Genomic DNA, 72,089 nt, shown 5'->3' on the forward strand with positions numbered 1-72,089 from the left:
TCCCCTCCTGCTAACAAGTGTAGGGTATCCAGAAGGTATTCCCTTACTCCTCTAAGTAGGACTAGCTTCAGTGACTCAAGGTTAAGTGTGCACCTAGCCCTTTTGTAGCTGTTGGGCACGGGATCCCCCAAGGGCAATTTTGGGGCTTAGATCCCAGATTTTGGTCCAATTTTGTAATTTCAATGTAAAGACTCCGCATTTTGTGGGCATGGAGCGCGTAGTTGTTAAAGAGTCATAGGGTTTCCCACCCTTATTTAGATAATGTAATGTCGGTTGTAGAAGATCTACCCATGGTCCGCGGACCATGGGATTGTATAAATAGAGCTAAGCTCTAAGTAGTTAGAGACAACAATTTCTAAGCAATGAATATGTATGCGAGATAGCTCTGAATTGTAAGTCTAGTTTTGGGTTGTAGCGTAGGTAGAGGCTCTGCAGCTGAGTGCGTAGAGGCCTAGTAGTCTGCAACTGAGTGTGCGGACCCCTGCAGCTGAGTGCACAGGGCGAGTCGAGTCTGTAATTAACTGGAAGTATTAATAAAGAGAAGTATTCTATCATTTTTTCATCTTTATTTCCTATTTATGCATCTGTTATTCACTTCTAATGCTTATATGATGTGTGAATGTGTATAACTGTATTGGTTAAGTGAATGCAAGTAAGAACATCTGTTTTCATGAAGCTAACTAAGATCTATTAATAAGATAAGTAATATACTTAACATAGTTAGGAGATATCGCAGCTCGCTACCTTAGCGTCACGAAAGGACTTCAGCCCCTGGTTAGGGCTACGCAGAAGTCAATTGTAACAGTTCACAAAGGTACTGAAGGATGAAATAGAGAGCAAAGCAACTTGTGCGAATGCAGGTATAGTTGGAATAAACTGACATCACAACCATCTAAAGGGTGTGGAAACTTGGTTCCAACATCCCCCCATACTGCTTCGAGTGAGATTTCAGTCCGCGCTCCGCGGGCTAATGCCGAAAGGGCCAGTAGTGTAGGGATTTGTTTGGATAACTAACATTGAACTTGGGTTAGGCCCCTCAAGCCAACAAATGGTTCCATTGTCGGGACCGTAATCTGCATAGAAATGTGTGATGTCGTATCATTGGAATCCAACTAAGAAAAAAATCGTAGGTTGGTTGGATAGAAGAATTCACGAGTACGTGGCGTAGGAAAACAGAAACCTACGACTATCAAAAGAATAGTGGTTAGATAGCTACCTATGTACGAAGATGTATGAAATCTTTTTCACGTCCTTCCCTACTGAGCTATACGAGTGGATCACGAGGCTAGTAGATAGCCAAGGAAGGTGGAAACTTGATGATCTTATTATGTGGACCCCGGAGCTACTGTGAAGGTTGGAAGCATCGAAGGATAAGATCACACGCGTTATTGATCATTGGCTCGATCGTATTATTGGAGGATTTGTTACTGAGTTCGTGGTTGACATCTCAGTTAACTACAGTGAGGCAGAGTGACGCTTCATCAAAGGACCACGAGGTAAGTACGTAAAATATTTGAATACTTGGATTAAAATGTTGTTGTGCGAAAAGCGGGTTATGCAGTTACCTTGATGTTTGGGTCTACGTGAAGTGGAAGAATTTACATAAACGAAGGGAATAAGGGTCCATAGCATAGCCCCTTGATTTCACCTCCATGAGGGGACGAAGAAGGGATCGCAAAGGTCTCTCTGCGAAGTGCTATTCATCTGATAAGACAAGGAATTCTACAAATACCACCTCCGCCCACACCACCACCGGCTTCACTGCCATCACCTCCAACTTCACCCATACCACCTCCAACACCACTGAGATTCAGTATGGCATACACAGTGAAGTTTCCTTTGTTCAAAGACTTAGGAAATGAGGATCCGAACCAATTATGGTTCGTAGTGAAGGTTGTATAGGAAGATCAAGGTGTTATAGATTACCATATAAATAAAGCAACACTGGTTAGCACCCTGCAGGATCACGTGCTGACTTGGTATATTAAGTACTCCAATGTTAACCTGAATGTGAGAGTAGCGGACATAGAAGTAGCACTGAATAGGGAATTTAGCAGGCCTAAATCTGAAGCGCAACCGATTATTAGATTCAAAGAAATCACGATGCTACCAGGCGAGATGCCTTGGGAACTGGATTAGAGGTTGAAATGTATGATTCGTGAAGCAAACATGAATCTAACGAATGGACAACATCACGAGTGGTTTGTGGCTTCATTACTACCACACTTAAGGAGTGTGTTGTCGCAGCAGAAGATAACAACTTAAGCAGAGGCCTTGGCGATTTCCATGAGACTGGATGAGACCCTGATGCAAGATCCTAATCTATGAGTTCAGCAGATCCACCCATAGTTGAAGAATCTATGCCTTGAGATGCAAATCTTGAAGTAGGATAGGACGGTTCGACCAGAAGTGAACGAAGAAGTGTGGTGCGTGAAATGCAAGAGCCAGGGTCATGACAAAGACCACTTCCCGATCTTTACGAATTACCTTGTAGGAGGAGGATCGATGCCTCTAAGGCCGGAAGCTCAAGCAAGACCTAGCGCGGCACCTACTTTGTGGTGCGCTATCTGTCAAGTAGCTGGAAAGCATGCCATGGATAGCTACCACTTATTACAGAAGTATACGCAAACTCCACAACAGTTGTTTTGTAACTTTTGAAGGTCAGTGGGACATGATGAGTGAACTTGTAGGAGCTATGAATTTATGATGGATAGAACTTCCACCTAGAGGGTCTAGGCTGAAATGCGGCCCCTTGATCAGAATGAGGGAATGGCACGGACAGGATTTCAGCGGCACAGACGAGGCCGAGGTAGAGGAGGACCTGGTAGAGGTCGCGGACGGTTGATTTTCTATAATTGCGGAGGACTAGGACACTATGCCCATGATTGCACTAATCCAACGCGTCTGCCGTGCAAGTATTTCACATTGTTTGATCATGAGATAGAAGATTGTCCTACGCTAATAGCTAGGATACACGACAAAGGAGCGCTGCCACCTCCCCCGACTCAGAACCTACAGATGATGAGGTCTAAGCTGCACGAGGAAGATCCGAACATAAACATTGTGCTCTGAAGTGGAATCACGATAGGAGATGAAAATGGAAAACAGTCGGAAGACAGTACCTAGGTTCAAAAAGCCCCAGCGAAAGAAGCTGAGTTCGATTTGGAGCGCTATAGGGATATCTTCATGGAAGCTAAGAAGAGTTTTGCTGAGGCCTCCACGTCAGGAAGCAAAGATAAGCCTGAGCCGGAGATGGACCCATCTATGCTCACGACATTCCTAGAAACCTGTATGAAGTTACTGCGTGACAGTAAGGCTATGAAAGGGTTACAGGAACTCATAAACATATGTGCTGGGACCATGCAAGGAGAAAAGCACAATACGGAAGATCGGAAAACATAAAACAAGGACGTGGCGTGAAATGAGACTCACCATGCAGATCGGAGAATATGAGATGGATCAAGTCATTTTGGATTTGGGATCAGATGTGAATGTTCTACTGAAACAGACATGGGAGTGAATGAGGAGACTTGCACTGCAATGGTCTCTGATTTAGCTGAGGATGGCGAACCAACAGAAAATCATACCCATGGGGTGATTGCAGGGAATAACTATGGATATTGAGGGAGTGAGCGTGTTGGCAAATTTTGAAGTGATAGAGATTATTTACGACAGCAATCCCTACCCCGCACTCTTGGGAATTGACTGGGCCACTGATATGAACGAGGTAATCAATCTAAATAAGCACAAGATTATATTTGAAGAGAAATCACTGCGCATAATAATACCTCTAGATCCTGTTGAAGGATCACGTTATACGGAACCAGTCTGTGATTATGAAAGTGACGATGACCTAGACTACATCTACAAGATAACAGTGTGAGACCAAGACTGGGTGAATCCCACTATGGATGGGAAGATTACATGGGAGTGCGAGAGCTCCTGCACTTCAGATTCTGATGAAGAAGTGGAACGATGGCAGAATCAGTTACACGAACTAACTACGTTGAAGTGCAATATGATGACTCAGTAGTTGCGCTGCATGTCGACAGAAGTAATATATTTTCCTACTTATGATGGTCTAAATGAGGTAGATACCTTCTTGGATGCATTTGAAAGAGAGGTGTTGGAAAAGCAATGCTTCCAGGCCTTCAACTGGGTAATGCGTGCTACACCCGCGAGATGGTGGGGTACGCACAAAGGAAGCTTTGACGATTGGCATGAATGTAGGAGAATGATGCAAGTACGATTTGGGAAGCCTAAGATGTGAAGGATAGACAAGTATGATGGCCAGGATGATCCGCGCGTGCATCTGGCCAAGTGGACGCAGGCCTATGGAGAAAAGCCCCAACCTGCATAGATGCACAAGTACTCCACACTAAAATACCTGGTTAATAAGCATGTGTTGAGGGGGGAAATTTGTAGATGGCTCTTAATGTTGGGAGGACATTATGTAGGAAGAGAAACTACACAGAAGATTCTATGCGCACAGTTGTAGTGGCCAACCCTTCATCAGGATTCAAAAGCATATTGCAAGGCATGTGATGTATGTCAACAAACAGGCAGGCCGTCGCGAAGGGATGAAATTCCTTTGAATCCACAAATGGCGTTGCAACCTTTTGAAAAGTGGGAAATAGATTTTGTAGGACCCATTAAACCTCAAGGAAATACAGGCGTGAGGTATATTATCACTACGACGAAGTATTTGACTCATTGGGCAGAAGCGCACCTAGTGAAGGATTGCGTGGGTGTGACTGCCGTGAAGTTTCTATTTGAACATGTACTGACGTGATTCAGATGACCGACAATCTTGATGAGCAATCACGGTACACACTTCCTGAACGAGGTGATCAACCCACTAACAGAGGAATTTCAGGTGTATCACCAAAAGAGCACACCTTATCACCCACAGGCTAATGAGACAGTCGAGGCATTCCACAAAGTGATTGAAAATGTGCTAACCAAGGTATGCAATGCGTAATGAAGTGATTGAGACCTATGCATACCTGCAGTTTTATAGACTTATCGAACAACATGCAAGAAACTGATGGGACATACACCTTTTAGGCTTGTCTATGGAGTGGAAGCCATAATGCCTATGGAATACATCATGCCTAGTCTACGCATAACAGTGCTCATAGGTATGGCGGATCATGGAGCCCTGGAAGAGAGGCTCATGCAGCTAGATGAGCTCAAAGAAGAATGATTTTTGGCTGGATTTCACCAACAGGTCCAAAAGAAATGTGAAAAGGCATGGCATAACTGACACATCAAGTTGCGCACATTCAAGGTAAATGATCTGGTTCTGTTGTATGGTAGTAAGTTTGATAAATTTCTAGGGAAAGTCAAAATGGATTTGCTGGGACTGTATGTTATTAAGGAGATTACTGACAGAGGTGCAGTACAGCTGGTTAAGTTTAATGGAGATCCCTTCCTAGGAAAAGTGAATGGTAGTCAGTTGAAGCCATACACAGGTGGCCCAACCATCTGACTAGCTGACAAAAGCACAGTCTTAGTGCTCCAGGCAGCTGAAAGGAGGCGCAGGACTATAAACTACACTACTCGGGAACTGCGCGATGTCAGGACTGCGTGCAGTAGAGAAGTATCACAAGGTCTGTGACAGCTCGAAGACAATTGCGATGGCGTGCAGGTCTTCCAGAAAGTGACCATTAAAGTCACTATTCATGATTTGATGGTTGGTTTCAGGCCAAATGGAGTGGGCGGCAAGCATTTAAGGTGAAATTTATGGGTTAGATTCTTGAAAATCTGTCACCAATCTAGCATTAATGGGCTGAATGTGGGGGGAATGGTCGAATTCAAATTCAAAAGGCCCTATAAATTACAAGTGGTTGTCTAGTGAAAAACACTTGCCATTTTGAGAAATGAGTTGTTGTGCTATCAAGTGTTTATGGACCTATCAAACTTTGATGCTTTGAGAGAAAGTTTAGTGTTTGAAACCTTTCGAAAGGAGATGCAGGACCTTCTAACTAGATTGATGTCGACACCCACGGAATTTGCGCAGGAGATTGCAGAAGTAGAAGCCCCAAAGAGTGTTGGAGCGATATTTAAGGTCCCTAAATCACCACACACACTGTGACCTAAGAAGGATAAGCAAGCTATGATCCTAGTGCGTGTCTCACCCAGAAACCCATAGAGGACTAAACTCACCTTGTAGGAAAAGTGGAAGGCCATTAATCTAGAGGCCGAAGAAGAGGAGGAAGAATTTGAAGAAATTCTGGTGGATGAGGAAGATGTAGAGATGGAATTTGAAACCCAAGATGCAGACCCTATTACCCGGTTACCTGAATATGTGCCTTCGTGCAAGGGTAAAGCCAAGGTGCCGAAAGATATAGATGAGAGCAAGAGCTCTCTGCAAACTCTGCTACTTCCAGACGATATTATCATTGAGGGAGCGCACTTGGGACATGTTCCCGTGTTGAAATTTGAAGATTGGGACCTCACAGACCATGAGAAGTTCCTGCATTTAGCGACTTTGAAGCTAATGCACTAGAAGATGGATGTGATGACTAAAATGATTGAATTGGAGCCATGCAAATGGCTCAGAGGTGTAGAGAAATTCAGGTTGCTAAACTTGCTCTAGGTGTTGCATTACCACTGCGAGCAGTGATCATTTTCATCATCAGGCAACTGCTCTGCTTAGTGCATGATGGGTGCTTGTCACTGGAGGAGCCCATCCCCATCACAAACCATCCAAAGGTGGCGAGTTGGCCCTCGTGGAAGCAATGAAAAAGAAGTTTAAGTTGGAGAAGAAGAAGTGAGGGTATGCCATCTCCAGCATTAACAACCCTGCAGTCAAGGTCGCAACACAAATATTAGCAGGGAAGGTGATGCGGAAGTGCCACACAGATGAGGTGCCCATGCCAATAGTTGCACTAGCGGCCCAATGTGCAGAAGGAGTCCAGTTCAACTGGGCGAACTATCTATGCGGCAAGTTCCTTGCAAACTGTTGCGAGGCACAGGAGCAGGGAAAATTGTTTCACTATGCATGGCTCTTGTTGTCGATAGTACTGGTGGCATGGGATTTTCCCGAAGATAGCCAGTTCCCTTCGGTCACACAGGAGCTCCAGAGGCAGCAAAGTACGCTTTTTCATGGGCGACCAGGGATGTGCAGAGGATAAAGGAGAGCAAGATATTTTGGATATTAATGGAGATGAACATCTATATGGGTATCAATCGCAAGCCACAGTTATCACCCATAGTCTACAATATTTTGTAGAGCTTGTAGAGTTCAAAGAAGACTTCCACCATGTCTTCATCAGGGCATGGAAGGACCCTACGAAGACGTGGCATGATTTACCATACTTGGTGACCGACAATGTAATATTTTCAATCCTTGAGTCTTGGCTGCTGGAGTGGCATGCTCCAGCTAGCTCCGTGGTGGACACGGACAAGTCCGTTATACAACACAATAAGGAAGAGACAAAAATTTGGATGGTGCAGCTAGTAGAAAAGCATAGGAAAGAAGAAGCAACGGCTAAGGACTAGGCAGCGCGCGATGCTGTGAAGTTGACGAAATAGCAGCAGAAAATAGGACAAGAAGAGTGTGAAGGATAGAAGTCACCTTCACCCGAGCCAGAGACAGACACATAACAAGGTGGTGCGGAACCAAGACGATGTCGACCCAGCTGAAGCGTCTGCGACCACGTGAGCAGACAGTGCCTGATCCAGGTGGATGTTGGTGGCCACCCACCTATCCCATTTGGACCCCCAGGACTATCTCTTTCAATTTTTCAGTTTCCATAATTGTAGCACAATTTACTGTTTTTAGCAGTTTTCGGGTCCTAAACTTCTGGAGCCATTTTGAGGCCCTAAACGACATTTTTTAGGAAATATCGGAGCAACATGGATCCATGGACCGATGTTGCTCTTCCCAAAGTTATAGTTCTTGGATAGATCTTTCTAACAAGCTATTGTACGCGTCAAACAAAGATCGGGTACCAAAGTTACAACCTCGAGAAATTGATGTACCAATTTACCCAAACGGGGCCCACAATTTGGCGTTTCATCTTCTAGGGTTAGGTTTTGGGATGTTAAGGGTTTTCCATTATTTCTCAACAATAAATAGGCCTTCGAGCCTCGTTGTAACACAGTTCATAGGCATGTAGCCGCCACATCTCTTCTCAGAGATAAGCTATCATCGCCCTAGTTGGTTTATTTCCATTACTGTTTGTAAACATATTTCAGTATTTTACATTAATGAAATGAAGTATTATTTCCACTGCATATATGTGTTTATGGTTATCTCTGTAATTTGTTGTGTTCTTGTTTAAATCTGGATCAGTGGTATCAGAGCGGTCTACTTTTTCTCTGTTTTTCTTTGCATGTCCCCAACGAGGTTAGGATATGAGTTATGGCTTGAACTAGTCGAACCTTTGCAAGACTAGCCTCACAAATGATGATGGCCTCCCATGGCGGATGAGAAGAAAGACGAGGGGGCAAGAGATCCTATCAAAATCTTGCTCGAAGAAGCCCTCGAGCGACAAAGGAACGCGACGATAGACAACTTTTCCCAGATCCTTCAACGGCTACCCAGAAGCAATGCATCAGCTTCCAGCAGCTACTCTGGAAATGCCATGCCATTTAAGGTACAAGTTAATTTTGAAATCCCCATATTCGAGGGTCAGATAGATGCAGATGCCATAGATAAATGGTTAAATCTGCTAGAGGGTTATTTTTCTGTTCATGAATTTTCAAGTCGGGAAAAGATTATTTTCACTCTTCTCAAAGCAGCCCCCCATGTCAAGGACTGGTGGGAAACCTACTGCGAGCAGAAGGATGAAGGTACAGACTCACTGTTCTCAGCCGCACCCACTTGGAATTCATTCCGAGATGGCATTAAGGAGTGGTATTACCCTGTCAAAAGCTACGAAGACAAATACATCAAGTGGACCACGTTGTGGCAGGGACGAGACCAAGATGTGCCAGAGTTCACAAACATTTTTCATACCCTTCACACACAGTTGGGTATCAAGGAATCTGAGCTGCATTTGGTACTCAAATACTATGGCTACCTACACAAATATATCCAGGAAGAGATGGAGTTCCTGAACATCTCCTTGCTTGGCACGACGTACCGATACGCTGTCAAAATCAAACAAAAGTTCAAACAAAAGAAGCGAGACTTCGGATCTGCAAATCCAAAGACCAATGGACAAAGCCAAGGCGGGGTGACCCAAGACAACCCGTTGAAGCTGCAAGAAAATAACAACACCACGAAGTTGAAGAAGGACACAGGAAAGTGGTGTGAGTTCCACAAGAGCCCCACTCACAACACAAGTGAGTGCCATACCAAGCAATCGTTGGTGGCCGAGTTGAAGGCTTTAGAATTAGATGCATGTTCTGACTCTGAGTCAAAACCCGACAAGGGGAATGGCAAAGGGAAGCAGATCATTGATGCGGAGCCCAACGTCACTGTTGCCACTGCCAAGATCCAGAAGAATGAGCCCGAAGATCCAAAGGAGGGGGAACGTCTTTTCCACTCACAGATGTGGGTGAAGGGTTTGTCGCTGCAATTTATTATCAATAGTGGCAACCAAAAGAAACTTATTTCAGTAAAGGTCATGAAGCAGTTGGGCCTACCGACTACACCACACCTACAACTGTATAGTATCGGGTGGCTTCATGAAGGACAAGATATCAAAGTTCGCCAACAGTGCCGCCTTCCCTACAGCATCAAGCCCTTCACAGATGAGGTATTGTGTGATGTTACACCTCTGGATGTTTGTGATGTACTATTAGGCCAACCATACTTGTGGAGGTGACATGTTGTGTATGAGTCAAGGCCTCATGCTATCATTATTTCTTTGTGTAATTTATTATACAGGATACCGAAGCTAGCCCCAGCTATCGCCACCTCTTTGATCACTGCCAAGAAAGGCAGCAAGCTCATCTCCCAGAATAGGAAATTCATTTTATGTTTGGTTCACGCCTAAAGTAAGGGAAAGATCATCACCACATCCATGACCCTCGCGAAGGGTTCCTCCATGCAGTAGCCGCAAAAAATGGATACGGTCACGACAGAACACGTGAACAACTTCTCCTCAGCCACAGGGGTACCACACAAGCTTCAAGTTGGCAATAAAGTATGGTTGCATCTACAGAAAGAATTCCTTACAAGAGCCCATCAGAAGCTCCAACCATGACGACATGGTCCTTACACCATTACCAAGGCTGTGGGAAATAATGCTTTGGAGCATAGCATTCCTCTATTCCTTTGCCCTCACCAAGTGTTCAATGTGTACCGCCCTCGACCATGCTTCCCACCATTACTAGACACATCCGAGATTGCAGAACAGCTCACCAGGGACCAAGTTCAGCAGATGGGGGAACTCAATGAAATGGGTACCATTGCTTCCTAAGGGGGGAGGAATGATCTAGGTGGATGTTGGTGGCCACCCACCTATCCCATTTGCACCCCCATGATTGTCTCTTTCAGTTTTTCAGTTTCCATAATTGTAGCACAATTTACTATTTTTAACAGTTTTTCAGGTTCTAAACTTCCAAAACCATTTTGAGGCCCTAAACGACGTTTTTTAGGAAATTTGGGGGCAACATGGGTCCATGGGCCGATGTTGCTCTTCCCAAAGTTATAGTTCTCGGATAGATCTTTCTAATGAGCTATTGTACGCGTCAAACGAAGATCAGGTGCCAAAGTTACGACCTCGGGAAATTCATGTACCAATTTACCCAAATGGGGCCCACAATTTGGCATCTCATCTTCTAGGGTTAGGTTTTGGGATGTTAAGGGTTTTCCATTGTTTCTTAACAATAAATAGGCCTTCGAGCCTCATTGTAACATAGTTCAGAGGCATGTAGCTACCACCTCTTCTCAGAGATAAGCTACCATTGCCCTAGCTTGTTTATTTCCATCACTGTTTGTAAACATATTTCAGTATTTGACATTAATGAAGTGAAGTATTATTTCTGCTGCATATATGTGTTTATGGTTATCTCTATAATTTGTTGTGTTCTTGTTTAAATCTGGATCAGTGTCGCGAAAGGAAATAAAGGCATCGAAGACATCGTTCGACCCAATCACCCTCACTGAGGGGGATTTGCATGATATCAGCAAAAATGGTGAGGGATGTCACCACAGAGGCCCTCCAACAATTTGAAGAATAGTAGCAGCTAGTATTGGGGGCTCTTTGTACAGAGTTGTAGGAGTTGTAGGTTCGCACTCCACAGGCTAGCACAGTGTCCACCAACCTCGCAGTCAGCACTTCAGCTGCCGAAGAGATGTTGCATATAAGGGTGACCAACATGATAGTGCTACCAGATGGGGCACTTACTACAGAGAAGGAAGATGACAGACCCATGGTGAGCAGTTTGAAAGGGGTAGGGTTGAACATTGCTACGCTCCTTCGAGAGACACTCTACCTCTTACAGGATGGAGTCAACACATAACTCAGGGCCAGGGAGAATCGTGCTCTACAGGTAATGAGTGAGCAGCACATCAACATTGAGTAGTTGGGCCTGTAGCGCAATGAAGCAGTGGAGCATAACAGGAAAATAATGTAGGTTGTAGGGGAATCCTACCGGATGGTCTTGGAGTTGGACATTCAGGCAGAAGAACCGGTGGAGGCACGTGTTCGCAAATTGGCCATAGGGGTGTGCGACGCTAGAGCAGAGACGGCCAAGGTTTAACTGGAGCTTAACCTTCAAATAGCAGAAATATAGTTAAGGGCTTAGCCTTCAACTCCGTAGGAGTTTAGAGAACAATGCACCACCAAGGTTACGAAAATTATTGATAGTGCAGTGACAGACTACATGCATCTCTTTGAACAGTCATTCAAGGTCCTAACCACTCTGCAGGAGGACCCGAATGTAGAGTGCTTAGAGACAGAGGCATGCAAGCTACAGCAAAGGTATGATGAGGTAAAAGGGACCGCGCAGATAGTTTCCCTTACACAAAGGCTTGCACAGATGCATCAGGTAAAGACGCTCAAGGAACAGGTGGATGCTGCTCGGCACAAAGAAGTGGTCTTAAAAGCACGCCTACAACCATGGATCGATGAAGCTTATACCATTACAGCCTCCATTGAAGCAAAGCTCACGCAACTGAAAGCAACTCAACAAAGGATCCAGGGCAACAGTTCAGCAGCAGTAGTCACCGACCAGCGCATGGAAGAAGTCCAGCATGCAGCCGCTCAGTGCACTACCGAAGTTGCAGGGATACAAACAGAGCTGGGAGGTCTTCATACTAAGATATCCACACCTGCAAAGTGACTCGATGGTGAGTCACGATGTTTGTGTTGGGGTCATGTTAGGTGCGGGATCCCCCAAGGGTAATTTTGGGGCTTAGAGCCCAAATCTTGGTCCAATTTTGTAATTCCAATGTAAAGACTCCGCATTTTGTGGGTGCGAAGCGTGTAGCTGTTAAAGAGTCATAGGGTTGTCCGCCATTATTTTGATAATGTAATGTCGGTTGTAGAAGATATACCCATGGTCCGCGGACCATGGTATTGTATAAATAGATCTAAGCTCTAAGTAGTTAGAGACAACAATGTCTAAGAAATGAATATGTATGCGAGATAGCTATGAAGTGTAAGTCTAGCTTTGGATCATAGCATAGGTAGAGGCTCTGCAGCTGAGTGCACAGAGGCCTAGTAGTCCGCAGCTGAGTGCGCGGACCCCTGCAGCTGAGTGTGCAGGGCGAGTCAAGTCTGTAATTAACTGGAAGTATTAATAAAGAGAAGTATTCTATCATTTCTACGTCTTTATTTCCTGTTTATTCATCTATTATTCACTTCTAATGCTTATATGATGCATGAATGTGCATAACTGTATTTTTTAAGTGAACGCAAGTAAGAACATATGTTTTCGCGAAGCTAACTAAGATCTATTAATAAGATAAGTAAGATACTTAACGTAGTTAGGAGATATTGTAGTTCGCTACCTTAGTAGCATGAAAGGAATTCAACCCCTAGTTAAGGCTACATAGAATCCAATTGTAACAATTCACGAAGGTACTGAAGGGCGAAATAGAGAGCAAAGCAACCTGCACGAAGGCAGGTATAGTTGGAATAAACCAACATCACAACCATCTCAAGGGTGTGGAAAATTGGTTCCAACATCCCCCCATACTGCTTCGGGTGAGACTTCAGTCCGCGCTCCATGGACTGATGCTGAAAGGGCCAATAGTGTAGGGATTTGTTTGGCTAACTAACATTGAACCTAGGTCAGGCCCCCTCAAGCCAACAGTAGCTAAGATGGAATCTTTCTTCATAATCCTCTAGGGTTTCATCATTGCCTAAGGTCGTCCTAAAAATTTCCTCTTTAATGTTTTTAGACCTACAGTAGTCCCGATACTTGTTGTTGAAGTCCTACTGCATCTGAGCCCAAGTTTTAATGTTATCTCCAAGTAAACCCATAAACCAGTGCAAAGCTGCACCCTTGAGAGTGGATGGAAATAGTTTCAACTTTTGCTCATCATTTGTATAGTCATAGGTTCAACATATGACAAAAAACTCAAATAAGAAAGTGTCTAGGTCTTCTGTGGTTAGGCCATGGAAATGAGGAAGGGTAGAAGGGCTTATATTTTTCATCTTAGTATCCCCATTAGTTTCCCTGATGGGTAAGGCACCCTCAACTCTCTCTCTATTTCCCTTGTCATTTCTGTTTTCAGCCATAGGTTTGGTAGGAATGGCTTATCCTTCTTCTTCTTCCCCTAAAGGTTCTTCAAATATGTCTGGTTTCTCACCTAAGGGTTCCTCTAGCTCACAGCCTCTGAAGAAGAGGGAAGGCTGGCTATTGGAAGTAGTGGGGGTATTTGGCAAACATTTCCCTAAGTTATCCCTATTCCTACGAGGCATGAAAAGAAATGTTTTTTTTTTTGTTTTGTGATTTTTTCAAACTTTGAAAGTGATTGCAAAATTGAAATTGCAGACTGAATGAAAACTAATGACTAAATGAAAAGATTAACTACTTTATTGAAATCTAACTTGCAGAATGGAAAGGAAAGAAAAGAATGCAGAATGAAAAAGAAGAAAACTAAATTACTTTTGCATAAATGAAACTAAGATCAGAATATTAGAAACAAGAAATAGAAGAAAGAAAGCAGTAATCACATAGTACTCAGACACCTCCCCAGCAACGATGCCAAAAAGTGATGAGCACTAGTATTGCAGCAAGAATGTTGCAACTCCTAGGGTTCGTAAAAACTTGGAGGTGACAGTGTTGTATACACAAGTACAAGTGATGGTTCTGCCTTTTGTCACTATTCAACTGGTGAGATACCACTAGGGTTTTCAAGCTAGAATTCTATGGATTCATAAGAAGCTTGATTGTAGATGAAAGAAAGAGAGATCTATTCTAGGAGAAAGCTTATCTACTGCAAATAAGGAAAATGACATAAATCCTATGCTAAAGACACACCCTTCTCTAACTAACTGTCGAGAAACTATGCTTTAAAAAATGCAAACCAACATGTATGAAATTCTATTATCTAAAGCATGGAAGTTCAAGACATCAAACATCACTACTATGCATGTAAAGGACTGAAATAAATCTATTTTGTTCTTTTTATTCTTTTTCTAGAAAGTTAAGTGTAAACCCTAATCTCTTTTGGTGATGTGATAGGTGGTTTGGCGATGATGGTGGATGGTTTGGAGGTTTAGGATATGATTGGGAGATTTGGGAGAACCTTGGGTGACCTATTATGGCTTCCTAGAGGTTTTCCCTCAATTTGGCCTCAAAACAGGCCACTACAGGAAAACCTACAGGATGTACTAGAAACCTAGAGGATTCTTTCTACAGGATATAGTTGAGAGAAAAACGATCGTTTCTGGAGGTGATGGAAGACTTAGGGAAGGTGGTGGATGCATGGAAAGGAGTGAGAAAATTCCTAGGATCTCTCAAAACTCAAAACCAAGGTTATGAGATGGTTGGATTCGCTCAACATGCTTGGAGGAATTTCTATGTAAAATGATGAGATTGTTGAAGGTATTGGTGAAAGTAGGGAATGATTATGGATGGATGAAGTTGGAAGGTGGTTATCTAATATGAGATCCCTTTAGATTTTTGTAGCACCTGCTCTGCATCAAACATTTATAATTGCCACAAAGGCATGTAAACAAGAAGAATTCTAACAAGCTAGAAAAGCAGAATTTAATGAACTAGCTGTCTACTTCATGCATGAAGAAAATTGTTGAACAAAATGGAATCATGGATGAGATCTACTAAAAAAATGAATATGGAAGAGATAGAAACTAAATCCTACACTTGAAAAAAATGATCAAATGTTGGTTTAAGTATAGTAAACTCTAAATCTTATGAGGAAATGGAAATTTGTCTTTTTGGGGCTGCTTAAGGATCTTTTCCTCAAATCATGATCCCTGAGGGAAGAGGTGAGGTCAAGACACCTACTGATAGCTTTTCGGTGCTCCTTTTATCTCTTCTAACCTGCTACTAAAGTAAAGCACAAATGGAAGCAAACTAATAAACAACTAATCAAATCCACAGTACTTGCAATGAAATACTTCTAGGGACAATTTAACCATGAATCTATGAAACTAATCTAAGAATAAAAATACAAGAAGAGGAGCCTTTGCTGCTAGGGTTGGGCCCTAACCCAAGAGCTTCATCCCTCTGAGTTAAATCAGTGCTAGATCAATAAAAAACTCATTTTCATTATCAAAATGGAAAATTACATCAATGTCTTCCACGAGTCTGGAACTCGAAAATAACTAGTGTTTTTACAACAAAAATTCGAATCCTAATGAGGCTCTAGGCCTCTCTACTTATACAACTGAAGTCTCCAACAACTTCCTTAAATCTATGGAGGCTCGATTCCCAAACTCAAGATGAACAAAATCTTTGTCTATCACTTGCTCGGATGCCTTTTGATCTTCATGACTTAGATGCTTGCACTCTGAGCTCGTGTGATCAATGGAGGAATATTTGAATGGGGGAGGAGTAAATGAGGTGGATTTACCTCCTACAATCTCTCTCCCTTGTCCCATTCAAGTTTCAAACCTTAGTCTTGCCAAAATTCCTTGATTTTCTCTTCCAAACCTACATTCAATGCATATTAGCCCAATAGGCATAATATATCACTTTAACTCATCTCATTAAACAAAATATAATAAAAACATGAAATAAGTTGTGAGAAGAGTTTATTTGACTAAGCTAGGAGGTGAATTAAGGCCCATATAGCTACCCAATGATGAGGCTCATCTGCATGCATGGCATGGGTCTAGCTCCGTCGGAGTAGAATATTGTAGTTATGATTAGCGTCAATGATCTCTACTTCGACGTGTACTATCTTGCCTTCGAAAGTAATGGAAAGGTTGGGAAGGATACTGAATGGTTGCAAATCACATTCGTCAAAAGCTTCCAAAGTGTTAGGGGACTAGTCTAGAGTAGGAGAACTAATTTCCTTCCAACAAGCGACAGACACGATGTAGGTAGAAGTAACTTCATCGATGACAGTCCTATGAATGGTTTTCTCATTATGGTCACCTAAATGAGAAAGGAAATATGATGAGGTAAACGCGGAATGTGTTCCAGGTCAAAACAAATGAGATTAGAGTCACCTAGATCAATACCCCCAATAGCCGACAGTAATGATTTCCGCTGAGAAGGATAGATTTGAAGGACCTCAAGAGCAGACATAGCTGATGGCACCTGAGCCAAAACTTCAACAATGTTACAATGTTGAATGGCTCGTGCATTGGGATTGTAAGAGGAATTTTGTAGCACACCTCGAGAAGGTGGTCGAATGGTGAAATCAAGATTAGGTTGCTCTATATGGAGAGGACAAGAACTGGACAGGGCAGAAGAAGAAGGGATATCTTCTTTCTCTTTCCCTACTGTCGAGGTAGGATTTTGGTAATATTTTGACCTGGTAGCCACGTTAATCGGGGTGCTCATCATGAAAACTTGTGAACTTGAGGAAGAAGATGACTGAGGCTGGTCTACCATTTGAGTCTGATGGGAAAAAAGAAGCTCTTTCAGGAGAGCAGGGGTCCCTTTGAGAAAACTACTAACTTCATACCATCTCGGACAATCCTTAGAATAGTGATCCTCCTCACAGATGAGGCATGGATACTTGGGCTTCTGTTGAGAAGCATCACCAGCAAATGAATTAGGAGGACCCTGTTTTGAGGCATCGGCTTTATCGTTGTCTTTGCCTTTCTTCTTACCTTTAGAGGATTTATCCGCTGTGGTAGACCGGATAGGGTGAACCTTTAGGGTTTTAAAAGCATCAGATGAATTGTAAGAGGAATCATTGGGAGTAGTGTTGGAGACCAACTTCTGTTTGGAAGAAGATTTTGCAGGGTTCTGAGTCACTAAACCAATTACTCCATCAACAAGAGGTGTAGTCGGAGACTTAGACATCAACAAATTAGATGATGGTCTGGGTGCATTGAGTAACACATCATATAACATGTCAGATTTTGAATAGACGAGGTCTAGATACTGGGCATGCGTGATGGCTTTTTCCTCAGTGCCGCATCCACCCATAGCAATGTCCTCAGCAATTTTGTTGATGAATGATTTGGTGAACCACTCGTTCAACAACTAATCAACACTCTCAAACTTAATCAGATGGCGCCTACATCTCCATTCATCGATGTGATCGGAGATGTGGGTCGCAGTGTCTTTCTTGAGGTACATTAGCAGATGGGTGCTAGTTTCATAGCGAACTGATAAATGGAAATGTGTGATAAAGGCCATGGCACGAGTGTTAAAGTCATGATAGGTATTTCGAGGTAGCTCAACATACCATTTGGTTGCACAACCTGTAAGAGTTCATTGGTAAAGTTGAATACGAATGAAATCATCAACGTAAGAATTCAAGGAGCACGAGATGTGATATGTCATCACATGGGCTTGTGGACCCTCTTTCACTTTTCCTTCAAACTTTGGACAATCGCTTAGAATCTTGGATGGAACTGGAGGCCAATATGGCATATGAAGAATTGGGTCATTTGTGAGTCTAGAAACATCTAGGAGTTCCAGTGTAGCCAAGAATGGCAATTGGGTATTGAAAGGCATTTGAGGTCGATAAGGGGGCCCAACTAGCAGAGCCCATCCCTGCTGGTAAGTATTTTGTCCCCACAATGGAGGATTTTGTCCATATGGCATTTGATTTTTCCCCCATTGTAGGTTACCTTGCCCATAGGGAGGATTCTGACCTTGAAAGCCTTGAAATTTTCTAGCCATAGGCTACTCATAAGAAACATATGGGTTTAAAGGCTGTTGAGCCAGCTAGCCTTGGACATATCGATTTTGCACCTAATGTCCCTGAGCATAAGGGTTTTAGACCTGTTGCCCCTAGAGGAAAGGGTTTTGAACCTGCTGCCCTTGGACGTAAGGATTCTGCACTTGCTGCCCTTGGAGATAAGGATTTTAGACTTTTTGTCCTTAGACAAAAGGAGGTTGAGCCTATTGCCCTTGGAAATGACCCTTGGACATGAGGATTTTGTGTCTGCTACTGCAGGACTTGACCCTGGCCATGCCCTTGCAAGGGTTGACCCTGTTGATATGAGTATAAGGGTTATTGTTGCCTAGGTTGACCTTGTTGCTACAAGGGTTGACCTTGCGGCTATAAAGGTTGTCCCTGTGGTTGCAGAGGTTTACTTTATGAAGGCATAGGCTGGGAGGATTACACGCATACTACAACTTGCGGCTGCATGGTTTGCTACAACTGTTGCGAGGATTTCCCCTGCAGTTGTTGCAGTTGTCCTTGCTGCGGCATCATCTGTCCTTCCTGCTACGTGGATGTCCCTTGCTGCAACGAAGGTTTCCCTTCTTGTTGGATGAGCTGTCCTTGGTGTTGCAAAGGCACTTGAACGGTTCCTGGAATGACACCTTGAAAGTTCCCAAACTGTATCTGGCCATACCCACCAGGCGCAGTGGACAGACTAGGCTAGACATAAGGTCTAGGGTGAGGGATGTACGGTGGATTAAACATTGCTTGTGAACCATATGGAACATAAGGAGGCTAGTACTGAACCTGGGCCATATTAGGCTCCTGGTACTGGATGTTACTTGACCCAGACAGACCAACAGGGTTCAGTTGTTGGTACTGGACATTGCTTGACCTAGCAGAACCAATAGGGTTTAGAATGGAACTCGAAGAGGGCAGGTTCATTCCAACCATGTGAGCTTGTGAGCTGCTCACATTGGTTGCACCAGACATCATAGAAACATTCAGACTTTGCCCCCCAGGCAAGACATCTATAGCTTTTAGTTTTGGAGTGTGTTTGAATGATCAACAAGACATCTATAGCTTGTAGCTTTCTAGTGTATGTTTGAGGTAGAATAGTGTGCTTTGGTTTGGTTTTAAACTAGAGGGAAGAGGCCTTAAAACTTCCATTGTTGGGGCTATCCATGAAGTGCTAGAAGAAGTGTGGGAACCCAGATACGTCGGAGGAGACTAGCAACGTCAAGGCATCGGTTGTAATTTCTTTCTGATTTATATGAATACAATTATTGATTGATTTCCTACATGAAGTGTTATTTTACATATTTATGGCTTAAAGTTCCTTGACCTATTAAGTAAGTTGAATTTAATATTGTATGTTATCACGTTTGCTGTTGTTATTTGTTTTCTTGTTTCAGGTATTCGAAGGAAGGAAATGGAAGATAGCTAGAGTGAGGAGACAGGATCATCACCAAGCAGAATAGAATTATAAGAGGTAGGCCCTCTTAATTGATTCTAGCTTAAGGAGATTTTCCATAGATTGTTTGTTTGTGGCTAGACCCGCTCTCTCGGGCTAGAGGAATTATTTGTGTGTGCGCTGAGAATTTACCTGCACCACAAACTTCCAACTCTAGAAGCTTTGTAATGGAAGTCTCATAGATGGTTGGGCTGGATGGAGCCAAGGAAGTCAGTTTGGGATCCTTTCCCCCATTAGGATGGAACAACTCAAGAGATAATACCTTCTCCCATGATGATAGGAACCATCTCCTATTCATCCAAGCTATATAAACCTCTATTTCCCCAAGCTAAACTAGTTTTGGTGTGAGTTTGAATGATCAACAAGACATCTACAACTTGTAGCTTTATAGTGTATGTTTGAGGGAGAATAGTGTGTTTTGGTTTGGTTTGAGACTAGAGGGAAGAGGCCTTAAAACTTCAATCGTTGGGGCTATCCATGAAGTGCTAGAAGAAGTGTCGGAACCCGAATACATCGAAGGAGATCAACAACGTCAAGGCATCGGTTGTAATCTCTTTTTGATTTATATGAATACACTTATTGATTGATTTCCTACATGCAGTGTTATTTTACATCTTTATGGCTTAATGTTCCTTGACATATTAAGTAGGTTGAATACAATATTGTATGCTATCACGTTTGTTGTTGTTGTTTGTTTGCTTGTTTCCGGTATTCGAAGGAAGGAAATGGAAGACAGCTGGAGTGAGGAGGAAGGATCATCACCAAGCGGAATAACATTCTAAGAGGTGGGCCCTCTTAATTGATTCTAGCTTAAGGAGATTTTCCATGGATTGTTTGTTTGTGGCTAGACCCGCTCTCTCGGGCTAGAGGAATTTTTTGTGTCCACACTGAGAATTTACCTACACCACAAATTGACGACCATACTGGGGATTTCTTCATGATGGGAAATCATGTTGGGTTCACTGTAGAGGTCCTTTGGGACCATGGACGGGGAGTACAGGGACAGTGACAAAATGTTGTGTAACACACCATTCCTTGGCTTTGTCCTTTGTTCTCTGGTTTGAGGGTACCTTTCCCTTGCTTCAGATTCACAGGTCCAAAGTCTTGCTTATTTTGTTTAAACTCCTACTCGATCTTGATAGTATATTGGTACAATGTGCCGAGCGAGGAGATGTCCAGGAAATCCATCTCATCCTAAATGTACCTGTGTAGGCAGTCGCGATGCTTGAGTACCAAATGTTTCTCAGAATCCTTGATACCCAACTTCATGTGAATGGTATGAAAAATATTGGTAAACTCCTGCACGGCTTGTTACCTTCCCTTCCACAGCATGGTGCACTTTATGTATTTATCCTCATAGCTCCCGATAGGGTATCACTGCATCTTTATGGCATACCAAAAGAAATTCCAAGTGGGTTTGGCTGAAAGCAGTGAGGTTTCCCTCTCATCCTTCTGCTCATAGTAGGTTTCACACCAGTCCTTGGCATGGGGAGTGGCTTTGAGAAGTGAAATTCCCAGCTGGAAAAATCATGAACAGAAAAATATCCTTCTAGCAGATTCAACCATTTACCTACGACGTCTACATCTATTTGACCTTCAAATATGGCAATGTGAAAGTTAACGTGTACCTTAAAGGGTGTGTCACTTCTAGAGTAGTTGCTGGAAGTAGATGCGGCACCCCTAGGTAGCCGTAGAAGGATCTAGGAAAAGTTGTCCCTCTTTGTGTTCCTTTGTCACTCGAGGGCTTCTTCGAGCAAGATTTTCATAGAATCTCCTACCCACTCATCTTTCTTTTCTTCCACCATGGGAGGTCATCAGGATTTTTGAGGCTAATCTTGCAAAGGTTCGACCAGTTCAAGCCCTAACTCCTTATATCGTGACCTCACTAGGGACATGCAAAGAAAAATAGAGAAAGAGAAGACTGCTCTGATACCACTGATCTGAATTTAAATAGGAATGCAACAAATTACCAATATAACCATACACGTAGAGATGTAGCAGAATTAAAACTTCATTTCATTAATATCAAAGAACTGAAATATGCTTGCATACAGAATGGAAATACTAGCTCGAGAAATGGTATCTTATCTCTAAGAATATATGTGGCGGCTACATGCCTCTGAGCTATGTTACAATGAGGCTCAAAAGCCTATTTATCATTGAGAAACAATGGAAAACCCTAGACATCTAAAAACCTAACCCTAGGAGATGAAGCGCAAAAACTATGGGCCCCGTTTGGGTAAATTGGTCCATCAACTTCCTGGGGTCGTAACTTTGGCAAATGATCTTTGTTTGACATGCAAAATACCTCATTAGTAATATCTATTTGAGGACTACAACTTTTGAGGGGCCAACAATAGTCAATGACTAATGTTGGCCCCAGTTTTCTAAAAAAAATTCGTTTAGGGCCTCAAAACAACTCGGGAAGTTGAGGACCCGAAAAAATGCCAAAAATCCTAAATTATGATATAATTAAGAAAACTGAAAAAATGAAAGAGACAATGGTGGGGATCCAAGTGGAATAGATAGGTGGCCACCCTCATCCACCTGGATCAAGATCCATCTTGGTGAAATAAATTTCTCTATGTAATTCATCCAATAATTCATCACTGACATGAATTGGAAATTTATCTTTAATAGTGAACTTGTTGAGCTCTCAATAATACAGATACATCCTTCTTGTGCACCAATACTACTAGAGAAAATAAATAAATTTATCTAGGTTGAATTATACATGCCTCTAGCATTTCTAAAACCATACGTTCAATTTCACTCTTCTAAGAATAGGTTTATCTGTAAGGTCTGATATTTGGAGGAACACTTTCTAGAATCAAGTGAATAGCATGATCATGATTATGATAGGTGGGAGACGTTTGGGAGTCTCAAATAATTTGGAATGATTGCCAAGGACTCTTTGGATATTTTAGAAATGGATGAATTAGATGTTTGAACATCTAGTGAGCATAATGGTGCAATTACCTCTAATTGTTCCTTTGTCAAAAGAATTATCATGCCATTAGAGCTAATTATTTTCCCAAGTTTCCCTATAATACCCCTCAATTCAATTTCCTTTCCTTCCCATAAAAATTTCAAGAAAATTTCTTGAAAATTAAGATCTATCATCCCCAAAGATTGTAAACATTAGACTCCTAATACAATATCAGCACCACCCGTTGCAATGGAAAGCATTGGACTATTCAATACATACTCCACCATTGCTAGATTGATATTATGGCACTTCCCTGAGCAATTTATAGTTCCTCCATCTATAACCATCACTTGACACTTTTGTATTGGATAGAAATCAATTCAAATCCTTAGTTATCTCACAATAAATAAAATGATGGGTACTACCTAAATCAATCAAATTACCTTTTCTTCTTGATATAGCATTCTATTTTGAGAGATTGAGTAGTGGTAATTCCGGCCAATGAATTACAGGATATGGTCAAAATTATTTCTTATTTTTCAACCCCTACAGTTTTTTCTTGGTGTGTATCTTCTTTTTTTGATGTTTCTTATTCCTTTTCTTCCACCTCTTCACAATCTATGAAAAACAGTTTCTTCTCAGAACACTTATGACCTTTAGTGTATTTTCTATCACAACTGTAACAAATCTCTTTTGCTCTTTTTTCCTCCAGTTGTTGTGGTGTCAACTTTTTAGGTTCTGGGAGGCTACGAGTAGAAACACTTCCTTCTTTATAGTTGTGGTTGGTATGTAGAAATTTATTGTAGATTCAAACTGCAGATTGTAATATGCTAAAACTATTGATTTGAATCTACTCTACTCATCAGTAGAAATAATAAATGATCGATGAAATCATGAAGCATATAACAGAAAGAATTCATCAAACATAACACAATGATTTTCTATGGAAAGACACAACTAAAAACCCCTGCTATTTGTATATTTTATTAATCAGAAAATATGAGAAGATTACAATGCTTTTCTCAAGCTCGAGCAACCTCTACCCAAAAAAAATTAAGCCAATACTTAGCCAATTTTGTTCTTTCCAAGGTCCTATTTCTTTACGTTGTTCCCTTGGGAATTAGCCCATATTTAATTGGGAAATTCCACAATTATGAATTCTGCAATCCTCATAGGCTTTCCTCTGATTTCATGCACCACCTATACAATTCGGGTGATTATACAATTGATCATACACTATCCCTTAACTGCAATCTCAACTAGGTCTTTCTTTGATCTGACATGCATGAGTTAATTATGAGTGAATATTCAATTTATTAATCACTGCAAGCTACAGCCCACTACTATAGGTTACACCCCACTGCACTTAGTTACACCCCACTACCGTAAGTCACACACCACTGCAGTAAGTTACACCCCACTACAGTAAGTTACACCCCATTGTTGTTGGTTACACCTCACTACTAGATCTCCCACTAATTCCTTCATCAGTTGGAACTAGTTTAACTAAATTTAACTCAATTGGACTGAATTAAATAATTAGAACTCAAAATAAACTCAACTAGTGCTCCTAATTGTAGGAGACACTCTACTTGACTCTAGTTAGACCCCCAACTCGAATTAGATGAGCTAACTAAGTCAAATTAACTTAGTTAACTATTACAAGTCATGAGATGTGAAATTACAATTTAATTCCTAATTTAATTCAAGGAAAAACTAAATTAGGATTTTCTTTTTGAATTTTCAACACTCCCTCTCAACAAGAAATGGATTATCTGCTACCTGATCCTGCCTCTATGAAACTCAAATTTTCATATTGAAAATTCCTTTGTCAAAATATTTGCATCTTTCTCCTCTATAGGAATGTACTCCAACAACATGATTCTCCTTTACACACAATCTCCTAAAAGGTGATATCGGATGTCGATATGCTTGGACCGATCATGAAAAACTATATTCTCAGAGAGTTTGATACAACTCTGATTTTCATAGTAAATCATTGTAGGATCCATCTGTTGAACAAATAACCCAACAAGGATCTTCCTCATCCAGATAGCCTCATGAGTTGCTTGACTAGAAGTCATGTACTCTATTTCTGCCGAACTGAATGCAACTAATATTTTCTTCCTATTGTACCAAGAAACTACTGTTGACCCAATACTAAAGATTCTCCCTAATTTTCTCTACCTATCAGATGGAATCCCTACCCTATCTGCATCTGTGAAGCCTTGAAGCTTCACTCCCTTTGTTTGTTTATACCAAAGAAAACACTGAGTGGTGCCTCTCAAGTATCTCAACACATGCTTAGTTTCCTTCCAATAGAGTTTGGTTTACTTAAAAATGGCTTGAATAATCTGGGAAAATGAAAAACACATGTTTGGTTGTGTGTTCACCAAATACATAAGTGAACTCATAAGTTGTCTATAAATAGTAGCCTCCACCACTTCATCTGAAGTAGCATCTTCCTTCCTCTAATTACCTTCTAGAGGAGTCTCCATGGGTTTTCTTCTCTCCATGTGGAACTTCTTCAGTATTCCGTTGGTATACTTGCCATGAGAGACAAATAGTTCCCCAACTCCTTTCCATACTTCCATACCAAGAAAGTAATGCATGAGCCCTAGGTCCTTCATATCTAATTCTCTTGTAAGATACTATTTGCAATATTTTATCATCTTCTCATCACTTATTAGAATCAAATCATCAACATATATACCATAATCAACAATTTACCTTCAACCACAGTATGGTAAAGGTTCACATCTACTTCACTTTTGGTGAAGCCCAACCCAATGAAATAGTTGTCAATCCTGGTGTACCAAGAACGGGGTGTTTTTTTATTTGGCCATACAGTTCTTGCTTGAGTATGCACACATGCAACTCTCTATTGAAGATCTCAAATCCTTCCAACTACTCAATATACATCTCTTCCTCAATCATACCATTAAGGAATGTTGTCTTCACATCCATCTGATGTATCTTCCATCCCATTTGTGCTTACAGTGCTATAATAGATCTGATTGAAGAGTACCTTGCTATTGGAGCAACGGTTTCATTGTAATCAATTCCCTCCACCTGAGAGAATCCTCTGGCCATAAATTTGGCCTTTTGTTTCTCCACACTCCCATTTGTTGCTTACTTTTCCTTCTAAATCCATCTGCAACTCACAACTGACTTGTCTGTTGGTCTTGGGACCACTTCCCAATCACTATTTCTGATAATGGATTCATACTCCTCAACCATGGAATCAACCCATAATAGTTGTTGCACCGCTTCCTCGAATGAGGACGGCTCAACTTCTACACTCTCGCTCATCAGAGCCATGTATTAAGTGTACAAATCCGCTGACCTCCTTTGCCTGCACTGTGATGTGGGTGCTCCCACATTCTCTCTAACATATTGCATCAATTTTTCAGCCTCTCTGGTGTGCTTCCTTCCATCTCTGGAAGTCTCTGCATGAGTGAGCGCTTCCACTCTCTGCTCCTCTGCATGTGGCTACTCCACATCATCCTGAAGTTCCTCCTTTGGAACTAAAAGCTCCTCATTTGCATGTAATTGAAGATCCCTCTAGAGGTAACATCTTATGGACTTCTCTTCATCGAACTTCACATCTCTACGAACCATTTTCATCCTGTTGGATGGGAGGTACACCCAATAGTTGTGAGGTGTATCAGTGTACCCCAAAAATATGCCCAGCTAAATTGTTGGCCCTAACTTTTTCCATGCATCCTTGGGAACATGACAGTAGACTGATGAACCAAATATCTTGAAGTGTACCACATCTGGTTTCTTACCTGAAAAAAACTTATTCTAGTGTACTCATCCCGAGAATTCGATGAGGATTTATGTTCTACAAATAAATGGTTGTTTTGCATGCTTCATCCCACAAGTGCAACGGTAAGCCTTGATCATGTAACATCATCCATGCAACTCCCACAATACTTGTGTTATTCCCTTTAGCCACCCCATTCTATTGTGGGTTATGAGGTTCTATTAACTCTTGTCGAATGCGTTCTAATGCATAGAAGTTCTTGAATTCATTTACCTATAATAAACAATTTATCTTTAACAACAATATGGTAAAGGTTCACATCTGATTCACTTTTGATGAAGCCCAAACCAATGAAATAGTTGTCAATGTTGGTGTACCGAGCACAGGGTGCTTGTTTTAGTCCATACAATGCTTGCTTGAGTCTGCACACATGCGACTCTATGTTAAAGGTATAAAATCCTTTTGGATGCTCAATATACACCTCTTCCTCAATCATATCATTGAGGAATGTTTTCTTCACATCCATCTGATGTATATTCCATCACATCTGCTCTAACAGTGATAGAATATATTTGATTGAAGAATACATTGCTACTGGAGAAAAGGTCTCATCGTAATCAATTCTTTCCATATGGAAGAATCCTTTGGCCACAAATATGGCCTTTTGTTTCTCCACACTCCCATCTACTGCTTGCGTTACCTTGTAAATCCATCTGGAACTCACCACTAACTTTTCTGTTGGTCTTGGGACCACTTCCCAAACACTTTTTCTGATAATGGAGTCATACTCCTCAACCATAGCATCAACCCATACTAGTTGTTGCACTACTTCCTCGAATGAAGATGGCTCAATTATAACACCCTCCTCCCACATCTACCTAAGAAACTGGCCAGTCGAGGTAAACATGTGACGAGAGGCCACTGCGATATGATTTGACCTCCTATGTGATGTTAAGGAAGTGGAACTGACGGAAACACACCATACGGACATTCAACATTAGCATTAGGACCCTGAGGAACCAACCCAACCTTTATGTCAACCAGCCCCTGGGTCCCACTGACATTTTGGACCACTTGACCCCCAAACACTCCTGTTATCACCCTAATTTTTTTTTAACTTTCGAAAGTTTGCCTTGTTTCTAGTTATGGTCTTATAATAAGTTTTGAGTCATCGCGTGCTTAAAGGGATAAATGATAGGATTAGAGTCTCAATAGTGTCATTCTCATTTCCAAACCCTTTTTTTAGTCATGGTGTTAAAGCGTCTCTAGGTCATTTCATGCTTAAAGGGTTAGGTCATAGGGTTAGAAGTCTTTAAGGTCATATTTCATTTCCAAACAAAGTTTAACAACCTTATTCCATGTCTTAGAAGTCTCACCTTGTGTTTAGAAGTCATATATAAAGTCATTTTGAAATTTTTTTGAAATTAGCTACGAATCTGTTTTCGTAGCGCAGACAGTGTAAAAAACCTGTTTTGCGCTACGAAATCATTGAAGCAGTGTTTTCCAGCAAAAAAAACTCTATTTTCTGTTTTAACTAGTCAACTTCCAGGGGGTTTTTTGAGCAACTAAAAGCATATTTTGGAAAAATTAAAGAGGTTCTTCTTCCTAACATACATATCTAAACAAACCTCTTTCATCTTCTTCAAATTCATTATGAGCCGAGATAAGTTGATGACTCAACTTGCGCTACAAAATGGCTGAAAGTCAATGAGAGAAACATTCTACTTTCTGGTTTTAGTAGTCTTTTTCAAGATCCATTTCCAGCTACATGCAAAAGTATTTTGGAATTATGAAGGACATTTCTCTTCATAAAATCTCCAGATATAATAACCTATCTCACTTGTTTCATAAGTGTTACCAGTTGGGAGATGCAAGGCTTTCTTTGAAGCCATATTTTCAGAAATAAGAATTTTCTAGTTTACACCTGATATTCAAAGACATTTTTTGGGTAGTAGGAGAAGTATTACAAAGAACAAAGAGAGGTTTTTGTTCAGCACAAAGTGGCATAAAAAAGCCTCCTTCATTTTTGCAAAATAATTTTTTTATGAGGAGACAAAAGCTCTGTACCAACACCTATGTTTCAGCCAAAACAGAACAGTAAGTTACAATTTCTTGATGTAGTTTTGTTGAGGAGAAGGATTTTATTTCTTGAAAGTATTTCAAAGATGATCTATGTTGATTATTAAATCCTATAGATATCATGGAAAAAGTGAAAGAAGTTTTGAAGACTGAAATTTTTGAAAAGAGCTGTGTAAAAGACATACACAGCAGTTTCGTAGCGCGCTACGAAACTGCTGTAGGTGCAGTTTTTGAGCAGCCAGATCAGCTCTCATTATACTCCTTCAAGGGCTTGATTTTCATACAGGTGGAAGAGAAAAGTTCTATGGAAGTGATAACACATATCACTTGTCTCAAAAGGTCAATTTGGTCAGCAAATGGATTCAAAAAGCATCAATGAAGGTTAAATCTTAAATGCAGGAAACAGGTTCCTGGTTTTCAGGACAAATAAGGGATGAGTCAACAGAATCTAACAACAAGGTCAAAGGTTTCATCAAATTCAAATTTATGGAGTTATAGGTGTCAAATATAATGTTTAATTCCTAGATAATAGTCATAATAAGGAGTTTTTCTCCTAATTGTATTAGGACTTTAAGACAGTCAGTTAATTGTTACTTGTAATTAATAGTCTATTTTATGGTTAGAATAGGTTTCAAGCTAGGAAATTCAAATTCCCCTCAAGTTGGATCAAGGAATCCAAGATTTTAATGATAACTCTATAAAAGACAAGAGCTGAAATTCCTTAAGGGTTGGAAAATGTTATAGAAAAAGACTACTTTTGTAAATGTAGTGGAGGGACTGATATATACAGAAGCGGTTTAACTTTTCTGAATCTGAGATTCTTAATGTACTTCAGTGAGATTTATCTTTTATCTTTGATATGTTTTGCTTCCATAGTATTAATTCTTATTACTCAGAATTCATGGAGGAACATGCTCTGACTTCCTTTAAGTGTTAAACTATGGTGACTTGAGTTCTTGGGTCCTATCTTTGGATGTTTTTCTTCAATGTTTTAATACTTATTACTCAGAATTCATGGTTACTCATGCTCTAACTTCCCTTAAGTATTAAAGTCTGATGAATCACTTTTAATACTTTCCTTTTGAATACCTTGATGTGTCATTACTCATAATTCATGCCCACATGCTTTAACTTCTATGAACTTCAAGTTATTGAGACTTTCCTGAATGTGTTACTCTTTCATTGAAGTATATACAAGCCTCAGTTTTATAAGAAGAGCTATGTGTTATCCTTATCTCTATCACTAACTCCATAGCCCAATGGTAGCAAGTATCCATCTTTCAACCTATAAACATATAAAATCACAAACCATAGAGTTAACCATCTATCTATATCTTTAATCAATATCATTAACCCTTTGAGAGAGCCCTCTCAGACTGAGGAGGCTAAGCCTTAGCTAAAATATTGGTTTGAAATAGTTACACTAAGATAGTCTAATCAGCAGCCTATTAGGGTCCTATTTTGGTGATAACGACTCCCATGCTATAGGCTTGCCAATGTCCTAAAGAATCTGGATGCTCCCATGGTATAGGCATGCCAACTTCCAAGGACTACTTTTCTTAGTGTTGTGCCAGTGTCCCCGATATTTGAGCCACTTTTTCAGGTCCAGAACCCAGGTGACTACCCAAAATTGAATGACACCTTCATAATAGTAAAATAACAGGGAAATGACAGTACAAATGCAATTACTTGAATAAGACCTTAACTAGACCCCTACTAGCCATGATTGGAATTTCATCAAACATATCATGAATGTGCAATCTACAAGTGTAAATAACATATCTGAGCATAGGGGTCTCATACTTACCTCAGAACCATTAAGAAACATTGATGCCTCAACACATTAATTGCCATTTCATCCATTGGGTCATAGATTTATTATTCGTTTAGTTACAAGTAAAAACATGATGAGATCTATACACAACTATTGTCATAAAACATAAACATAACTAGCATAATAACAACAGAAATAATAAGGAAATCATAGACATATAGGCCACATATAAGCCAGTATAATACTCATATAAATACAAGGAGAAATAACCTCATACTAATGATGAAAAATCCAAACCCGGGATGGGATTCCACATTCCACCTGATCATAGAATGGTTGAGCCAAATCTCTCTACAACCATTCACCACGTGCCATATTCCGAGCATGAATGTGGGATCTCATAAAACACATCAATCCAAAACCATCCAAGGCTTCCAAAGGCCATCCACCTCAACCCATTAAACAATGATTCCACCTCACAGTCGTACATCACAAAACCATCATCAGGTTGGTCTTTATCCAAGCCTTCCAGGGCTGCAGAGCATTTGTTCCAACCAAGGCTCCAAGACTAGTAACTCAACCCACAATTGTCATCGGGCTCTAGAGTGTTTGTCCAACCGAGGCTCCGGGACTAGTAAATCAACCCACCAAGGGTTCTAGAGTGTTTTTCCAACCAAGTTTACTGGACTAGTAACTCAACCCAAGTTGTTACAAGGCTCCAGAGCATTTGTCCAACCAAGGCTCCAGGAACTAGTAACTCAACCCAAGCTAAGGAAACATGAGAACCAATCAAAACAAAACAAGGAAATAAACCCACAATCTCCATGGCTATCCAAGAAATGGAAAGGCTAGGAAATCCACTATCAATCTAGGCAATCTTCCATGCCAGTGATAGATCACGACTAATAAACCACGTGCGTATGTCATGCATGCCAAAACTAGTGAGGAAAACATACATGCAACTCGGTACCTACAAGCCAAATCCATTGTAGTTTCTGATCCCGATGTCCTCTTGCACTTTCTTGATCTTCCTTTGCCTTCTTGCTCCAAAAATCCAAGTGTGCCACACCCTCCAAGAGTGCTCCAAGAAAACTCTAAGTATCCAAGAGTATGAGAGAGAGAGAATAATGAGAGAGCTCCAAAACTGAACTGAGAAAAGGTTACCAATAGATCCTCATAAGCCTTTTTATGAATGAGGCCTCAATTTTCTTCATTTTCCATTATTTTCTTTCAATTTCCTCCTCAGATGCAACATGTGACCTTTCACCTCCCTTTTTTCCTAATTTCCACTATTTTCATCAATAAATGTGCCATAAATTCCATTTGCCTTTCCAAATCCTTGGCCATTTCCTTTGTTAATTTCCTTAGCCATTAATAACCAAATGAACACCCACACTAGGATGTCTTGCCCAACATTTAGCTTGGAATAAGTGTCCCCTCAACCGTGCTTATTATTTTTCCTTTATTAACTCTTTTTACATGGAATTTTCACTAGGGTTGTTACACAACCTTCCCCCTTGGGAGAACACCATCCTCAGTGTTCAACAACACCTATAACCACAAGAATAATGTAAGAAAAACATATTTTTTATGGAGCTTTATAACTTAGCTCGTTGCAGTTTTTGGTGTCCAGGTAGGGGTGATTTATCTACCTTATTCCGACATTAATCTTATCAATCCGGGTGCGTATCCTTTCAAGGCAATGCGCAAGGTATATGCAAGGGCTGACGCGTAATATTTCCCAACCAAGGGTTCATGGTTTAAGATTCAAAACATAAATGAAAGATTAACAATTTATAGAACTGCAGAAATATTCATAAACAGTAAAGAACTATAACATCAACATAATCTGATAAATCACACACACACAAAGATGCAACATCTGATTAGAAGAGCGGGCCCAGCTCTTTGATCAAGGTTGTGTTAGCCACGAAAATAATTAGAACAACAAAATGAATTATCTTTTATTACTCGGTAATAGATGTTTACAATACTGACGGGTGAACCCCCATTCACAGGATCAACTTGCATTTTATACACAGTGAGGGAGATTAACAGATCTCCCAAAAACATAGCAACTGCACATACAAAGATATACATTGGTTGGAACAGTATCAGCCTCAGATGTCTAAGATAGCAAGAAGGCCTAAGAATAGTTCAAGGAACCTGTTCCCCGAGCTATGCAACCTCCTTCTGGCCAGTCGTTGCTAGATCTATTGCAATGCGCTGGAGTGAGGATTGTTGTGCTATGGTCAAACACACAATTAAGTACCACAAATAGATAGACTCCGTGCGTATTATTTAATTAATTAAAATATAACAATTGGACAAGTAAGGGGGAATTTACCTTGTAAGTTTAACATAACAGCATAGGTAAATCAGTGCAAAAGGGTCAAAAAGGGTAGTGGAAATGGGCAGAAAGATGGCCTGATTTGGTACCCAACATCTCCCCCCAACCAGCCTACTGCATGTCCTCATGCAGTCTGCCACCCTCGCAAATCTAGGTTCCATAGACTGTATGTTTCATGAAGTTGGGCAAGGTCATATTCCATGGCCATTTTTGTCCCCAAAACTTTAAATTCGTCTGAAAGGACAACTTCCTTCCACTAATCCGCCGGGACATAATAAGCTGGAGTATAATTTTCGATAGGCAACCAGAGAACAGGAAACTGAAACCGGAGCCCCATCCACCGAGACCCACATGTCTAGACACATGCCACATACCTGGGCACCCTAGTAAGTACTCGTGCAAAATTTGGTGCCCGGAAAGGTTCTCTGTTCCGGATGGTTGTTGGTGACATCATCCACCTCCTCTGACAATAACTAAGGGCTTCTTTTTGAAATGTGGTGAGTTGCTTGACACAAAGATTAAGAAACCATCTTTGTGTCCTCACCATTCTATCTCTGTTTCCCCTAATCCCTAGAAAGGTGTTGTGCTTATTGAACATTGTGTCTGACCTCTCATGTTCCCCTCTTACTATAAATGGCTTTGTAACTTGATTAGATTCAAAAGTGTTACTAGCCTTCTACCAGTGAATCTGATTAAAAGCGTAAGAGGTGAGGGCCATTAAATGAATGTCCCCCACATACGAGACGGGGTTAAAATCTCTGTCCAGCCGCAATAAGTACACGTGCAAGTAAAACTCACACATCAGATGTTGCATTGGTACATCATGACTCCTCAAAATCTGGAGGAATTGCACACCATCCTCCATCTCATGGCTGATCTCATTCTTAATACTTTCCATGCAAAATAAAAGGAAACATTCATGCAAAAATAAGGAATAACAAGAAGCAAGGGGATGACATGCCATGACCTCTTGCACCAGATTGAACATTTGCTCCTTGTCGGCCTTCAACTCTGCCACTTTCTTCTCCAGCTGCTCCATCTTGAGTTGTTGTTTCGCATGCCGTAACCTCATAATATCTATGCGCTCCACATATCCAAAAATTGTTGTGGAGGCCCTTTCCTCAGTCCTTCTGATCTCATTTTTATATTGGGCCGCAGTAGATTTCCAGGACTAAATTTCAGCTGTTAAGGCATACTCCTGATCTTCAAACAGTTGGTCGATCGGGTCTATCTGAGTGTCAGCAGAGGTCATGACTATCCGGTCTACTTGGGTTTTTGCGTCAACTCTGATATTTTTAGCCTTTCTAGCTTGTCGTTTGTGCTTCTTTAATTGTTTTTGCATTCTGTGCACCCTCTTTCTTAGTTTCCTTACTTCCATTTTGAGCTGCATTGTTTCCTTGAACTGCAGCTGATACTTTTGTTTCATTGGAAGCCTTCGTTGTTCACACAGTTCTATCCACTCTTGCTTAACTAATATTTCCTCAACTGGAGGTAAATCCCTCAAAACATCTTCTGCTATGTTGACTGGGGGATTTTCCTTCCCTACTTGCTCTTCTCCACTTATTTCATGCCCAACAGCCCCCTCGCCTGACTGTACCATTGGCTCAGTCGTTAGGACCGTTTCACTTGGTCCCCCTCCTTTTCGCTAACAACGATCTCCTCTTCATGCACATGCACCGCAACTGGCGATGTGCTGGCGAGATATTCTCCTGTTGCTATGTCTGCTAGGATTCTTCCCATTTCTCCAGCCTCCTGACTTTCTTTTCTCCTCTCCTACTCCAAGGCACCTGCCACCTGAGTGGCTTCCACTCTATAACAAATTCATAGCCACCAGAATTGCAAAATCTTATTTTTCTCCCCATCGAGGGGAACGAGTTACCCTCGCTCCTCTTGGAATTGAGGTGAAGAGGGGGAACTGGGGTGCATCTTCCACGTTTGGCCCCGAAGTTGATGCTGGTTCTTGTGGTTCAGTGTCAACTTCACACCCTGGTTCTTCTATTGCTTCCTCAATGGGTCCCAAAGTCTCCTCAACTCTGGGCCCTTCTTGTCTTTGTCCTTACTCTTCTCTAAGTTCCATGTTCAGCATGGTCACAACCTCCTCTTCAACCGGATTGTCCTCCTCCATTATCTCCATGGTGGCAGGAGACCCCTGTGGGGTTCCTTCGGTCACCATATCAACTGCTTCACCCACGCTGGCCTGTTGTGGGTCTGCTCCCGTGACTACCATAGCATCCACTTGCTCTGTTAATTCCATCGGTGAAGCTGGTTCTTGTGGTACAGCCTCATTAATGGTACTAGTGGGCCTTTCTACATCGGCCCCTATATCTACCATTGCCTCCATACTTTCTGCTTGATCTTGGGGAGCTACCTCATCCCGAAATTCCTTTGTTTCCATCTCCATTTCCTCTGGTTCCTCCTGATTGACATAGTCATCTTCCACAGGATCCTCCTCCATAGCTTCGAATTCTTCTGCCCTAGCGGCCATAGCAGTTGCTATTTGTTCCTCTGTGGAGTCCTGAAACACCTCCCATGGAAACAGAATCTATCCAATGGCGTTCATTATTAGTAGCTGAACCAACCCATGATGAGTGATGACTGCCAATACCTGTCGAGCCCCATGAGTCGAATGTGCCATTAGATGAAGGCTCCTTAGTAGGAAGTAGGGCACATTCATGGAGAAAGCTTCTGCCTGTGGAAATCGCAGGTGAGCTAGTATGCGGAGGTGGTATTTGAAGATTGTGGAGTATCTACCCTCGCACGTCATATATTTTATGACGAATTCTGCTACTTCTCCCCATGGATATGGTAGCGAATTTTTGTCATACCCCCTGCCTTTCTATGCTATACTCTCTCCGGCTTGAAGGAAGGCCTCAGGGAATTCTGGAAGGTTAGTTCTTCTCACAAACCATCGTTCCCCAACTTGAAGAAGTCCACTGACTTCCGCAATGATTTCTTCTGTTACGGGGATCTCCATTCCGCGAACTCGCGAGCATTCTTCTCCCAAGTTCAATGCAAATTCGACTGTCAATTCTTCATTAAACCCCCTAAACCTGTTGAAATACACATCCCATCCTACGTTTTGGAAAATCTACCATACCTCCCAATTATTCTGAACTGCCCTTGTGTTTTCAACTTCATGTCGAATTGATCGGCCACCCATCGTTGCGAAGGCAGAATCAGTACGTCGACTACAGTTGGTCGACAACAGGTCTCCAAACCATTGGAGATAGAAATAACGTCATGGTTGATTTGAGAAGGATCAGACAAACAGTACTGGTACGTATGGGAGTAATGGAAAGTCCAGTACTGGTACTTTTGGAAACAATGGCAAGTTAAGATGGTACTGTGGTGTGTTCTGAAAATTAAATGCGGTGTGTGGGGAAAATGACTGATATGACTTGGTGCGTACGAATCTGCATCCCAACGTTTTTAAAAATATGATTACGGAGTACCGAAATCATTATATTCGGTTGAGCAGGATTTATGTGCACTAAATGTTTTTTCGTTGTACACCATCATTTCTTATGATGGTCCCCCCCCAACTTAATGATAGCCATCCTCGACACATTTAATTGTCCTTTTTGAATATTTAATTAAATCCATAAAATGACAGAGACATACCTACAGACTTACCTGATGGAGTGACAACACAGCCTGGAGCAGCAACTATGAGTAGCAGCAACAGTGAGTAACAGTAGCTCTAAAGTAGTGGCAACAATGAGTAATGACAACAGTGAGTAACAACTATTCTGAAGTAGTGGAAATAGTGAATAGCAGCAACAATGAGTAACAACAGTTGTGGAGTAACAACAGTTATGGTGTAATGGTAGTTACGGAGTAATAGAAGCTACGGTGTAATGGCAATTGCTGAGTAATAGCAACTACAGTGTAACAGCAGTTACGGAGTAACAATAGCTACGATGTAATGGTAGTTGCGAAGTAACAGCAGCTACGGTGTAATAGTAGTTGCGGAGTAACAGCAGCTACGGTGTAACGACAGTTACGGAGTAACAGCCTTAGCAAAGTAACAGCAGCTACGGTGTAACGACAGTTGCGGAGTAACAGCAGCTACGGTGTAATGGCAGTTGCGAAGTAACAACAACTACGATGTAACAGAAGTTACGGAGTAACAGCAGCTACGGTGTTACGGTAGTTGCAGAGTAACAGCAGCTACGATGTAACGACAGTTACGGAGTAACAACGCCGGTGAAGTAATAGCAGCTACAATGTAATGGCAGTTGCGGAGTAACAACAACTAGGTGTAACGGTAGTTGCAGAGTAACATAAGCTATGGTGTAATAGGTCTTAATGATTGATAAAGTGATAGCGCCGGGTGTTACATTTCTCCTCGCCATATTTCTCTATTGTTCCTGCAAAAGATAAACAAATAAACAGCAATATATATTATTTATTTTTATTATTATTTTGTTTTTTTTTTCTTTTTTTTAGAGAAGAGTGAGGGTGTCTTGTTTTCCAATGACCATTAAATCAGATGAAGCAGAAAGATTTTTAACAAAAGCATCTTTAGAGGCTGGATGATGATATAATTTAAGACGGTGTCTGTTTACTAGGAAGGAAGTATGGTTTTCATCTATTGTACTTAGTCTAACTGTTCCATTGTCGAACACTGCATCTACTTGATATGGGCCCATCCAGCGAGTGCAGAGCTTGCCTTTGAAATCCTTAAACCTGGAGTCATACAATAACGCCCAGTCCCCCACCTGAAACACCTTAGTTTTGATGAATTTATTGTGCCATTTCATTCTCTGTTATTGAACAACAGTAGTTTTCTAGACAGCCACTGCTCGAATCTCATCCAACTCATTCAGCTATTCCAATCGGTGTTTCTGGGCTTCTGATAAATCTAGACCTACTTCCAGAGCTGTTCTGAGTGTACTAATCTCAAATTCCACTGGAAACAAGGGGGATTTTCCATAGACTAATTCATATGGAGAAAACCCTGTTGTATTCTGCCATGTTGTTCTATATGCCCATAGAGCTTCTGGAAGTTTCTGTGCCCAATCCCGGCAATGGCTTGCTACTATCTTTGTCAAGATATTTTCCAATACCTTATTTGTGCTTTCTACCTGTCCATTCGCCTGGGGATGATAGGGGGTTGTCACTCTATGTTTGACCCCATATTTCTGCATTAGATTTTCTATCATATGAGATGTAAACTATGATCCACCGTCTGATACAATTTCTCTTGGAGTCCTGTACCTGGAAAATATCTCTTCAAAAAGGAATTCTGCCACGACTTGCTTTGTTGCTCTTGTGACCACCCTAGATTCCACTCATTTAGTTACATAGTCGGTGTAGACCAAGATGTAAGCCTTCTAATGTGAAGGTGGGTTGAAGGGACCAACGAAATCAATAGCCCATTTCTGGAATGGTTCAAGAACTATCTGGGGTTGTAGGGGAATTTCATCTGCTTTCCCAGGTTGTCCCATCTGTTTACAACTATCACACCTCCACACGTAATCCCGAGTGTCACGAAAGATGGAGGGCCAGTAATATCCCATTTGCAGCACTTTATGACCTGTTCTTTTTTCTGCAAAGTGTCCCCCATAGGGTCCGCCGTGTGCAGCTTTTAATATCTCGAAAATATCATCTCCTACTACACAATGCTGAATCTACTGATCCACTCCCATATGGAAGAGATATCCTACCATCCATGAATATCGGGTACTCTGGTGAATGATCTTCCTTTGCTCCTTATAGGACAGGTGACGAGGCACTTTACTTGTAGCAAGATAATTAGCAATATCTGCATACCACGAAGTGTTAGCAGAAACTGCAAAAAGATGCTCATCTGGAAAATCATCTTCAATTGGTGTTTCCTTACCATCACGTTCTATCCTAGATAAAAAATCTGCAACCACATTGTCTCTCCCTAGTTTATCTACTATAGTGATATCAAATTCTTGTAGTAGAAACAACCATCTTGTAATTCAACCAGGGTTAATAGGTTTATTCATTAAATACCTGATGGTTGCATGATCGGTGTGCACAAAAGTAGGATACCCAGTAATGTAGTGCCGAAACTTGTTGAGGGCATAAACGACAACAAGAAATTTTTTCTCAGCCACTGTGTAGTTTAATTCAGCAGAAGCCAAATTTTTACTAACATAGTAGACTGCGTATGGTACTTTATCCTCTTGTTGCCCCAATACTGCACCAATTGCTGTCTAAGAGGCATCCGTATGAATGTGGAAAGGTAATGCCCAGTTAGGTTGTCTAAGGATTGGAGCACTACAAACTAACTCTTTAATTTTTGTAAACGCTGCATCATAGTCTTTTGTCCACACAAATTTTGAATCTTTCGTTAATAATTGAAACATTGGGTGTGCTACTTTTGCAAAATTTTATATGAAACATCTATAATAACCAACAAAACCAATGAAACTACGTACCAGTGTGACCGTTTTAGGTGTTGGGAAGTGTAGAATTACCTGTATCTTTGCTGGATCCATCCTGATTCCTTCAGCTGAGAGCAAATGTCCTAGAACAATTCCCTCTTCCATCATCATGTGACATTTCACTATACTCAGAGAGACACGCGCTTGTATACACCTTGCGAGAACTTTTTCTAGATTTTTCAATCCCACCATGAATGAGTCCCCATATGGAGTAAATTCATCCATATAGATCTCAACACTGTCATTTATCAAGTCAGAGAAGATTCCCAGAATTTCCCTTTGGAATGTTGCAGGAGCATTACACAGGCCAAAAGGAAGGACCCGGTATGCAAATATCCCCTAGGGGCATGTGAACATGGTCTTGTCCTAGTCCTTCGGAGCAATCTGGCTCTGGTTATATCCACTAAACCCATCCAGAAAAGAGAAATACTTCTTACTAGCCAATGTGTCCAACACTTGATCAATAAACGGCAAGGGAAAGTGGTCTTTCTGCGTCGCCTTATTCAATTCTCGATAATCTACGTAGATCTGCCATTTGCCATTCTTTTTGGGGACCATTACCAATGGTGAGACCCATTGGCTATCTGAGATTGGGTAGATGAAACCTACATCTAGTAATTTTTGAAGTTCTTCTTTCACCACATTCTTCAATGCTGGGTTCATTCTTCTCTGAGGTTGTCTTGTAGGATGACAATCTTCCTTGATGTATATGTGATGGGTGCATAAGTTGGTCAAGATTCCCTTCATATCTGCATAATCCTAGGCAAAGGCCTCTTTATGTTTCCGTAGAACATCTATAAGATGCTCCTTTTGAGATTCTGGTAGGATCAGATTAATATTTAAGGTTTTCCATGGTTCCAATTCCACTTTCATACTTTCATGAGGTGCATCAGCAAGTGGTTCCTATAATCCTTCTGTTGTTTCCATCATTTCCTGAGTCTCACAGCTTAGGATAGATTCTAGGATCTGCTGGTTTGATTCCGAAACAAAACAAGGATCATCCATGAAGTAAGTGATTACATCATCTTCTGATTCCAACTTTAATTGTAGGGCCTGTCTGATAGTAAGGACGGGTCTCACTTCTTCCTCTTCCATTACATCCTCCACCACAAATATGACCTTCTTACTGCCTGCTGGTTTTATAGGTGAATTTGGTTCTACAGGTGGGTATAACACTAACTTCTTAGTGTTATGCCCATTAGAAATGACCATATTCCTTGAGCGGCACCCAATGTAAGCATCTGCAGTGGCCAGCCATGGCCTACCCAGAATTAGGGGATGACTGCCCACTGAAGATTATGTATGTAATACTAGGAAGTCTATGGGGTGATGCCATGAGTCCACTGAAATTGTTACATCTTCCAGCTTTCCTACAGGTTTGGCTGTAGATTGATCTACTAATTCCAGTACTATAGGTGTATGCTTTAAATTACGAAGTCCTAACACATGCATAGTTTCAGTGGTGATGACATTGATGGCAGCTCCCAGGTCTACCAACACATTTGGAATCTCTACCCCATTAATTTGTACTGTCAAGATCGGGTTCCCTGGGTCTCCATATTTTACTGGCATTGATTTTCCCATCATAAAGTCTGACAACTTTCCCATAACATGTATGGTAAGGGGATCTTTAATTTTCTTGGCAGGTTTCTTTGAACAATATTCCCTAAGAGTCTTTGCATAGATTGGCACATCCTTCATAGCTTGCAATAAGGGAATTTTAACAAATAAGTTCTGCAATTCTCCTAATAAATCAAATTCAAATTGAGGACCTGGTTTACTCATGATTAACCTCTCTGGGTAAGGTGGTTCAGATTGATGCTGCTTGGCAGGAGGTGTCTAGGTTCTATCAGGTTTCTTTGGCTCTCTACTAACTGGTTCTGCCTCCTTACCTTCACTATCAAGTTGTTCAATGATAACTGGAGGAGGTTGGACGTTAACTGTCCGACCTGATCGCAGATTCATTTCATACAACTCTGCAGTGGAGATACTATATGGAGGTAGGTTAAGAACATCAGCTTGATCAGCTCCCTTATTGTTAAGGTTAGGGTTAGCCTGCATTAGGAGCTGAGGATGGGCAGGCTGGTTACCGGGAGGCACATTGGAGGGCAGTTGAAGCTGCTTCTAGGGCATATGTTGTGGCATCTATGGAGGAAACTGACCAGAAGTGGATCCTCACTAGGTTCGAGCCCACGGGGAACTTGTACTGGCTTGGGGATTCCACTTCTACCAAGGTGGGTACTCGTATTGCGGCCACATGGGAGGATAGGGCATGGTCTGAGGATTCATATTACAATTTTTAAAATACTGAGATGGATCCAAGTACATACCATGATTTCCCATCGGTGGTAGAGGCTGCCATGGCTTCCTAGATCCCATGAGGTACAGCTGCTCCATGTCCTTCCTTGTTCCTTGAAATACTACTTTCAAGCCTACTAAGGAAGGGCATGAGCTTGTCACATGATTGAGTTCACAGATCACACATTCCTCTATGGAATTCAGTGGACATTCCCTCTCCGAGTGCTTCTTTCTGCACTTCGGGCAAAATATTGCAATATTCCTATCCAGCTCTAGCTACTTTTCTTTTACTTGCAAGGTGTCCATCTGTGTTGACAAGGTACTGAGGATATCTATTCTCAGGTTGTCTAGCAAATTTCCAATTTCTGCTTTTGTAACACCCCCGCCAGATCCCTTTACTGAATGGACCCCCTGCTTGTTTCTCGCAAGCCCCCTTTAGCATTAAATACATAATTTGCAAATATCTTCGAACTTCTCCTTGGAGATATCTTCCTTTCCCACAATATTCATTAGTTCCATTGAGTCTTCTCGAAGGGATCGAAGGAGGATAATCTTTAATATTTCCTTATCCGGGTTAGAATGACCCGACCTCTGTAAGGTGTATTCGAACCTCTCCACACAATCTTCCAAACTTTCATCTTCTTTCTGTGTGAACTTGAAGAGTTCCTCCTTAATGTTCTAGGATTTACAGTAATCCTACTATTTCTCCAAGAAAGCCGTCTGCATATCCTCCCATGTAGAAATGGATTTTCCTCCAAGGCCCATGAACCATCGCAGAGCCGTCCCTTTTAAAGTGGAAGGGAAAATCTTCAGCTTCTGGGCATCTGTTGTGTAGTCATACCCCCAGCATACTATATCAAACTCAAATAGAAATGTGTCGGGGTATTCTGAAATAAGCCCATGGAAAGTTGGTAAAGCTGCCAATGGAATAGGAGTTGTAGGCACACCAGTTCCCAGATCTCCAATAGGGAAATTGATGGTGGAGTTTGTAGGAGCCATGAATATTTTCCAATAATCACTGGGGATTTCAATAGGCTCTGTAGAGGGTGGCTGAGGTTTCTTTGCTACCAGAATTCAAGTTGCTTTGGTGGCACTTCCCCGGTCTCTTGGTGATGTAAATATCTCCTCGTCTCTTTCTCCTGTGGCCTGATGACTTGATCCTTCAGCTACAAATCCCTTTCCTTTACTAGAACAATCTAATTCTACCGATGCTCTGCTTGCAACTTCCTCCTCTACTAACACCAACGCAAGATTCTCTGGATCAAGTCCACTGCTAGATGCTTCCTCCACAGCCAGAGGAACTTGCTGCGTTGAGTCACCATAGAATGTCACAGCCGATATTGGTTGTTCCACTGATTTTCCTTTTGAATTCACCTTTCTTTCTCTTGGTCTCACAGCTACGTGAGAGGATGCTTCGGATTTAGCCTTTGCTATGATCTCTTGTATATAAGTTTTTCTTCCCAGGTCTAGTCTTCCCCTCCTTGGGGCTCTCCCTCTGCCCTTTTATTGGGTTCTTTGTTCATACAAAAGTTGGATTGATGGGGGGTTTCTATATGAACCTACAATGCTTCAACCCTGGAGTAAGGTGTCAAAAGACCATCCTTCCCCAAGATGAAAAAAGTCACAAAATGTAGGGTTTCAAGCCTAGAGCAGGGCATCAAAGGAATCCTCCCTCCCCAAGGACAAGAACCAAAAATAATCAAAAACCACAGGAAGCCCTAATATTCCTAGATCTGAAGCAGGGTGTAAAAACTGTCCCTCCCCAGGGTAAAAACTAGGGATTTCCCAAAAAGAAGGAACACATAGATTAGGAAAAAAAATAATTCTAGCTCAAGGCCTGGAGCAGGGCGTCAAAAGACTCCTCCCTCCCCAGGACAAGAGAATGGCCCAAAATACTCAGAAAAACAAAAATAGACAAACAAAAAGAGTACCTATGCTCAAGACCTAAAGCAGAGTGAGAAAACTCATTCTCTCCTCAGGACGAGAGATTGACCCTCTGGTCGGTCTGAATCGTTGTTGCACCTTGTTAGCCTCCCCAGCAATGGCACAAAAATGTTGGTGTCTAGGTAGGGGTGATTTATCTACCTTATTCCGACATTAATCTTATCAATCTGGGTGCGTATCCTTTTAAGGCAACGTGCAAGGTATATGTAGGGGCAGACGCGTAATCTTTCCCAGCCAAGGGTTCGTGGTTTAAGATTCAAAACATAAATGAAATATTAACAATTTACAGAACTACAGAAATAATCATAAACAGTAAAGAACTGTAATAGCAACATAAACTGATAAATCACACACACACACAAAGATGCAACACCTGATTAGAAGAGCGGGCCCAACTCTCTGATTAGGGCTGCGTTAGCCACAAAAAGAATTAGAATAGAAAAATGAATGATCTTTTATTACTCGGTAACAAAAGTTTACAATACTGACAGGTGAACCCCCATTCACAGTATCAACTTGCATTTTATAGGGAGATTAACAGATCTCCCAGAAACATAGCAACTGTAGATACAAAGATATACATTGGTTGGAACGGTATCAACCTCAGACATTTGAGATAGCAAGAAGGCCTAAGAATAGTTCAAGGAGCCTGTTCCCCGAGCTGTGACCTCCTTCTGGCCAGCCATTGCTATATCTGTTGCAATGCGCTGGAGTGAGGGTTCCTATCTAACACAATATTATTTGGAATTCCATGCAATCTAACCACATCTCTAATAAATACCTATGCTACATCACTAGCTAAGAATGTAGACTTCACTAGAATGAAGTGTGCAACCTTTATCAACCTGTCCACGACAACCATGATGGAATCATGTTGTCTCATTATTCTCAAAAAACCTATGATGAAGTCCATGTAAATGACCTCCCATTTCCATTCTAGAATCACAATTGGCTGTAGTGATCCACCTCAATACTTACACTCTGCCTTCACACGCTGAAAATCAAAACACCTAGCCACAAACTCTACTACATCCCTCTTCGGGTTCGACCAATAATAAAATTTCTTCACTGTTGTTAGTGTCTTTTGATAACTTGGGTGACTTGAATATGGTTTAGCATGAAACTCCCTCAAGATCACCTTCTTGAGCTCACTGTTGTCTCACGCATATATCATGTCTCTGAATCTAACCAATCCATTTGTTTCACCTGCACCTGGGCCACTACATGTACATGTACCTATACCTATACATGTACTACCACCTATACCTATATTTGTACTACTACTTGTACCTATAACATTACTACGCTACAACCTGTGCATAATCTCCATATACCTGACATCCTGCTGACCTGCCTACAAGATCCTATCTTGTAAGTCTGTCCCATAGGAGCTCATAGTTGCTAAGTGATTTACCTGTATCTGTCTACTAAGAGCATCTACCACCCTATTCTATTTACCTTTGGTATATCTGATCTCGAAATCGAACTCATTGATCATAGCCAACCACTAAGGCTACCTACCATTCAGATTTAGTTGGTGAAATAAATACCGCAACCCATTGTGATCACTCATCAACACAAGAATCATGCCCATAAGGTAGTCCCTCCACATCTTCAATGCATGTATGATCATTGCCAACTCAAGATAATGTGTGGGGTAGTTCTACTTGTGCCCATTTAGCTTTCATGACTCATAGCATACCACCAGTCCATCATGCATAAGGACTCCACCAAGCCCCTTCTTACAAGCATCTATGCATATTACAAACTCTTTTTCCGGATTTGGAATCCTTAATGTTGGTGCATGTGTCAACAATTTCTTAATCTGCTCAAAACTAACCTCACACTCCTCTATACATTCAAACTTCTTACCTTTTCTTTATAATGACGTGATAGGATAAGAAATCTGTGAGAAGTTCTTGATGAACCTCCTGTAATAACCTGCCAACCCCATGAAAGATCTCACCTCATCTACATTCATGGGAGCTACCCGCTTCATAATATCCCTTATATTTGTTGGATCTACTGCAATGCCCTCCTTGGAGACAACATGTCCCAATTAATTTACCTCAATTTGAAAGAAACTACACTTTTTGATCTTAGCATGCAACTGATGCTCTCTCAACAACCTCAACACTACCACTAAATGCTCAACATGATTTTCCTCATTTTTAGAATATACTAATATGTCATCAATGAACACAATAACAAACTTATCCAAATACGAACGCAACACACCATTCATCAAGAACATAAACATAGATGGAGCATTAGTCAAACCAAATGGAACTACAACAAACTCATAATTCCCATACCTACCCAAAAAGTTGTCTTATAGATTTCCTCCTCTTTGATGCGTACCCGATGATATCTAGATCTCATATCAATCTTCGAGAACATTGTTTCTCCCTTCAACTGATCAAACAAGTCATCAATCCTCGGCAACGGATACCTGTTCTTGATTATCACTTTGTTCAACTGCATGTAGTCAATGCATAATCTAAGAGTACCATCTTTTTTCTTCACAAACAAGACTAATGCGCCCCATGGTGATACACTTGGCCTAATGTATCCCTTGTCCAACATTTCCTTCAACTGCATCTTCAACTCTACCAACTCAGGTGTGCTCATCCTGTAAGGTGCTTTTGATGTTGGAGCTTCCCTTGGCACCAACTAAATGGAAAATTCTACCTCCCTGTGAGGTGGCAACTCTATAATGTCCTCAGGAAATACATCCTAGAACTATTGTAGAACTAGGTACCTGCTCAAAACATCTACATCTTCAAATTCCTTACCTTTTTCACCAAAAATGTGCACTGCAAATAACACACACCCTTTTCTACGACTACTTTTTTCCTGCATAGTTGTCACCATCCTAACTGATGTCGTTTTCTTCTTTCCTTGCAAGAATCTTGGTTCCCCATTGTCATCCACACACTCAATTTCTTTGGAATAACAATCCACCTTGGCTCTATGAATATACAACCAATCCATGCCCAACAACATACTATATTATCGCAATGGTAATACATCCAAATGTGCTACTGTAGGCATACCATTCAAATCAAATGCACAAGCTCTTACCCAATGGTGAACCCACTTCTTTGTACCTGTATCCAAATGCGCTAACCAAGATTATGCATGCAATTCCTTACTCAAACTACACTTATCCACCAATTCAAGACTAACATAGCTATAATTATATCCAGGGTTAATCAAAATAGAAATAACTTGATCACAAATCTTACCATCCATCTCAATGATAGATGCATGATGGTATTCCTTCTTGTTATCCAATGTTTCATAAATACGAGGAATACTCTGACGAACATCCCTAACAGTCTGTGCATCTTGTGTATTATATATCTTAGGCCTACCACCCTGATACTGTGGGAAATCTCTCCTGCGATGATCCCCTCCACAATTCCAACCCCGCATAGGCTCCTTATTTTTATCCTAAGATCGATGTCATTGTCCTCTATTTGACGCATTGAACTTCTTAGATGGTGCTACATTATATTTATTTTCTATACCATGAGTTATTTCTTGCCTCTTGTCCCATTTTCCTTTGTTCCTTACATTTTCTTTCTAGTATCCCTTAGTCTCATATATGCGCTTTGATTGCTCATAGTAGTGCCTTAGATTTCGTATGGTCTCCTCCAATGATTTAGACTCATCGAACTCAATCATGTCTTTGGATGCAACTGGTAATCCACTAATGAACCTCTGAATCTTGGCCTTCTCCTTCGTGATATAAGGTGCATACCTCAGTAGCTCCAAGAACTTGCTAGTGTACTCCTCATCTATCATCGATCCCATATTTAGCTCATAGAATTATTTTTCCCTATCATCAAGGTATCTCTCTGACAAATACTTCTTCTTGAATAACCTCTTGAACTCACTCCAAGTCAAGTCTTCCTCATGAATACACCTAAAATTCTTCACATCTTCCCACCAAGTGTTCACTTTACCTTTGATACCGAATTTAGCTACTATGGCTTTCATTTTCTCTAAATAGTCATGCATCCTGAAGAACTTCCTCATACCAAGCAACCATGCCTCTGCATCCCGTGGTTTCTTCATCTCTCCATCAAAAGTAGGTGGATTTTCTTTCTTAAAATCATATGGAAAGTATCCTCTACCACTCCTCCTGTAAGGATGATAACGCTGACAATCATAGTGCCGATTTGAATCAGAACTAGAATAATACATGTGTCTATACCCTCTCCTATCCGAAGTGTCCAGCAATTTTCCATCTCTAATTGTGTCATCTATATTTGACCTGTGACCATCATGAAACCTACTACCATATGCCCCATTAGTTTTTTTCTCCTACTCATATCTTATCCGACGTGGTCCATGTCATTGTAAATCTGACAAACTCTAAAGTATCACTTCATTACTCTATTTGTTTCTCCTGTGCCTACATGATTCTGTCATTATCTGCCTTACAACTCCTTATTTCTTCCTTTAAGCTTCTCAATGTATCTGCAAAATCAGAAGAGTTCCCAAAACCATACTGCTCATTTGATTCATAGGTAGATTCCTTGTAGTCTACCATATTGCTAGACATCTTTGATATTTCTTCCTGTAAGGTATATCATATCCGCTAAACCAAATCACAATAAACCAATGTACCTTAGTATAGAACGGGGAGGATACCTTGTCTGCAAGATCAAAAAATCAACATGATACATGTATAACATAATCATGAAAGCATATAGAAACATAACACATAAGCATATAACCATGCAACCATCATTCTAGCTAGGGTCCAGTCATCAATGCATGACCTTATCAACAATGCATACCATGACCTCATGCATGGAAAACACCATTACATCACTGTGCACTTGACCACAAGAAAACATTGACGTGCATAAGCAATGTGTAATCAACCACACATGCATAAACACATATAATCGAGGATAAACGAACAATACTTGTAACCAAGCCTACAAGAATGATACATGTAACCAAGTGTACACAAATGTAACCAAGTGTACAAAAATGCAACCAAGTATACAAAATAATACATGTAAGCAACATATAACAACATGTAACTAGTCATACACTCATGACAATGCACTCCACAATAACAACATGAACTTCCACATGGAGACATCACTACAACCATGATCAACATCATGCAAATGAAACAAACACATGGAATGCAAGCATAAGAGACACACATACAATTGAAATGAATGCATGAACAAAACAAACAACACATCCAATTTAAAGTGCGAACCATGCTCTGATACCACTCTATAACACCCTCCTCCCACATCTACCCAAGCAACCAAACCAATCGGGGTAAACATGCGACAAGAGGCCACTATGATATGATTCGACCTCCTAAGTGATGTTAAGGAAGTGGAACCGATGGAAACACACCATAGAAACATTCATCATTAGCATTAGGACCCTTAGGACCCTTAGGAACCAGCCCAACCTTTCTGCCAACTAGCCCCTGGGTCCTACTGACATTTTGGACCACTTCATCCCCAGATTCTCCCAGGCTATAAGCCTACTAGCGTCCCAGAGGCTTTAGACTTTCCAATTTTATAGGCATGCCAACATTGAGGGACTATTTTTCTCAGTGTTGTACTAGTGTCCCTAGGATTTGAGCCAATTTTTCAGGCCTAGAACCCAGGTCACTGCCCAGAATTGAATGACACCTTCATAACAGTAAAATAACTGGGAAATGATAGTACAAATGTAGTTACTTGAATAAGCCCTTGACTAGACTCCTACTATCCATGACATACATTTCATCAAACACATCACCAATGTGTAATCTACAAGTGTAAATAACAAATCTAAGCATAGGGGTCTCATACTTAGCTGAGAATTATTAAGAAGCATTGATGCCTCAACACATTAACTACCATTTCATCCATTAGGTCATAGATACATTGTTCATTCAGTTACAAGTAAAAACATGATGAGAGCCATACACAGTTATTCTCATAAATTTGTTAGGTCCCTATACTACTAGTGTAACCCCTTATTGTTATTAGTGAAACCCCATTATTATATTGTTTTGCCCATGTAGTCCCCATATTGTTATTATTGTGCCCCATAGAAGCCCACTATTGTTATTGTTGTGCCCTTACATTATTATTGTTATGTCGGCTCTAATTATATTATGATCCCTTGGACTCCTATATATAGAAAGGAGGTCTTTTCATTTGCATCATCCAAGAATTGTTCATTTGTGTAATGTAAAGGAGGTTTCCCCCTCGAAGAGGCTGAATTCTAAGGTGTTTATCTTCCTTTTCTATCTTTTTGTGATTTGGTTTCATAACATTTGGTATGAGAGCTTTGGATTCTAGGGTTTCACTGCTCCAAATAGGTCATCGTGGAAGTTTCATTATAACTATTTGTTTGTGACATTTCAGAAGCTAAAAAAAACCCATTTGAGAAGAAATCGCTCAGAACCTTGGATCCAAATTTCAGATCTTGTATCACTATATTTTCAAAGATATGATCTGAGGAAGTTAGTGTTTTTGTAGACTCTCGAATTACATTCCAAACAGGTGACCTTGGGAAAATCGTCATAACTTTCTCTCTGAGCATCAAATTGAAATTTTGTAAGAAGTTGTAGAAAGAGGATGGACTATAGTTTTTTGTGTATATTTTTCAAAGCCGAAGGTAGAAACAGTGATACATGGCAGGTCATACAAGTTCACTCTACTGAACTCTATAATCAGGCCATCATATGAGATTTGGCATAACGCATTCTTGAAGAATCCAATATTTATTAGACTATTGGGGTTAGAAAGAGGACTCAGAGAGATACCACAGGAAGCAATTTCAGAACTTGGAGATTCGAAATTACAGAGTTATAGTCATTTCAATATCGAGCTTCTAAAATCAAGAAAAGGCGATATGAGGAAGTTTTATGGCAATGATCTGGTAAATTGGATACTACAGATGGAGCAATATTTTAATCTACATGATGTACAATTGTTAAAAAAGGTACATATTGCATATTTATATTTAGAATCGAATCAATTTTATGGTATAAAGGGCTTTGTTCTTGTAAAAAACTTGTTGCTTGGTCAATTTTCATGGAGGAAATGATAGCACATTATGAGGATACAAAGAGCAACACCTTCTTTAGCCAATTGATAAATCTCAAACAAAAGGGTTCAATGGCGGAGCACATTGAGGACTTCCAAAAATTGAATATAAGGGTAAATGCTATTCCATAGAAGCAAATGATTGATGTCTTCATAGGGAATTTAAAGGATAACATTCAACATGAGGTTCGTCTTTGGGATCCAGATTCATTGGAGAAGGCATTCAAGTTGGCAAGAAAAATTAAAAGTGGAATTATGGAAACAAGGAATCATACCACTTACAAATATAAATATGGAAGTGTTTTTCACCTATAATTCCACAACCTACAAGGTTTACACCAAAACAATTGGACGAAAAGGAGAAAAAGGGCTTTGTCACATTTGTGATAGCAAATACACTAATGGTCATAAATGTGCTAAGAAGAAATTATTTTACATAGATTGTGAAGAGGAAGAAGAAAATGATCAAGAAACATCAAAAGAAGAGGATATACACCAGGAACCAACCCGAGAGAAAGAAGAAATGAATCTAACCATATCTTTTAAATCATTGGCAAGAATTACCACTCCTCAAACTCTCAAGATAGAAGGACATATCAAGAAGAAAAATGTTCAAGAAGTGAAAGATCACATCGAGCATCAAGAAATGAATCCAACCATATCTTGTAATGCATTGGCAGAAATTACCACTCCTCAAACTCTCAATATAGAATGACATATCAAGAAGAAAAAGGTTCAAGCAGTGAAAGATCACATCGAGCATCAACAACAAGTTCTCCAACTTTTAATGGATAACGCCACTTTGGTGTAGAATTGAATGAAACAACAGGAAGATCAATATCGCAGGGAAAGAAGTTTTGATGTAGGTGATTGGGTATTTTTATGGCTACATCCATACAAACAAATGTCCCTCAAGAAAGCTATTTATTAGAAGGAAATCTTGGCAATACTACATGCACTTAAGAAATGATGACCTTACCTAATGGGAAGACACTTCAAGGTAAAAACAGGTCATGATAGTCTTAAATAATTTTTAGAGCAAATATTATCTTCAGAAGAACATAGAAAATGGGTCACAAATATGTTGGGTTATAACTTTGAAATCATATACAAAAAATGGAAGCAAAATGTTGTTGCAGATGCACTCTCAAGAAAGGATGAGGATGTGGAAGCATTGTTTTGTGCTATTTCTATTATCCAACCAGATTGGATAAATGAAGAAAGGGATGAATGGAAGAGTGATGAAGAAGTGTGGCCACTCATTCAAAATTTGTAGAAGATCCCAGTTCAAATAATATTGCTAGAACTTGAAGAGGAAGGAAAAATCATATTGGAACCTAAAGCAGTCACAGAAACAAGAAATTGACAGCTATGAAATCGATCAATTTCAGAGTATCTCATCAACTGGAAGAACTTACTTGCTGAAGATTCTACATTGAAGGATGAGAATTTTATATGGAAGCATCCATAACTACTCAAGCGTTGAGGACGACTCTTTTTGAAGGAGAGGGGCATTTTAAGTCCCTATACTACTAATGTAACCCCTTATTATTATTAGTGAAACCCCCTTATTATATTTTTGTGCCCATGTAGTCACCATATTGTTATTATTGTGCCCCATAGAAGCCCACTATTTTTATTGTTGTGCCCTTACATTATTATTGTTATGTCGACTCTAATTATATTATGACCCCTTAGACTCCTATATATAGAAAGTAGGTCTTGTCATTTGTATCATCCAAGAATTGCTCATTTGTGTAATGTAAAGGAGGTTTCCCCCTCGAAGAGACTGAATTATAAGGCATTTATCTTTCTTTTCTATCTTTTTGTGAGTTGCTTTCATAACAAAAAATATATGCATAACCAGCATAATAGCAATAGAAATACCAAGGAAATCACAACCATATAGTCCACATATAAACCAATATAATACTCATAAAAATACAAGGAGATAAGCTCATATTAATGATGCAAAATCCAAACCCGGTATGGGACTTCCCCTTCCACCCAACCATAGAATGGTTGAACCAAATCTCTCTTCATCCATTCACCCACGTGCCATATTCCAAGCATGAATGTAGGATCTCATAGAACACATCAATCCAAAACCATCCATGGCTTCCAGAGGCCATCCACCTCAACCCATCAAACCACGATTCCACCTCATGGTCGGACATCACAAAACCATCATCATATTGGTCTCTTTCCAAGCCTTCCAGGGCTCCAGAGAATTTGTTCCAACCAAGGCTCCAGGACTAGTAACTTGACCCACAGTTGTCATCTGGCTCCAGAGCGTTTGTCCAACCAAGGCTCCAGGGCTAGTAACTCAACCCACCAAGGGCTCTAGAGAGTTTATCCAACCAAGGCTGCAAGATTAATAACTCAACCCAAGTTGTTATAGGGCTCCAGAGTGTTTTTCCAGCCAAGGCTCCAGGAACTAGTAATTCAACCCAAGCTAAGGAAACATGAGAACCAACCAAAGAAAACAAGGAAATAAACCCACAATCTTCATGGCTATCTAGGAAATGGAAAGTATAGGAAATCCACTATCAATCCAAGAAATCCTCCATGCCAGTGACAGATAGTGACCAATAAACCACATGCATATGTCATGCATGCTAAAACTAGTAAGGATAACCAACATGCAACTTGGTACATGCAAGCCAAATCCATTGTAGTTGTTGATCCTGATGTCCTCTTGCACTTTCATGCTCCAAAAATCCAAGTGTGCCACACCCTCCAAGAGTTCTCCATGAAAACTCTAAGTATCAAAGAGAATGAGAGAGAGAGAATAATGAGAGAGCACCAAAACTAAACTAACAAAAGGTTACCAACTGGTCCTCAAAAGCCTTTTTATGAATGAGGCCTTTATTTTCTTCATTTTCCATTATTTTCCTTCAATTTACTCCTCACATGCAACCTATGACCTTTCAACTCCCTTTTCTCCTAATTTCCATTATTTTCATAAATAAATGTGCCAAAAATGCCATTTTCCCTTTCCAAAGCCTTAGTCATTACCTTTGCCAATTTCCTTAGCCATTAATAACCAAATGAACACCCACACTAGGATTTCTTGCCCAACATCTAGCTTGGAATAAGTGTCCCATCAACCGTGGTTATTATTTTTCCTTTATTAACTTTTATTACATGGAATTTGCACCAGGGATGTTAAATCAACTTCTACATTCTTACTCATTAGAGCCATGTATCTAGTGTACCAATCTGGTGACCTCCTTTGCTTGCACTATGATGTGGGTGCCCCCACATTATCTCTAGCATCATGCATCATTCTATCAGCCTTTATGTTGTACTTCCTTCAATCTTTGGAAGTCTCTGCATGAGTGGGTGCTTCCACTCTCTGCACATGGGGCATCTCCACATCATCTTGAGGTTTCTCCTTTGGAGCTAAAATCTCCTCATCTGCATATAACTGAAACTCTCTCTCAAGGGAACATCTCATGGCCTTCTATTCATTGAACCTCACCCTACGAACCACTGTCATCTTTTTGGATGGAAGGTACACCTGATAGTTGTGAGGTGTATCAGTGTATCCCACAAATATGCCCAATTTAGTTGTTAGCTCTAGATTTTTTTCGTTCATCCTTGATAACATGACAATAGACTAATGAACCAAATATCCTGAAGTGTGCCATATCTTTTTTCTTACCTAAAAAATCATCATCTAGTGTACTCATCCCTAGAATTCGATGAGGACTTATGTTCGATAAATAAATAGTGGTGTTGCATGCTTCAACCCATAAGTGAAACAGTAGGCCTTGATCATGTAACATCAATCGTGAAGCTCCCATAATACTTTTGGTATTCCTTTCATCCACCCCATTCTGTTGTGGGTTATGAGGTGTTATTAACTCTCGTAGAATGCCTTCTGATGCACAAAAGTTCTTGAATTCATTTGACACATATTCTCCACCATTATCGCTTATAAGAGGTTTAACTTTCCTGCCATCATCTTTCTCGACAAGTGCTTTAAATTCAAACAATTTAGTGAATGTCTAATCTTTCTTTTGCATGAATCCAGCACTTACGAGAAAAATCATCAACAAATATTACATAATTCATGTGCTTTGTCGTGGAGGTTGTCGAGAACAGTCCACAAACATCTCAATGAACTCTATCAAGGATCACTTATGCTCGACTATACTTATCATGAAAGTTAGTTTTGGTATACTTCCCCAATTTACACCCTTTGCATGTGTCTGTCTACCCTAGTGTACCCTTAGGAATTCCTGTAGAATTTTTTTTCATGATCTTCAAAGCTCTGTGGTGAAAGTGACCCAATCTTCTATGCCACAACTCATCGATGTCTCAGCTCTGCACCTTCTCTAGTTTGTGCTCAAACCAATTCAATCTTCTACATCCAATTTGTTGAGGTTCTTCACCCAAACCCCGATACACTTCACCTTTTATGAGGCTATGTGATGAAGGAAAGCCCTTCACTTGCTAAAAAAAACATTGTAGTCATGATCCCCCAACATGGCAACTGAAACCAAATTATTCTTCAAACCTAGAATATACATGACATCTTTTAATGTGGGAGGAGAACCAAACTCCCTATGAAAGGTAACAATGTTGATGTTGGTCGTGTTATACCTCCCATCATCTCCCATATCGATGTGCATATGAAGGTCCTTCTCCTCCAAGTCACTGAAGAACTCTTTATTGTTGGCCATGTGGAATGAACCTCCACTATCTAGGTACCACACACTACCCATCACCGATTTCACCATGCAAGCAATGAGGGTGAATACCAACTTGAATTGTGAAGCAAAAGCTTCACCTTCCGCTCCTCTTGAGGGATTCTTACAGCCTTCTTGTGTGGACACTTTGTGGCATAGTGTCTTATCTCGTGACAGTGAAAACATTTAATCTTCGACAAGTCCTTCTTATTTCCTCCCTTACTGGAATCTAATTTTTGAATGGTATGAATTCCCCTTCCCTTCTTCGCCTTTCCAGCTAAGGCACAGTTATCCTCATCATCATGCTTGGATGAGGATCTACATCTGGTGCTCTGTTGAATCTCTTCTTGTACCAAGTCAAACCATAATTGCTCCCACTCTAGTAGCTTCTCCCTCCCATTTACTGAGTCTTGCTAGTTGTGACAGCTCTTGGGAAGGATTATAAGTGTTATGCTTACCATATTGTCTTAAACAACTATAACACCAACACTTCCAATCTCATCCCAACATTGGTGAACTTGGTCAAGTACTTTGGTATTGAGTCGCCCTTCTCCATCTTAATATTTTTGAGCTTGTCCTTCAATGTTAGCTTCTTGTGGTCACTGTTGTTTTTGAAATAGGTTTTTCAAGGCCTTCCACATTGTAAATGTATTTTCCTTACCGTAGAGGTTCGATAAAATATGATCTCGAAATCCTTCTAAGATAATTATTCTCACCTTTGCCACACACTTTCTCCACTCTGTCAGATCATGAGCATCAGAGGGCTTAGGAATATCTTTGTCTATGAATTCCTTAAGCCTATTGTCTTCCAACACTGCCTCCAACATGTCTTTCCAATAAATATAGTTTGAAATACCCTCAAGGGCATATTCGAGCCTCACTTTGTAGAACGACATCCTGCTAGCCCGAAAGTGTGATACTGCAAATTTGATTTCTCCTGCAAAAGAGAAACTCATATTCTATTCTTCTATAGTGATTTCAGCTCTGATACCATGTAGAAATTACTTGTAGATTCAAACTACAGACTGTAATATGCTAAAACAATTAACTTGAATCTACTCTACTCATCAATGGAAACAATAATTAATTGATGAAATCATGAAGCATAAAAGAGAAATAATTCAATCACACATAACACAATAATTTTTTGGGGAAAGCCACAGCTTAAAACCCATGCTATTTGTATATTACATTAATAAGAAAATATGAGAATATTACAATGATTTTCTCAAGCCCGAGCAACCTCTCCACATTCTCAATCTATCTCACTGCTTCACAAACAAGCTCCAGCCAATACTTAGTCAAATATGTTTCCTACCAAGCTCTTATTTCCTTGTGCATTTTCCTAGGGAATCAACCCATATTTAATTGGGAAATTACTCAATTATATATACAAAATCCTCATAGGCCTTCCTTTGATTGCATGCACCACCTATACAATTCAGATGATTATACAACTGATAGTACAATGTCCTTGAACTTCTATCTCAACTGGGTCTTTCTCTGATCTAACATGCATGAGTTAATTATGAGTGAATATTTAGTGTATTAATAATTGTAGGTTACACCCCACTACTACATGTTACACCCCACTACAGCAAGTTACACCCCACTACAGTAAGTTACACCCCACTACAGTAAGTTATACCACACTGCTACTGGTTACATCTCACTACTAGATCTCCCACTAATTCCTCCATCAGCTGGAACTAGTTTAACTAACTTTAACTCAGTTGGAATTAATTAAATAATTACAACTCAAAATTATAAATTATGTAGCTATCTTGCAAGTTCCCTATTCATAAGCATGATCCTACATCCAATTCCTACATACAACTTATATTCTTAGATGTGAGTCTCACATTCTAATTGTATTTGTTCTTATTGTGTTGTTTGAATTTGTTATAGTTTTCTACAGTATGTCATAACACTTTTTATTTTTGTCATTTACACATGTTGGGACTATCATAAGACCTATCATAACATGTCACTAGTCTTTTCATAACACCTAGTATGGACCTGTGACAACTATGTTGTATACCTGTTAAGACCTGTCAAAGGACCTGTCACAACTTGTATACAAAGCCTGTTATAAATATTTTTACCACTTGTGACCAATTTACTTGAAGTATCCTGTAATATACTTATCATTTACCTCTGACCAATTTGGTATATCCTATTGCCAACCTATTATAACCTGTAGGGTAATTTGTTTGTGCCACTTGTATTCATATAACAAAACTTGTATATGGTCTTATTACACTACTCATCTTAACTTTCCACTAACCTGTGACAAATTATATTTAACCTGTCAATTAATTGTCATGTATCTGTGTCCATTCTGTCATAAACTGTTAGATATTTGGTATAAAACTCTTACAACCTATTTAGATCTATTTTGTATCAAGTTGTGCTACTTTTTTGGCTTCCTTTGACATTTTGGTATAATGTCTATTACTATCATTTGAAGGAAAAGGATATGATATCCTTGTATGCTAATTATGGATTGAAACATTGATACATTATTAATCTAATTAAGGCTTTGCATCCCATTAAAATACCATTGTACTTAAAAAGGATTGATATATCACTATTACAAGCTTGCAACAAATACGATAGGGGTAAGTCTAAATTCTGCAAAATAGAGAAACATATATGATATCACCATATTCTATGTAATAAAACTTGTATACAACCTACATAAAGTACCTACATTCAATCCCATGCAACCTTACTAATTGTTGCTCCTGTATACCATTCATATTACAAATCTCTCATATTTGGTCACAATCCTATATATGAACCTATTTTGCAGCCAAATACAGTGCTTGTCTAGTGTTCGTCCTCTATTATTACACAACTATATAAATTTCCATAGTCTTGACCTTCCATTTCAGAGCACTTGGCATCATTATCAATGTTATATTTATCAAATCAAATCCTAAGTTTATGACAATTGATTACAAATTAGACATGCCCCTAAAGCCAATAATCTATCTATATATATTTTATTCCTAAGATGTGCAATTCATGTATTCATGTTATCGGGAAAAATAGTGTCCATTCAAAGCTACTAGTCCCACTAAGACGGGTAGCTATCTTAGAAACAAACAAATTAAAGTTACTTGTGTTTTCCTTTATGAGAGATAGATGAGAGAGAAGTAGAGAATACCAACCTCAGTCTTTTGCTAGTCTCCTTGCTCGTTTCCTCTCTCCCTTGATAGATATTTTTCCACTCCTTTCTCACTTGTCACGCTTCAAAGAACACCTGTAGAGTCAAGGCAGAAAAATACCATCAAAGCATAGAGATCTATAACCATAAACAATGTTGGATCAGATGTACATTAACCATATAAATGCATATACAAATACAAGATTCAGAGATATACAAGCATATGGAGGAAAACTCAAATAGCTTTATTGATAGAAGTAGTAGAAGAGAGGATTACAACCAAGCTGTCTAATCCAGCATCATCCTCCCAGCATGAAATCCCTCTTCACCTCATACAAAGAAAGATCACCCAACAATGTCTTCAAAGATAAGCCAATATCACTTCCTTGAAAATTCCAAAATTCCAGCCTCTGGATCTCTAGGATGAGGGATCCATATATAGATGTTTGCAGGAGAGTGAGTCAGATTCAGGGATTTTTATTAGCGTCATTTCACTGATAGTTCTTGGTTCCACTTGGAGATTTCATGATCTCTTACTCATCCCTAAGCGAATTCAAAGAGGCAAGTGTCATATGAGCAGTTTCTAGAAGATTCTTTGAGTTTCCACCTAGCAAACTACTTCTGCCATTTGTCTTCTCTCACTCATCACACCCTACAGAAGGGCTTTCCAGTATGCATCGCACCCCCTGTGTGTAATAGGCATCGCACCCTATGCATGGAGCAGTTTGTATGGTCCAATTTTGACCAGTTCTGAGTAGTTTTTCAGGGAGAACTTCTGGGAAATGATGTAATCAGCTGACCTTGTTCATTTAGGGTATGAAACAACACTTTTAGGGTTTTAGAAGCCCTTGGTTTATGGACATATATGATTGTTGTTGCAGTGCCCAAATATGTCTATAACAGTTGCCCCCCAAAGCATGAGGTCATAAATCTTCTGATGTCGGGTGAAATGCTTTATAATGAGGATCCGAGGTTTTTCAAACTAGAAGGTCACCTGTAATAAGATACAATACAATACACTATCTTCATAATATTTTCATGATATAGCTGAGGCAGGCATTCCCATGCTCAGCTTTATAAATTCATTTTCATGTACATAGGACAGACAATCGTCTGTGTGGCAAACTGATGATTCTGGTGCAAAAATGATGTACATTTGATGTATTTATTTTCCTGAATGGATGAAACTAGATCCAAGGTCTTCAAACTCGTCCAATCTTCACCCGAAGTACAAGTCTATCCATGTGAAAATATGTTCTGATGTCGAACATGGAAAGACATCGCCTGATTACCAACCAATGGTGTAAGTTGCCAACAGGCGCGAGAGGAATCACCGATAATGATGATGACCCTCAAGGTACCACAGTACAATTCACGTGGTGTGAATACATGATTTGATGTCGAACACCACGCAAAATCTTTTGGTCTAAGGCCATTGATGTAAACCTGTCGCCGGAAGTGAGAAACTTGCCATCGAGGCATGAAAGCTTCAAAGTACTGAAAGGGTTGTTCCTAAGTCAACTTCTTTGATAATGAGCTGATGTCGACAAGAAGTGACCCGTTGTAGGAGGGCCTTAATGAATCCCACATCTACGACACGGAATGGAGCAAATGATTTTGTGGAGGTGAAAATGATCTGATGATACAAGGTTCAGGGTGGCGGTCATGAAAAATGGAGAGTGAAGGTATTGTAGCGGATGAGGCGTTAGCTGGGTTGGTGAATTCTCTGAGCGACTTCTCTTGAACATATCAGTGACACTGAAATGGATTGGTAGCGTTAACCCCAAAATGGATGGTACGGCGGACCAATGGTGATATGACCGGTGAATGGAATAACCCAACCTGACTCAATCATGGTGACGGAGTGAAAGTGTCATGTTCAATTGCGACCTGCTACCAATGAAGTTATTCAAGTTTTCTTCCCTTTTTCCCCAGTCATTGCTGACCAGTACCTCTTTATTTTTGTCAAGCTTGAGGAGGATAACATATGCTTGTTCTATAATTTTCCCTTTGGGAAAACCTGTCACTATGTTTTAACGAGCCTAGCGACAGTGAAACTTGCTCTTGTCTGCATGGACAAGTTTGTCGCTATTATTTTAACAAGTTTAACGACAAAGATAACTCGGTCCTTTTCAATTTTAGAGAGTCTAAAAAGAGACGTAAAGGAAACTCTAGTGGTCCTTTTTCGTAATGAAATCCCTTAAGTCCTAAAAAGTGTAAAATAATACGAAAGGGATAACTTTTCGATAGCTTTAACGAGCTGAACAAGACAAGCGCTCGATCTTTTTGTGTAATGATCCCTTAGGTCCAAAAAGATTAAAATCTAGATGAGGGATGGAACTTCTGATCGTTTTAACGAGCTGAAGAGGCCAGTTGCCCGGCAATCTTTTCATATTTTACGAGTCAGTTGAAAAGAGCTTAAAGGAGACTCGTTTTTTGAGGAACAAGTGATGTTTTTGGATAGCAACTAGTTCCAGGTAAGATTTGGAACTTTTCAATCACGGCAGTGTAAAGAAGGTGGCTAATAGAATCACTCGTCACAGTTGTTCCTCAAAAGGGTAAACAATCAAATGGAGGCATATGATCGACTAAAAAAGAGTGGAGGTGATGGTAAGAACACGACCAAGGTTCAAAAGCTGATAGCCATGCAATCACGAAGGTGGGTTCATTTTTTAATGAGCTTAAACTCTGGGGGAACATTTGCTCATTGCTAGGTTTATTTTTTAACGAGCTTGAAATTCGCATAAAACTACTCATGCTAGTCGTATAATAAGGATGTCTCATCGATAGGTTCATTTTTTAGGGAGCTTGCCCCATTCAAAACTTTGCTCTAGAGCCTTTCGTTATGCAAGCTAGGAACGACCAACCTACGAGTTTAAAGGGTTAAGAGCCTACAAACTAAGAAAATAAAAGGTTGCTTTTCACTTGCATGCAAAAAGGTTTGCATGCCCCCAGGTATAAGTAGAGTTTCTAGGTTACCATACGGAAGTTCTTGCATTAGCAAGGTTGTCCCATCCGTGTAGCAGACAAAACACTTCCTTGGTGATGTCCATTGAAATGGACAAAGGTGATTGTTGTCAGTCCCAATCACATAACCTTTGACGAGGGAATCCTTTTCCAGTCTGATCCATTTTCCTAAATGGACAAGATTGTCAAACTAGTCATATTCCTATGCGGAAACCTACCTTATATCCAGGGTTTTCTTGCCGAAGCAGACCAGGGCACATGCCTCCTTGGTTTCAGTCACAATCACCGAATCACTCGCGCTCATCAGGTGGACGAACTGGAGATTGATGAGACATTCCTTGTGCAAAAAGACTAGTTAGGGATGGCATTTGACTAATAGATATGTTCAAACCAGGGAATGAAAGCTGGTCTACGAGCTGGACCACTCTGCCTTCATGTGGAAAGCACATCACTCAAAAGAGTGAGGAAACGATAGCTCCCATGCTATAAATGTAGTCACGCCCAAGGAGTAGATTGTAATCTAGAGGCCCTTGTCCTACCATCACATTTAGATGAATGAAATTCCTTCTCATAGTTATAGGAAAATTTAGAAGGATCCCTAATGGTCGACTGGTTCTTTGTTGAAGCCTGTCAGATTTCGAATCTCAGGCAGAAGCGATGGTGAATCAAGCACTTTCCAAGCAGTTGAGGAAAGGATACTCACAGAAGCCCCTTCATCTATGATAGTACCAACCATGATCATTCTGTAAGCTTGTACTATGATTCAGAATGGTACATTAGATGGTAGGCGGGGTCTGCCTAGTAGATTCGAATAAAAGGAAACGACTAGGTTGCTTGGAGGAGGGACCAAATAAACGGCCGGGTAAATCTTTGACGAACTTCCTTCCTGTGGTAAAGGAATGGGTAGATTGCTCCCATGTTCATTGGATTCTGTGTTTAAGAAAAGAATTTTAATGGTGTCATTCTCATTCTCTTTGGTGACAGTATCATCTGAAGGTGGACTCTCTGAAGGCAAGATTGGGTCGACTGCTGTCTCGACCTATTGACTTTGGTCCGGTGTGGACTCAGAGGGTTTATCTTCAATGATAGGTGCTTCGACCAACAACAACAGTGTGTCAGTCGGATTTTCAACTAGCGATGGACTCAGCAAGAGTTTCTTGTATCTAAGAGGAATTTGCTGCAGTGACACATGACGGTTATCCAAGACTCTTTTAGCTTCGCCTAGGAAAGGGCAACGGTGGAGGACATGATCACCTTCACATAGTCTACAAGGAAATTTATATATTCCTTTCTTTCCATTGGATTCGTTTTCACTAGTTGATGGTGTGCTCTCAACATGATTGTTAGAGGTTGAAGACACCGGATTGTGCAAGCAGGGACACCAATCCCTCAGGATCCGTGGGATGCAGGGACAATCTCGATGATAGTGGTCTCCCTTGCAAATGACACATGGAGATTTAGGTTTAGAAGGTGCAGTGTGTCGATTTTCGCCAGACGATGCACAGTTGTCCCTTTTGCCATTGGATTCTTCTTCTTCTTATCCTTCCCTTTCTTCTTCTTCTCAGTTACTTGGTTTTTAGTGTTACTAGCTTCACCAAGCGAAGAGGAAGGAGAGGGAGAAACAAACGAAGTAGAAGGTAGGGGAGAACTTCAGTATCATCTAGTTTCTGATTTGATTGCTGAGGAATTGCGGTGTTTTGAACGACAAAGGTCAAGAAAAGCCATACTTGAAGGCCAATTGTGAGTCCTGGAAGGGACAATGTAGGAATGTGTGGAGCACCAACATCTCCCCAAGAGGAGAAAGGACTAGGATTTCCCCCAAGGGGAAATCCTTGATTGGTAGGCTCCATTTTCTCAGCCTAAAGACCAATGAGGGAACAGTGGTGTTATTTCAATTAAAATAAATTTTATGATGCTTTGACACAACTTTATTTTTCAATTTTTAAGAGTTGAGAAAAAGCTAAAGATGACTCTAGTCGCCTTCAATTTTTAATGAGCCTAAAGTGACAAGTGCTTAGATGGACCTTTTCTTTTAAGGAGTCTGAAAAGGAATGAAAGTGACTACTCTAGAAATCTAGACAGAGGGATTACCAACCAATCATAAAACTGTAGAATACTTTTTACGGTATGGCAGTCAATCTTCCCGAATGCTGTGTTCAGTGCATTGCAATCGATAGGGCGGCAGACACAACTTCCTAAGGATAAAGGATATCAATCTATTGTGGTCTCCCAATATATACTCGATGGTATGTGGGAGCACAAGTCCATACTAGCACTTGTCATATCAAAGAGGAGGAATCACCCAACCTATGATGAAAACGATAGTTACCAGGCTTTACGATGCCAGAATACGTCTCTAGCCTAGAATTCTAAATGTTGTGCATTAGGTTCCAAAGCGTTTTTATGTTCATTGAGGTTTATTTTACAATTGATCTTTCTTAAGAAGTTTTCCTTTAAGGTTCACTACGTGATGTAGATATACAATTCCTAAATGTGAAATCTAAGATGATAAACAACCGTTTACTTTCTTTTAGCAATGAAAATCCTAGCTACTAAAGAAAGAGAAATGAAATTCTTTAAACATAGAGTAGAGAGCACACACTAGATGCACTTTTCCTAAATCAATTACCGCATGCAGTCTAAATGCAAATGCACATGCATGTATTTGTTTTTCAGTTTCCTTAATGTGAGAATGACAAAAAGAAAACTAAGTACAGATCTGAACTATCTTCTTTCAAAGCGATAGTACTAACAAATTTTTTCTTTAAAAAACAAAAGGAATACTAAGGCGACACTTTGCGATTTCGAATTTAAACTTCTTTCGACACTTGAAATACTAATAATTTCAAAATCAAGTACAATAGCAAAAGTTTAATCGACTATCTAAAAGAGGAAGACTTTATGAAACTCTTTTTATTGACTGAAAACAACAGTTGTGACACTTTCAAATCAAAAGACAACAATTCGATTAAGCTACTTTTTTGCAAAGGAGAACTATAAATGATGAAAAATACATAAAAAAAAATTCACAATTCTTTATTAATGGAGGCTGAATAATGCAAAGGGAGATGGTTTCAATAGTGATATACTAATCATAGATAGCAAAACTACTAAATAAAGCTGAAGACAATGAAAAAAAACCAAAATCTGGAGGCAGAAACAGTCTTACTCAATCATCACACCTGTAACATAGGGAAATAGGGATGCATCTCACCTGCAACACACGGGAGGTGTGATGCATCCAGATTGCCAATGAAAGATAGTGCGATGGTCCAGGGACGAGACTGAGCTTGGTTTTCACTCACAGTTTGTAGCTAAGTTCAGGGATTTAGGTTGAGCTAATGATAGACAGTAAACACAAAGTATAGGGGCTGATTTAATGAGGTTCTTTGAGCTACCACCAAGGCACTTAGGATGTTTGCAAGTCAGATGTTTAGTTCATAAACCAACTCGGAGATTGAATGAAGCAGCGTTGATCTACTTTTTAGTTGCATAGCAAAAGCAATTCGAAGGCTAGCTGGCTTAACTTCAGGCTCCGTCTGTAGTTTATAAAGCAAACAATAGTAACAAAACAAACAAACTATTCATTCCCCAGTGGAGTCGCCATTTTGTTATTGGGAAAACTAGTGTCCATTCAGAGCTGCTAGTCCTACTAAGACGGGTAGCTATCTTAGAAACAAACAAATTAAAGTTACTTGTGTTTTCCTTATGAGAGATAGATGAGAGAGAAGCAGAGAGTACCAACCTCAGTCTTTCGCTAGTCTCCTTGCTCGTTTCCTCTCTCCCTTGACAGAGATTTTGCCACTCCTTTCTCACTTGTCCCGCTTCAAAGAACACCTGTAGAGTCAAGGTAGTAAAATACCATCAAAGCATAGAGATCTATAACCATAAACAATGTAGGATCAAATGTACATTAACCATATAAATGCATATACAAATACAAGATTCAGAGATATACAAGCATGTGGAGGACAACTCAAATAGCTTTATTGATAGAAGTAGTAGAAGAGAGGATTACAACCAAGCCGTTTGATCTAGCATCATCCTCCCAACATGAAAGCCTTCTTCACCTCATACAAAGCAAGATCACCCAACAATGTCTTCAAAGAGAAACCAACAACACTTCCTTGCAAATTCCAAAATTCCAGCCTCTAGATCTCTAGGATGAGGGATCCATATATAGATGTTTGCAGGAGAGTGAGTCAGATTCTGGGATTTTTATTAGCGTCACTTCACTGATAGTTCTTGGTTCCACTTGGAGATTTCATGATCTCTTACTCATCCCTAAGCGAACTCAGAGAGGCAAGTGTCATATGAGCAGTTTCTAGAAGATTCTTTGAGTTTCCACCTAGAAAATTGCTTCTGCCATTTGTCTGCTCTCACTCATCGCACCCTACAGAAGGGATTTCCAGTATGCATCGCACCCCCCGTGTGTAATAGCTGAGATGCATCACACCCTATGCATGGAGCAGTCTGTATGGTCCAGTTTTGACCAATTCTGAGTAGTTTTTCAGGGAGAACTTCTGGGAAATGATGTAACCAGCTGACCTTGTTCCTTTAGGGTATGAAACAACACTTTTAGGGTTTTAGAAGCCCTTGGTTTATGGACATATATGATTGGGATTGCAGTGCCCAAATATGTCTATAACAATTCATAACACAAAAGAGTAAGCTACGAAAACTGTATAAGATAAGATATACAATTGTTTTCTTGAGAAACTACATGACGATGACCATGATTAGCTTCTCATATTAGCTATTGCATAAATAATACAACATAATTCTATCAATTGACACACAATCACCTAGCACATATTTGTGCATCACATTCACATGTGCATATATATATATATATATATATATATATATATATATATATATATATATATATATATATATATATTAACTCATTAGTGCACAAAGGTTTAGAAAAATTTCCTTCTCATTCCCTATATATCAGAGAATTCAATTAGCATAACTATCATGTTTTGTGGCATGTGTATCTCATATTTCTACTGCCATCATAATTGTACCTGCATATTTTTCATCTTACTTGGCTATTAATTCATCCAATTCCTTACTATGAAAAACCTTGTCACTGTTACCTAGACATATATAATCACCTTGTTTATTACCACAATCTTAATACAATGCCTTCATTAGGGAACTTTATATTAGTCACTGTAAAAAGTGACTAAAAGTGCATGGACTGTGTTAGTGTCAATCTTGTTAGCCTTTCACTTGGATCAAATGTGCTTTTACAATGCTTTTCATGACTATCAAAATCAAATTTTGTCATGTCAATAGGTTTACACAGTTAAATTTGATCATTGTTTGGTCGATCTAGGAGTAAGTTCACTCTTTTGAGAATTCACTCATGCTAGTCACCTATCACATTTCTATGAAGGTGTCATAATAAAGGCAAGACAGTCACCATCATCATTCCATTCGGTTTCAGGTCCTCCATTAGGTCATTAGGGTTTCCAAGGTCCATCATTTTCATAAATAAATCCAGCAGTGAATAGAGCATGACAAGTAGCTCTTTGGTATTGGTTTATGAGTTATCACACATTCATCATGTTTTCATTGAAAAGTTCCTGAAAAAGAAGTTTCAGTACTCAGGAAAGTGAAAAGACAGCTCAGGTTTCAATTTTAAAGGTGACCCTGTTTTCAAAAGTGAAAAAAATCAATTTTTCAAAGGTTTGTGGGTCCGATTTCTTTTTAAAAGGAGAAATAAATTTGCCTATATAAATTCAAAATCTCCAAACTTATCTTGTTTACCTCTCATTCAATCTTGTTTATCGAGATCTCCTACCCAAAATAGACAAAAATTTTGATTTTTTAGGAAAAATAGGCACAAATCTCAAGGCATTGTGCTCAGAGACACTGCGATGCGCTTGGAGGCCTAGCGCTGCGCTCAGGGACACCGCACTACGCTCAGACTAACTGCGCTGCACTCGAGCCAGAGTGTCCAGAAAACGCCCAAATCTCTCCCAAAATCAAATTTTAAGCTTGTTAACCTGATTTCATTGATTCCTAAGACAAGCAACAAGCAAGTACATCATTGCACTTCCTTCTTTGTTTTTCAAAATCACCTCATGCCAATGATTTTTCCAATTACGATTTTGTAGTGAATTTTTCATGAAAAATGATAGGTTGATGATGGCCATTTTTATTTCTCGGTTTTTAAAAATGTAAACTATTTCCCTACACCTATATGCATGTTTGATAAGCTATTTAAACCATTCAATCAACCTCCAAACAAAATCTTATCTCTCCAAAAGTGAAACCCTAGTTCATTCCTAGGGGTTTTGGGCACTTTCACTAAAAACTCTGTTTTTTCCTTCTCACAAGCATATCATTCCTCCATTGCTTTTCCACCCATTTTCATCAGCTCTCCATATTTCATTTCCACCTCTTTCAAACCTCCCTTACCATTTTTTCAAATTCCACCTTCCCAACACTCCATTTTCCACTCATACCTCACAGTTTTTCTCATTTTTTTGTTGTTAAGGTTTCTATCATCATGGAAGTAGAATCTTCACCAGAGAGGAAAAGACATCACAAGGGAGGGAAAATCCTTAGATATGAGCCATCAAATTGTAGTGAAATCAACTGATATCCCTTTATCAAATGATGCTTTGAAGATGTACATTGCTTGGATTTCTACAAAAGGGTGAGTGAGGTGGGTTTTCATGAGCAGTTGACATATTGGGTGGCAACTCAGTTGAAGGGTGAAAGTGTTGTTATTGCTGGTGTTGAATTCACTTTTTCAGTGGCCTCCATTTCACTTGCTATAGGGCTACCAGACAATGGTGCATATTGGTTCAAGGGAATGAGCCTAGATCTTGAGTATTATAGGCCCTTCTTAAAAACACCATACAGGGAAAAGCATGCTCAGGTTATGCCTTTCAGATCCTTATTGGAGAAGTATGCCCCCTTGATGAAGATTGTCATGAAGTTCTTTACATGTGAAGGAAGATTCTCCAAATTGTATGCTTATCATATCCATTTCCTAATGCACTTTACCTCTCAAAAGCCACTCAATATGTGCAACTACCTATGTAGGAGCATTGCCAAAATGTCAGAGAGGATTCAGATGAAGAAAAAGGAGCACTACCCTGTCCTTTTTCATCATATTCTAATCAATACTATTGTCCTTCATCAACTTGCACAGAAATGTATGACTTGGGAAACTTTTTTGGAAACAGCTCTCAAATGGCATGAAACTAATGTGGCAGCTCAACCATCTAGCCTACCAACACAGCAAATGGAAGTGGGGTCCTCTAGAAAATTAGTTGAGAAAACCAAAGCACCTAAGCCTGAGGTGACCAAGATGTACAAGAGAGGAAAGAGGCTTGTGTTTTCTTCTCATGGTGAGAAAGGGGCCAAGCCTTCTACATCAACAAAACAGGAATCAGCAGCACAGGATAAAGACATGGTTGAAAATGAATTTGAGCTAGTTGATTTAGAGGAAGAGGATAAAACTTCAAGAATATAGCAGATGATCAGAAATAAAGACTATCAGATCAAAGAGCTCACAGTAAACATGGAGAGAGAAAGGTACATAATTTCATTTCTAGAACAAGAGAATAGTCAACTCAAAGCGAAGTAATTAATCATGGAAAAAGAGAAAACCAAGTTATTGCAATAGGTTGGCAAAGGAAAAGCAGTCATTGAGTCAAGTGATCCTGAAGGAACAAAAGGGAAAGGTAAGAGGAAAAGGCTAAGAACAAAGGGCCTAAAGAAGGCATTGCAAGAAGAAGAAGAACACATTATGTTGAATGAAGACCTAAACCTAGAGGACAGGATTGCTCTTGAGGTCAATCAAGACAAGGAGTATTGGCTCAACAGGGTGAATGAACACTTGGAGAAGCTTCTAGAGAAGGAAAACAGAGACAATCAACTACTTAGGCATATGGCACACCACTACTAGGCTCAAAACATGATTCCCAATGTCAAGGTAAAGCAGCTTGAAAACAAGCTCAAAGAAGCCAAAAAGGAATACAATGATGAAGGAAACTTAGATATGCTTGCTGAAGCATCTATGAAGGTTTAACGTACATAATTTTATAGCTCCTAGCCAATTTTGAGCAAATTTTGAGCATTTTTGGTTTTTTGTGAATTTTGAAGCCAAATTCAAAAATTTAGCAGTTCCAAGGCACTGTGCTTCTTCCTTAGGAAACTATTTCATGAAACGTCTAGATTTTTGGAAAGCTCTTGCCATCCTTGAAAAACCCATTTTCTCAGATTTTCCAAAGGTGGCTCAAATTTTGAGAAAAGTGGAAAAAAGTGGCAAAAAACTAGCATTCTGGACCCCTTTTTTGACACATGTTGCGCTCCTGGAGTGACCTTGGGAGAATGGATTTTGGAAGGCCTTCTCATGGATAATGTTCAAAAATTCAAACTTTTCTGGAAACTAGACATGAAGGGCTAGTTGACCATTCTCTCAGATGTTCATTTGGACCTCAAGAAGGCACCTTAAAATCAACTCAAATTCGGTGCTGCGCTTCTGCGTTTTTCTGTGTTTTAATTTGTAAATTTCACTGTGTAAAAATTCTGGTTTCTAGTTTGACTTAGTCAAAGTCAAACCTCTCTATGTAATGGCACTTGTTTCAATTCTAGGTGATGTATGCATGAATAAATGTACATGATAGGTTGTTTTCTATGTTTATTAGGCCTCGTAAAGGAAGCAAACTCCTAAACAAACTGTCCAAGAAGTGTTTGAGTTTCACCTTCTCACTCTCACCTGTTGGTTGAGAGAATCTTGGAGTCATTTCCTCCATCAAGGAATTCGACTGTTGAAGGTGGGAAAGTGGTCTAAGAGAGTCTATATGTATCATTTCTCTTTCAGAGAAAAGGGTTGGACTTTTTTTGGAGGAGGCTTGCATGTAGTCATCTTTTCAGCTAATACAGAGTTGTAGCTATTTTTAAGGAACTCTATCCCAGTGATTTCATCGTGTTTTTTCTTCATTTTATTTGTTTTCTAATGGTTAAAACATCTTTATCTACATGATATCCCTTCTTCCTATGGATGCGTTACAGTGAAATATACAGAATTCTTGTTCTCAAGCTCTATTTATCTGGTTTTCATAGTTATGTTTATGTCTTCTTAAGCTAATGAAATCATGTTTACTTATGCTCATTAGTTTCTTCTTCACTCTCTCTTTTATAATACATTGACAATATTCTAAATACACCATGGTCTTCTGACATCTAGCTTCTTTCCATATTTTCTTCTGCACTCCTACAGCCTAGACCTATTTGTGGCTCTAAACCCTAGTCCAGCAAACCCTAAAATCTAAAATTTCACCAACACACAAACAATTATACATATCTAGCCTAAAAATTATTTTCTTTAAATTCATTTCACTGATAAGAGACTTTGAGAGATCCTTCTCTTGCTCAGTAGGGCTAGCTACTGAGCTGAAGTGGTTTGAGGTTACCCTTCTCGATCTCCTTTCAGCCTAGGAAATTGTAAGGGACTAATAGACTGTAGTTTTTTTTATATGAGTTTCAATTTTCAAGGTTAAAACTATGACACGTGGCAACTCATACAAGTTCGCTATAGTGAACCAACTCATAATCAGGCCATCGTGGGAGATTTGGCATAAGTTTTCCTTGAAGAATCAATTTTCAGTCTAACTTTTGGGGTTGGAAATAAGACTAAAAGAGATACCTCAAGATGAAATTTCAAATATTGGGAGGACGAAATCACAGAGATACTATAGTTTCAAGGTCAGCTAGATCAATAAGCTCAAAATCAAACTCTTAAAAACAAAAAGGTGTGTATTTTTACAATTGCATAACTTTTGTTTGAAAAATCAATTTGAAGGGATTCAAAGGGCATAGTGAAGCATAGATATCATTATATAGTTTCAAAATGACATACAAAAAAAAATGATACACTTATTAATCCCCCAGAAATATCTACTATGTCGTATGAAGAAGAGAAAGAAATGCAACATGATATATCAAAATTGTAGGACCAAGTGCAACAAATTTCACTCTCACAAAGAGCAACAAAAAATTAACTGGAAGAAATGATGAATTTTAATATGGATGGTTTAAAAGCATAAATAAAGAGGGACATGGAAGGTTTGAAGAATGGTTTAAAAGGGGGCATTGAAGGTTTGACAAAGTTTCTACAAGAAATGTTTCATGGTGGTGACAAGGTATTCCATGAAACTCATGATGACATAAAAAGAAATGTGAATAATGATTTTAGATACTCCAACTTTGGGTTGAAGACCAACCACATTTCAAATATTGATATGAGTAAGTTTGATGGCAAGGATCCTGTAACATGGACACTACAAATGGATCAGTTATTTTATCTACACGATGTCTGACACACACAAATTGTACACACATTGCATATTTATATTTAGAACCCAATTATTTTGTGTGGTATTGATGGATATGTTCTTGTAAATAACTTCTCACTTAGACAATTTTTATGGAGGAATTGATAACACATTATGAGAATATAAAGATAAATACCTTCTTTAGCAAATTGATAAATCTCAAACAAAAGGGTTCAGTTGTGGAGCACATTGAGAACTACCAAAGATTGAATATCAAGGTAACTGATATTGCAAATGAGCATCTGACTGAGGTCTTCATAAGGAATTTAAGGGATAGCATCAAAAATAAAGTTTGCATTTTGGAACCTAAGTCAGCAGTTATAATTTTGAGTTGTAATTATTTAATTCAGTCCAAGTGAGTTAAAGTCAATTAAACTAGTTCTAAAAGGTGGCGAAATTAGTCAGAGATCAAGTAATGAGGTGTAACCAGTAGTAGTGGGATGTAACCAGTAGTAATGGGGTGTAACCAGTATTAGCGGAGCATAACTTACTGTAGTTGGGTGTAACTTACCACAGTGGGGTGTGACTTTCTGTAGTGGGGTGTAACCTATGGTAGTGGGGTGTAACATACAATAGTGGGGTGTAACTTG

Source organism: Pinus tabuliformis, chromosome J (assembly GCF_031772625.1).
Source record: "Pinus tabuliformis cultivar Carrire ecotype Pingquan chromosome J, CPIR1, whole genome shotgun sequence".
NCBI lineage: Eukaryota > Viridiplantae > Streptophyta > Pinopsida > Pinales > Pinaceae > Pinus > Pinus tabuliformis.